At 32.2% G+C, this 60,428-nt stretch overlaps 1 protein-coding gene across 2 annotated transcripts; it reads right to left on the minus strand.

The window, feature by feature from the left end:
* Nucleotides 1–23,920: 23,920 nt before the first annotated feature.
* LOC143231102 (beclin 1-associated autophagy-related key regulator-like) lies at nucleotides 23,921–59,600 on the minus strand. 2 transcript variants are annotated; one of them, XM_076465671.1, is made up of 9 exons: nucleotides 59,268–59,600; nucleotides 50,345–50,407; nucleotides 46,766–46,808; nucleotides 44,987–45,068; nucleotides 43,970–44,207; nucleotides 37,566–37,735; nucleotides 36,828–36,984; nucleotides 35,954–36,130; nucleotides 23,921–29,709 (listed from the first exon to the last, which is right to left on the minus strand). In XM_076465671.1, exons 1-9 carry the CDS (start codon nucleotides 59,471–59,473, stop codon nucleotides 29,490–29,492), a joined length of 1,356 nt encoding a protein of 451 aa, XP_076321786.1. In that variant the 5' UTR covers nucleotides 59,474–59,600; the 3' UTR covers nucleotides 23,921–29,489. The 2 variants fall into 2 exon arrangements, with proteins under 2 accessions (XP_076321786.1, XP_076321785.1); XM_076465670.1 differs by having other exon boundaries at nucleotides 37,566–37,738.
* Nucleotides 59,601–60,428: the final 828 nt, after the last annotated feature.

The following is a 60,428-nucleotide window of genomic DNA, read 5'->3' on the forward strand; positions in this document are numbered from 1 at the left end:
GGGGAGCAGTTTGTTTATATTTAGGTGCGTATCATAAATATACATATGTCAGTTTAAGTTTTTGTTTATCGGCATTTAGTTCAATATACAAATTTTCTGAGCCATTTTGTATTTTACGTTATATCAAAATGCTTTAAGAACTTCTCCGCGTTTGTTGTAGGTCATGTCATCACGTTAGGTTATGCTTTTCCTAATGATCGTGAAACCTGACAACCTATAGCGTAATTGTTATTGTAAATGGCATGGACTTGACGCTATAACTTTCAAATAACACCACACATCTCCGTATTCCTTCCATAATCCATCTTACTTAGGATGAGAATTGTCTTTAAGCAGCATTTTTAACAATAGAATCAAACAGAAATTCAAAGATGCTTTTTGTCTATCAACATGACTTTACGTTGTCGCATGGAATAACATAGGTACGTGTATTTTTCAGATGCTTGAGGTATGTTAAGGTTGGACAGGATATATAACTGGAAACCTTATCTTGATAAATTCACACACTATTGACCTCATTTCCACACAGAGACCCTACTTGATTATGTTGCTAACTATTGCCTACTTTACATGGACGGAATTTGCTACTGATTATGTGTTTGTTCCCACTTCTTATAAAATGTCATGACTTTCTACAAATCTCTTTCTGGATGATCCTGGTCTCACAAATTGATTCATACGACATGATGATTTCTCATAATGTTAACTTCAGTTGTTGTAAGTATGTTCTGATAATAGTTTATCTACATTTAAATTAATTTTTGTGATTGTTTTAGTTTTCTTCATATTTCAAGTTATTCATTCTAATTGTTAAGTAAGCCTTATTTTTATATAATGTGTGTGTTAAATCTTCATTAACATTACAAAATGAAAAGTAATTTATTAAATGATGTAACATTAACAACTTTTGAAAACTTGTATTGAAAAATCCTGACATCTCTATGCTATAGTTGAATCTGTAGGGTTGTCATAACTTTACCTAAACAGTATTTCCGGTGGATATTTATACTAACTACTAATAATAATGTGATTTGAGTAATAAGATAAAACCCAAGAACCAGAGTTAGTTTACCACTTCAAGTTTAACTAACACTTTATATCCGTGAGAACTGTAATCACGGATTCCAAATGAGTAGGTTTTATTCCATTGTTACTGTATTGGTAAAGACAATTTTGTATGTCTGTTAGTTAAACACTTAGTATAAAATACACCGATTAGGTTATAAATGATTTTAAAAAATAGCTTTATTAAATTCATTCAACAATACATTTTATATTTATCAATTCAACTCGCTTGTTACTTATCTTCAGCTAACACTGATTACACAAGTTTGTGTACAGGAAAAGTTAAAAAATGCATAGTACCATTTTATAGTGAAATTATAACTTAATATTATAATAAATCACTGTGACTGCCTCACAGACAAATATATCACAGCCATGCTGTTTACTCAGGTTCACATGTTAGGTTAGGTTAGTTCAATATCTTAATGAGAATTTATACATGTATCTTAAAAAATAATGTAAAACAAAGTTAATCATATGAAACACATTACTTTAATTTATTAGCAGAATGTACAAAATAAACTAATGAATAACATAACATTATTCAAGTGTCATGAAGCTGTTGTAGTAATAACTTGGAAGTTTTCTTTCACTAAAGACTGATTGTTGGATCTAGTTGTGTTAATTCTTTGTTCAGATGATAAACATATGGAGAAACAATAGATTCTTGCAGTTCTACATACTGGTATTATCATTTGTTTGTTGAATATAGATGTGTTAATTTGTTGTTCATATGATATGTATGTTTTACCAAAGAGAAACAATAGATGCTTACAGTTCCATATATTATAGTGTTTTCCTAATTGTTGCATCTATATGTGTTAATTCCTTATTTGGATAATACATATACAATTCGTTAAAGAAAACCAAAGGTGGTTACACTTCTTTATTAATGTGGTTGTATATACTATTCTTCTTCAATTATGCATATAGTAAAATCCCAAACCTAACAGTGAAACAGTTACTTAATAGCTCTACAACCACAATGCTCTGTATTACCTTACCTTCAGATGCTGATATTAAGTCTAATATAGCTTCCTCTCTTGTAGATTCTGTAATCCCTTTGTGTATAAAAGTAACTTGAACAATTTTTGAAAACCTTCCCCTTATTCTCAGACTCAAAATTTTTCCAATCAATACCCCTGAAATTAAAATTTCCCACAATACAACATTTCTTTCAGCTACCAATGTAATCTCGTTACACAGTTTTTCATTGATTTTCAACTTTTGACCTTGTGATCTATAAGAAATCCCATTAACACTAACCCAAAGTGACTCAACCTTACTGCTATTTTTCTTTAACATGCTCTGATTCAGTAGGATGAAAGGTGTTGAAGTTAATCTAGTTGTTTGTACCACTTTTTAGAAAGTATGTTTTTAAACATGTAAATTAATTCTTATACCAACTTCCTAACATACTTTGAACACAAGTTATAGTTTTTATGAATCAGTTCTTACAGCTGTTTGGTTGGAGTTGTTTCTTACAAGTTCAAAGTAAGTTTTTGTATCAGTGTTCCAAAGAAAATCTCTTGTTGCCATCTTTTTAAACATAAATGTCTCTGTACATTTTATTTTGTCATATCAGTTTACTAGAGAAAGACACAAGAATAAGTATGATTATAAACAACATGTGTTATTAAAGTCACAATTTGATCTCATGCCCAGGAAAAGGAGAAACTAAGTAGTGTTGATCTCTTCAAAAGTAACACATATAACTGTGTTGTCACAAGATCTGAATACCTTGATTCAGTTTGGATTATAGTGTGGACACATATAACTGTGTTGTCACAGGATCTGAATACCTTGATTCAGTTTGGATTATAGTGTGGACACATATAACTGTGTTGTCACAGGATCTGAATACCTTGATTCAGTTTGGATCATAGTGTGGACACATATAACTGTGTTGTCACAGGATCTGAATACCTTGATTCAGTTTGGATCATAGTGTGGACACATATAACTGTGTTGTCACAGGATCTGAATACCTTGATTCAGTTTGGATTATAGTGTGGACACATATAACTGTGTTGTCACAGGATCTGAATACCTTGATTCTGTTTGGTTTATAGTGTGGACACATATAACTGTGTTGTCACAGGATCTGAATACCTTGATTCAGTTTGGATTATAGTGTGGACACATATAACTGTGTTGTCACGGGATCTGAATACCTTGATTCAGTTTGGATTATAGTGTGGACACATATAACTGTGTTGTCACAGGATCTGAATACCTTGATTCAGTTTGGATTATAGTGTGGACACATATAACTGTGTTGTCACAGGATCTGAATACCTTGATTCAGTTTGGATTATAATGTGGACACATATAACTGTGTTGTCACAGGATCTGAATACCTTGATTCAGTTTGGATTATAATGTGGACACATATAACTGTGTTGTCACAGGATCTGAATACCTTGATTCAGTTTGGTTGCTGATTATAGCGTGAGTTAGCTTTATGATTTACTTATTATTTATGGCTAACATCCTTAATTTAAAAAACTTGCATCCATTGTTTGTGGTAAAAGAAATACACACACACATGCACACACCTATCATAGCTTCACAAGTGCAATACAGTTACAACAGATAGTGTTTGTACCCCTGCATCCCAAATGGTTTTTGCTTTAACTTAAAAAGTATCATGATTAGGCTAACAGAAGTATAATTTATTATAAATATCATACTAACACACATCTACATAAATTTTTATGTAAATTAAATGACAAATAAACTGTTTATAAACAAATAACCAAAAATAGAAGGAGCAGAAAGTGTTCATACAGTTCAGAACGTGTGAAACATCTGATATTCCCGTGAAAGTTTGTTTAGTTTGGTGAATAAACTACATTATACCATTCCAGAACTAGACACTGGGTTCATAATTATTGGAATTTAGCCAGCAAAACATGTACTTCCGGCAATTTAGCGCCATCTCCGTCATTATCTGCTTGGTCATCATGGCAAACGGGAAACAACTGTCCAGTGATTTAAAAACCGAATTATTGTAAAATACAATTCTCGTGTGTCTCTTTCCGGTATTGCTACACAACTTAATGTGCCAAAATCTACTGTTCAAAGCATAATTGCCAAGTTTAAGCTTACAGGATCAACTGCTAACCTCCCTTGTTCCGGACGCCTCACCAAAATTCCAGAGAGAACCAAGAGGAAGGTTCTCAGAGAATTAGTAGGAACCCTCGTTTAACACGTAATCACATTGAGAAACTGGTAAGGGAAACTAGGGTTGAAGTAAGCACCTCTACAGTTACGAACATGTTACGCTCTTCTGAGTTCAAAGCATGCTGTCCTCGTAGAATTCCATATTTAAAGCCTGTTCATTTCTAAACAATCGAGGTATGCAAGAAAGCATGTAGATAAACCCTTTACCTATTGGAAGAGTATTCTTTGGTCAAATGAGACTAAAATCGACCTTTTTGGCCACAATGATGTTCGCTATATTTTCCGTAAGAAGGGGGAACAAAATCTTCCAAAGAACACTGACCATACAGTTAAACACAGAATCATGAAAAAAGAAGAGTATGTTGATATATTGGGCACTTATATCAAGAATGATACTCGGAACTTGAGGCTTGGGCGTCGTTAGATCTTCCAGCACAACAATTACCCAAAGCACACATCGAAATATGTGCAATCCTGGTTGCAGAAGAACCATATGAGCATTCTAGAGTGGCCATCACAGTTACCCGATCTCAACCCAATTGAAAATATTTGGCATGAGTTGAAGGCTAGGGTTCATCAGTGTCATCTGAAAAACTTGCAAGAGTTGGAGGACTTCTGTAAAGGAGAATGGAAGAAAATACCAGTTGTGTACTGTTAAATGATCATGGAGGGCTATGAGGAGAGATTGTGCCAAGTAATTCACCTGTAAGGCTACACAACTGACCATTAAAGTAGACACACGAACACTTTCTCCTCCTATGTTTGGTTATTTGTTTATAAACAGTTTATTTGTTGTTCAGTTTACACAAAATTTTATGTAGATGTGTGTTAGCATAATATTTATAATATACTATACTTTCATTATTCTAATCATGACACTTTTTACGTTATGAGGAATAAACCACTGACAATGCAAGGGTACGAACACTTTCTGTTATAACTGTATGTAGCCAATCAGTTTCATAAACTGAAAATGTTTTTGTTTAGAGGTGAATATTTTTTTCTACTTTTATTTTGCTTAAGTAATACAAGTATAACTTGTGGAATATTTAAAATCAAAAACTTTTCAGTTCAGTAAATTGAGGGCAGTCTGTAGTTGTCGCTCAATACACTTAATGTTCGATAACTGACATGAGGTGTGAAAGTTGTTGACATAGAGCCTGTTTGCTACAGTAAGAGGGAGTTGTTCAGTGATGGCATTAATTTTTATACTGAAAAAGTGTGACACTCAAAACACAGCCCTGAGGGACTCCAAGTTCCTGTAGAAAAGAACGGGGAAGTGGTAAACCCACACAAACTTAGAATCTCCTGTCCATTAAAAAGTTTTTAATAAAAATGGGCAAATGGCCATGCATCTGATATATATGGGGGTCTCACAAAATGCCATACCTCCATGTTGTATCATAAGCCTTCTCAATGACAAACAATATTGATACAAGATGTTGTCGTTTGAGAAAGGCTTCTCTGATTGATGTTTCAAGTCGAATCAGGTGGTCCGCAGTGGAGCTCTGTCATCGGAACTCACACTGGGTGGGCAAGAGGAGGTTGTTTGATTTGAAGAACCAAAAAAGATGAGCATTAACCATCCTCTCTAAGGACTTACCACGTACAGGAATCAACAGAGAGGGGTTTTAGGTTGAAATCATGAATAGCTGAAATATCAAAATATATTCATAAAATTAAAAGACTTAACATGATATGCAATTTTTCCTATCATTCTCTTATATTAATTATAATTAAATGTGTAAAAGCAAAGGTAAGTTAAATAAATGAAACAAATTTGTATAAGCATAAGATGATTTAACTTTTTTCCAATCTCAACAAATGTTTTTTTTTTCTACATTATTCATTTTGAACTTTATTTACTTTGTATTTATTACATTTGTTGATTTTTTTATTAAATTTTAGGTAAAATATGCCGCCATTCTGTGTCCAAATGAAATTTAAGACATTGAAGTTATAAAGAATTTAAACTCTTGATACTTAATGAAAAATAGTTATATTTACTGATACAGTGATAAAATGTAACACCTTAATATTAAGCATAATCCAGAAATATGTCTCTTATTTATCATCCATTTCTGTTATTACCTTTGTTTGACCATCTGAATTATCCTAGACTTTACTATCATGTGTCCAAAAGTAAAACTAAAACAAAAAACACAGAATATCAAAAAGAAGTTATTCCTTAATTTTAAAAAGGAATAAACAGATAAAATTATCATAAAGAAGTAACACATTATTATTTAGACAAAAAATACAGTGACAAGATTACCATAAACTTATCTTTAACATTATTTTCAGTTTAGAAGCACTGCTTTATCTCTTATTCATTTCAAACTTCATTTGTGTTGTATTTTATTTAGATGTTATCAGTGAATAAATGAAAAACTTAGAAGAAAAAGAAAGGAGGAAACTGTTAATATTTAAAATAAAGATATATATGAATATTATATGGTAGCAAATTCTATACTGTATACAGTGACTTTAAGAACCTTTTGAATCAACCAATAAAATATCTATTTTGTGGAACAAGAAAAACTGCTCTATTATAGTAGAAGATATGGCCTATTAAAGAATGCATTAGGCCTGTATATCACAATTGTTTTTTCAGTTTCAGTTCTGGTGAAAAAAAGATGTTTAACACATATATACAAATAAAATATCTATCACTACAATTTAAGTCAAATAATAACTTAATAGCAAAAACAATTACCAGAATTGTCCTAATACTTTAAAAGCTATAATTTCTTTAAACAGAAATGTATTACAATTTTGTTCATACAGTCTCTGTTCATAAGCTTAGTTTGATTCTAGATGAAATCGGCCATAACAATGTGTAGAAATGATATAACAAATTAGTGTTAAAAATGAAATGATGTTTCATGTAAAAACATGTAGTGTCCAGATGTAGCTCTGAAAAACAATGTACAGTGTCCAGATGTAGCTCTGAAAAAATGTCTAAAAATTGCTGTATTTGTTTTTGTTTTTTATCCTAAAACGTTTAATGTTAATAATTTAATATGGAGATAAATTCCACCATACCAAAATTAACAAGAAACAACAACAAAAAATTTGAAAGAACACAATAGGTACATAATTAAGTCATGAGGATAATGTAATCAAGTATATTTCAAAATGACACATTTGAGTCATTACCTACAGTCATTCTGAAAGTTTGTACTCAACTACTTTTAGGTATACTGATGGAGCTGTGATTAAATTTTTATTGAACTTTACTTTTATTAGTACCAAGTATATAATTTGTAACAAATATAAGCAAAAACAGTTCTATTACTCCTGTTAACTTCCAATTATATTTCAGGAAAAATATTAAGGAACAAATTTCTATAACTGGTAGTGAAAAGTTTGCCCAATATGGTCCATGAAGAGATGATGCTAGAAATTGGGCTACAAACCTAATTATAAAGTATAGACCAATCCTTACACTTAAACAAGCTGTTCAACATGGAATTTCACAAATATATATGCCTTCAATACAAGAAAGTTACAAATCTATGTAAAATAAAATACAAATTTTGAAATCAAGACAGTTATCTTCACAATAAGGTTTACTAATTCCTTGGAATGTAATAGAGTTTCAAATTTAATTTCTTCAAAATAGATGACGTTGCAAATTAAACCTTATTTTAAATAATACTCGCTTTATTAACAAATTATTACAGAAATATTTATAATTTTGTTTATATACATAATAACGAAAGAGTTATAAGTTAGAATTAGGATTGAGTAGTTGCATTTTTTTAAATACATTGAATATTTAAATCTATTTGAAATAAACGCCAAATAATATCAGGGAGTTAAGATCTTAACATAAGGCTTTATATCATACACGTTAAGTTAGTATGTAAGCCTATTTGAAATAAATGCAAAATAATTCAATGGTGTTACAATCAAGTCTCAATAAAATTATTAATAAAGTTTATCAATATCATTACAAATAGTATGGGTAAAGCGGTTACTTAGATTCCAAACAATTGAAATAATTTTTTTTTCTCTTTTGTTTTATTTATATTATATAGAAAACTATTTGGAATTCGGAAATGCATTACCTTCGTCTATCACCGAAAAAAGAAGAAAAAAGATAATAATATATACTGCTATCAGGTGTCTTGAAAGCTAACTATTTTGTGTTACAGGGACGGCCCGGCATGGCCAAGCACGTTAAGGCGTGCGACTCGTAATCCGAGGGTCGCGGGTTCGCATTCCTTTAGCGCCAAACATGCTCGCCTTTTCAGCCGTGGGGGCGTTATAATGTGACGGTCAATCCCACTATTCGTTGGTAAAAGAGTAGCCCAATAGTTGGCGGTGAGTGGTGATGACTAGCTGACTTCCCTCTAGTCTTACCCTGCAAAATTAGGGACGGCTAGCACAGATAGCCCTCGAGTAGCTTTTTGCGAAATTCATAAAACAAACAAACAAACAAATGTGTTACAGGGAGTTTTCATACTTTTAAATTTTCATAATAGATATATATACTTTGTATACATATATATACAAAGATTGTGTTATTAAGTTATTTATTAACTTTCTAAATAAAATATTTGTTTTTGTCAACGTTCTTCATTCTAATTATTGAATAACTTGTATTTCTTTTAATAATTTTGTTTTTCTAAAATAATATCTAGGTAAATTATATCTTTACAAGAAACATATACTCGTAATAGGAAAAATCTGTAGTGTTAAACTTATATGTTTATAGAGCGCAAAATTAATTCTGACAAGAAAAACTAACTTCTTTTTTAAAAATTACATGCCGTCTCGTGGTGGTACTAATAACGTGTGTTTGACAAGATGGTTTTTTGTTTGTTTGGAAATTTCGCACAAAGCTACTCGAGGGCTATCTGTGCTAGCCGTCCCTAATTTAGCAGTGTAAGACTAGAGGGAAGGCAGCTAGTCATCACCACCCACCGCCAACTCTTGGGCTACTCTTTACCAACGAATAGTGGGATTGACCGTCACATTATACACCCCCACGGCTGGGAGGGCGAGCATGTTTAGCGCGACGCGGGCGCGAACCCGCGACCCTCGGATTAGGAGTCGCACGCCTTACGCGCTAGGCCATGCCGGGCCCCGACAAGATGGTATAAAGTTAAAATTTGTTCTATTTGATCGTAAATTTTCGTGCTTATGTTAAGTTCTTTAAACTATATATATGTAAAAATGGCTGGTTTGGGTTAAGAAATTTTTTTGTCGAAGAGCTTCTCTACATAAAAATTTTTCTCAACCCAAACCAGCGGCTTTTACAAATATATTTGTTTCTACAAGTGGGTTTTCTCGTCATCACTGATTCTTTTAATTATGAAAACTATAGCATACATGTACGAGTATGTGTGTGTGTGTTTGTTCTCTTATAGCAAAACCACACCGAGCCATTACTGAGCTTTTTGAGGGGAATCGAACACCTAAATTTAGCGTTGTAAATCCGTAGACTTACCGCTGTACTAGCGGAGGGCTACAAATGTAAAGAAAACGAATAACATGTTTTTTATGTTTATTGGAAAAAGATGTTTGAATAAGTTCAAAAACTAGAAATTATTTTAATCAAGAAAGTTGAATGTCATTATAATTATAGTAATTATTGATTAATATTAGCATTATTTGGAAGTTATATTATGGGGATTATTTTATCTTTGTTTTTTGTGACATTTATTAAACAGAAAACTAGTAACGAAATTGGAACATCTATTATGAAATCGTTATCTATAATCTAAAGATTGTTTATCATAATTTTTACTTTGAATAAGAGATAGGAATTCTATGTTCTTTATATTACTTTTTGTGAATATGTGAAGAAAAACAGTGTTACAAAGATATTTATTAATTACAACTACAATGCTATTAAAAACTAGTTTACTTTACCTTTAGAGATTTTGCTGAAGAAGAAAAATGATCTTTTGACCTTGCCAATTTAATGTATGTGTTTTGTTAGCTGTTTTCATCCTTATTATTGAATAATTGTATTTGTTTTTATGCGTTTTTAAGTTGTTGTTTTGAATTAAGTACAAAGCTACACAATGGGCTATCTGTTCTCTGTCCACCACAGGTATCGAAACCCAGTTTTTAGCGTTGTAAGTCCACCGACATACCGCTAGGCCACGTGTTTAAGTATAATATTCTTTAGGTAAATTAATTCTTATCATGAAATTTATACTTGTATGCAATACTCGTTATGTTAAACTTAAGAATATTAAATTTGTTGTCAGAAATGTTTCTAAGAAGGAAAAATACATTTTTTTTTGTAATTACCTGTAACTATAATAGTGAAATAGTGATATGTAATTGATAATATGGTACAGAGTGAGGATTGATAATTTTTACTGTGAATTTCTGTTATGTTAAATTAGGAAACCTGTAGCAAAATAAAGAACAGTTCGGTGAAATTGTTTAAAAAAAACTGGATCATTTTTCATAAAGAAAATTTAAATACCATTACAATTGTAGCAATTATTGATTCGAAGCTTCCGGTTCCGTTTTGGCCTTATATAATATATTGAAGTTATATTGTAAACTTATATAGTACTTTAGCAATTTGTTGTTAATGGTTTGTAAAAAGTTACTAAAAATTTCAAACTGTTCATTATACAGTTCTGTTTACATACAAATCATGTCCCGTTTTTGCCTGAACTTCAGACTATATTTTTGTTATCTGTGTAAAGCACGGTTATTGAAAAAATGAGTTCTGAAAGCCACAAGTCGAGGTTATCAATTTTGCACTTGTTGATGCAATTGTTGTAATTTAATGCTGTTAGCAGTACTACAACATGTATTAAGTACAGCACAGTAAAAATTGAACAGCCTGTTTCTCTGAAAGTCTTCATTTATTATTGTGATATAAAAATTATGTTATATTCGTTACAGTATACAATGGATCCAGTATATAATTGTGGATCTCGACATGTGACCAAATGCTATATGTATAATAAAATTAAAGAGTTATATATTGGGTGCATGTTAAGTAACCATGTAGAATGCATAAATGTACCTATAAAATAGCCACTTGATAGTAACAGTATTTACTGTAGTTATAAATATGTCTGTTTATGATATATATTTTAAAACTGTTTTTTTTACCATCCTATTTAAAATGCAAGTTAAAATTAAGAAGTTTATGGTTACATAACTGGACTTATATTACTTTCTCAAAACAAACAGTAATAAAGGTTTAATATGGGAAGGTGGGTGATGTATAGACTAAATGTTTAATTAAGCAGAGAGATAAAAAAAATTCTGGTTTCTTAAACATTACTGTGGCATATTTCAAGTAAGGTTGTGGTTCCAATGAAATATAACTGAATTTTTTACTTTTACATATTTATGAATTTTTAATAATGACGTTCATCTTTTGAAAGTAGAACACCAAATTAATACAAGAGAAATATCAGCTTGAAAAACATTTTAATCAACATGATTTTTACAAGTTAAATCCAGCTATTTTCTGTTGTGTAATAATTGTTCCATAATAAAAATTGGCACAGCAGTTATGAATATTTATAAAAATATAAATTAACACATTGGTAACACTCAATGTAAAAATAAAATTGCTAACCCAAGTTAGCCTTCGATTTAGAAACAGTTATGGAAAATAATGTTTAGACATTGGTGAAAATTCTTCCTTCAAAATAAGCAATCTTTTCATGCCATATATAAAAGTATAAGTATATAATCAGGTAGTTTTTTATACTTATATATGGAAATATGTTTTAGATTTATAAACATAAATAACTTTTATTCATGTACCTTTATGATAATATCTGTTGTTGTAGATCAGTTAAAAACACACAAAAATGTTTGTTCTGCAGATTTTTAATGTAATTTAGAAATTATGAAGAAGCTTTTAAAAAATGGTGACAGGTTATGAAGACTGTGGAATACAATATTGTGTACACCTATACAGAATAAACAATTACCACTGTTAGCTTTTACTTAGTACAGTGGGGTCACCCAGGATGTAATAATGTCTCTACCAGTAAATAATATAAAATTGAAAAATTATTTATTTTGATATGATGCTAACAATAGTATAGTGAGTGTATTTGTGTACAACTTTAATTTTGTTTGTTTGTGTATAATTTCTGTTTGTGTATGGATATGCTTTACTGTGTACTTTTGGTTAATACTGAAATTTATTTATACAGTACAATAATGTAAATATGTACAGAATAATGCTATGTGAAATAACTGTAATTCTCCACTTGTTCAGTTTTTACTGTGATGCATTTTATAACTTAATTACACATATATGTATATAGAATTTAGTACTTAAGTGACATTAATAAAATAATTTATATCATCTTAGTGAATTAACATACTGAACTGCTTGCAAAGTGCACCAAAGTTATAAGAATTAAACTGACAAAAGCTTAAAAAGAATACTGCTATCTTTCATAATTATTATGATGGACCAGTTGCTTCCACAAATTCTGTGATAACGTTATTACAAACCTGATATTGTGGGTGAACAGTAAAATACTGGATACAACTGCATGTGTGAAAGGTCGGCTTTTCTGTATATAACATTATAACAGAAAACACCTTTGTTTTTATTCAGGGGATTTGCTTTTCTCATTGTCACCAAACTATGGTTATTATTTTTATTGTAACATTTGGAAATAAACTTATCTATATAATAGAGAAGTGTTATACTTTGTTTTTAAAATTCCTGTAATAATCTTTTCAGGCAGAAACAACTTCTATGGATATTAACACTTTTATAAATGTTAGTATTCATACCAGCCATTCTGCAATCAATTATTATTTTAAGTGGGATTCTTGTCATCAAGAAATGACAGCTTGGTTTAGTGTTTATATTCTAATGACCATTTTTAACAGTAGGAGAAATGCTGTAACTGTAAATCATATCAAATCATTTTCATATCAAACAAAATATTTATAAATATAAATTCCAAAATACATTTTTGTTAGATTTATGCCAACTGTGTCTAAGAATTATATATATTGGACACCGATTCAGAAAATAATTATTTCCAGGTTTTATATTAATGTTTAGGGCATTTATTTTGAATTTAAAAATGGCTGTCATTTTCAGCTATTTCAGGATTATTATGTGGAATAACCAGCTTTGTATAAATGTGATGTGTGTGTAAACAGAACACAAATAGTTGTTTTCGTGTTCTGTATGTATATATATATATAATATATATATATATGCAATTTATAGACTAGATCCAGTCACATACAAAATGAAATTTAAAGTTGCTAAGCAAAAGTTTTAATAACTAGACATGGCAAAAATGATGCCTTTTCAATGTATCCCAGGGTATACTATGGTTTTGTTGATCAGAACAATGAATATTTTCAAGGGAGAGCTGAGATCAGCAACCAGGAAGAAGCTGATGATCTTATGACCTTCCACGATGTTTGAAGCTGCAAGTAAAAGTCTCCAAATTCATCTTTATTCATATGACACTGATGTTATGTTGTTGTTCCTGCACAGAACATTACTTGGTCCCAGTACTCTCTTAATCACTGGAACAAATCAGCATCATCATATCATCAGACTGGAACTAGGTCTTTGAAAAACATGGTGAAAAAAAGGCATTAATTGGCATACTCTGACTGGCTGTGATACAACAGGACACATTTTTGAAAAGATAAGAAGCTTGTTTCTATGCCTACAGCAGTATGTCTATGGATTTACAGAGCTAAAATGAGGGGTTCGATTTCCCTTGGTGGGCTTTGCAGGTCTCTCATGAAATGATGACAGATCATGATAAAACAGAGTATCATGGGATATACAATTATTTATTTCCATGTAAAGGACAGAACATTTCTTTTGTTCCATATAAAAAAAAAAATATATTAAATCATATGAAGACCCTAATGCATGATAGAAAACACAACTTTACATCTGAAAAACTGGTGACCATTTTGAAAATCAAAATTAACATCCTTAATGTAAATACAAAAACAGACAACAATAATTTTCTGATTCAGTGATCTTTTTAAATAATTTTAAATGCCATTCAGAAGAATCTACCCAAAATGCTTCATTTTGAAATTTGATGGTAGACTTGTAGTTCAAAACTGATCTGGTACAGACATTTTCTTTTATATAGAATAGCTCTTTCATTCTTTTTTATTTTTTTTGTGGAGCCATTTAATAAGTTGTTTCAAATGTTTGATCAAAGGTCTTCAATATCTCAATAGCAAGATTCTGTAAAGAAAAATTCTTATTAAACTTTTCATTCTTAGTGAATAAAATTTGAAGGTCTTACATATTTCAGCAGCCAATTATATATCTGAATCTCATTTGCTGAAATATAGATGTTAACACTTTTATACTTGAAATGTATTTTTGAAAGGTACCTACCTCCTGTTATACAAAGCTATCTCAATTAGCCTTTACCATTAAAAAAAATATATATATATTCTTGATCCATGTCTTTATACCACATGAATTTTATGATTTTTTTTTTCTCTGGACGTACATATCCTGTGTGACTATTCTTCACCAATACTGGTACAGCTAGCTACCCTTACTATTTCTCCTTGATCCTTATTTTAAAAACAGTTGACCTGTTCTGAAAGAAGAACACTAGCCATGAGGAGGATGGGTGGGAAGTATCTTTGGAAAATATATTTTGGTGTTAGAAAAATAATTTATGATATAGTATTATCTTCACTATGTAAAAGTAGAAGGGCCAGTTTAGGTGCACAGCAGAGTAACTAACTAAAAGCAACTACTCTGTGATGAATGAAGAACATAAATGGGTACATCACAACTTCTGGAACAGGTATGCTCTTTGCACATGAAGTAGGCAATTAAACCAAAATGGGTGTAAAAGGAAGTGGCTTGCACAAGTGAAAATGAATCAATAGGTGCAAGCAGTAGTGATGTATAAATGTAATGAGCTATCTACTTTTTCAACCTCAAATGGATGGAGTCTATAACTCATCCGTAGCCATGACATTGCAGATAGGGCATGTAGTCCTTGTTGTATATACCCAAAAATTCAACTGTAAGTAAAGGGTGTGTGTCATACATCAGGCAACCAGAATTACAAAGAGGAAATGAGCTTTAGGACCAGGCAGACTTTCAGGGAGGTATGCTGTTAAATTGAATAGAAATTAGTAACAAATGAGTTAGATCTGACTGGATCACAGTTACAAGTAGTATGCTTCAGGGTCTTCTGCTGTTTGAGACTTATATTAATGATATTGATTGACAAAATTTTTAAGTTTGAATACGATACTAATATTTTTTGTGTTGCTAACTGTATCAAGAAATATTTCAGATTTGGATCATTTGATGCATTAGGCCAATTCATGGCAGATGTATAAATGTCTGAAACGATGCTTGTAGGTTTTCACAATTCAAATTATTGTTACAATTTGAATAGGAAAATATCAAATACTGTGGCTCAGAAAAAGATCTTGGTGTTGTGACAGAAAAATCACTTAAGTCATCTAAACAGTGTACTGTAGCTAGCAATAGGGTTAATAGGATTTTGGGTAGCATCTACAGAAATACTGAATAGAATACAAGGGATATTATTGTTTTAATGTATAGGATCACTTGCAAGGTCAAATTTAGAATACTGTATACAGTTTTGGTATCTCTTCCTCAAGAAGGACATTGAATTGTTGGAGCAGATTCAGAGAAGAGACACTAATATGATACCTGGGATTGTCCCATGAGAACAGACTAAAGCTTGTTTTCCCTGGAGGGGGAAGGATCAGAGGGGGCTTGATTAAGGTGGTTAAGATTATTAAGGGTATTGATAATATTAATTATTCAAACGTTCATGCTTAGCAGTAAAAACAATATGATAAGGGGCATAAATTCAAACTTTGGTGTATGGTAGGAATTGTCTTCAATTTTGATGAAGATTGTGAATGACAAAAATACTAGAAGTAGCCAACATCTCAACCTTAACAATCTCAGACATACTAATGATAAGAATGTGATGTGAATAGATGCTGTGAAGATGGTGTTCTACCACAGATAAGTTCACATCAAGTTGATAAACTGAACCAGTAAACAACTGGAAATGGAAGAGTTCCAAGGAATAAAAGGTTGGGATTGTGAACCCCAAAAGAAGACAGTGAGTGGCACATATCAGGTTAAGGAATGAATCAGACAAAGAAGTTGATCAGTATTGGAATGGGAGAATAGATTAGAAGTGCAAGGTAAGGAAAAAGGTGAGAAAGCCAAAACACTTAAAATTTTAGCACAGGTCTTAGAGAGGAAAGACCAACTGGGATAGAGGATGACACAGGAGGAATGATATAATGTGTAGGTGACATTAGTGGCATAAATATCTGAACTATGACTGCAAGGAAGAAGGATAAGGAAACAGGTGTTGAGGAAGAACATGTTGATGGGACATGAAGACAAAGGTTTATATGTGGGATGAGAATGGGCATTAAGGTTACAATAAACAATTCAAAGGAACAGTAAAGGAAGAAGAGGAAAGACAAAGCCAAGTAAAATGTTAGGTGATCAACAAAGTTGTCCATTATCTAGACATGATCAAAGTGGAGAAGTCTTTATTTAACATTTGGGTGAATAATAGGGATAGATGAAGACAACAGAGGTGGAAATAACAGAAAGAATGAGGAAGAGACCAAAGTTAAAAGGTATATATGGTAAATTGACATGGAAAGAGTCCTAATGAATGAGGAAAGAAGAGATTTAACATATTCAACCAGCAACTGGGCTGAGACACTGAAACTCACAAAAACTATATAGTAGACAAAAAGTGATGACATCTGTGAAGTGAGGGAGCACTCTAGAGAAACTAGTTGGAAGATAATCAATCTACTAGCAGATTTAGAGAGCCAGAAAAATGGAAAGCTAATATTACTATGTGGTGACATTGAGCTCAGAAAAAGAGATCCAGGATATGAAAGCACAGAGACATGGAATTGGTACCACTGGTTCTGATATAAATGACCAATTTGAAGATGTTATAATGTACCATAACCACCACTGCCCCAACAAAAGTAGAGGGAAGTGGGACAGAGCTTAACAACCTGCCAAATAGGGCTCAGTAAAGGTACTGTGGAGCGAACTACTTCTCAATCAACCATAGATCAGAAGCCCACATCCACAAAAGAATTGAATAACTTCAGCTGTAAGAAAAAAGAATATGTGAATTCTTCAATCCAAACACAAAGATCATGAAGGAAGCTAAGCTTTACTGAGATTGAAAAGAAGAACTGTCTTCACTGTATGAGGTATTTAGAATGGTAAGAACAGACTTCTCACTGTCATCAGGAACCATATGCAAGGTGTATCCTCTTAAAGCAGAGTAGTGTGGTCTCTAGACTTCAAATGGATGGAAGCAAGCAGGAGCCAGTAATCCACAGAAGGAAGTGTGTAAAGACTCACAGAGTCAGACAAAAGTTTGTACCTCCAGACAACTTAAAGAGCCAAGGTTAGTCTTAAAGGTAGGGTCTTCAATTTGAAAACTCGACTTAATGTTAAAGATAGGTATCAGTAAAGTGGGCACTGTTGAAGCATACCCAATAAACAAAATGCTGATAAATATCTCATGGGCAAACCATTTAAATTTATGCAGTCCACAAAGTATGGAATAATAAAGAATGTGCAAACTGACCAGAATTACCTAGAAAACACACTAATAATTCACATCTGACTTACAAGACATCTAAATTAACGAACACAACAAAGGACACATAATTAAGTACTACACTTACGAAAATTATGATCATAAGGCACATAGCTAACAGTGACAAAACAAATTATTCTAAACAATGAATTGTATATTACTAGTAGTAATAATACGTTATGTAAGCAACATCTAAACTTGCCTAGTTAAATACCTATTAATAACAAACTTGCCAAGTCTTCAAAGTAAGTCATAGTAACAAACATCCAACACAATTACATTTACTCAGAAAAAACAGTAATATTCAGTAACTAACTTACAATTCATCTAAAGTAATTCAGATGCCCTATGAATTAATGTCTGTACCTCCTTTGCAGATAAAATTGAAACCAGTTCCAAGGAAATTATAGAAATATTAATCTGTGATTACAAGAAAACCCACTTGTAGAGAAAAATATATATCTAAAAACAGCTGGTATGGGTCGAGAAAAACTATGTAGAAATATTGTTTTAACTGCAACAAATATCTAAGTCATCAACACATTGATCTAAAGTTCATCCTCAAGTGAATATAACAAGAGTAAAATGAAACTGTTGAAAGAAAATGACATAGCAAATTCTAAAACTATTGCTGTTAGTGAGAAAATTCATGTTTGAAGAATGCCATGCCAGTCAAAAAAGCACACATTCAGTAGGAATAACAGATGTAGCTAGTTGCATCAGTATTGGAGGCATAATATTATTGGTGGTGAGTTATCACGCGATATGTACATATTCACAAATTCTGCAAAATTGTTACTGAGTTAATTGTGAATATATCTTTTTACAAGATCATGCCTACTTTTACAAATGCCTTAGTTGTTTCATATGCTTGGTAGTTCAAGGTCATGAATACTTTTACAAATGTCTTGGTTAGTTTATTGGATATCTTTTTGGAACTTTTACATTTAATAAAATTATTAATGCTCTGTTGTTCATACTGTTCATGTGATTGTTTAATTTTATAAACTTTTAGTGTATTTGTTCTGTAACTCTCATGTTTACTAATAGTTAAAGAATCTCAAAAATTGCCAATCGTTTCTTAAGCAAGAAAATTTTTTGTATACTTATTTTTTTGACTGAAAAAGAATGATTTACTTCTAAATTAATTATGAGCTGATTATAAAGTAGGAATGAAACTGTTGTGTTTTTTCTACAATACAAAATTGTGTTGTCCCTGTGTATGTGACTGTCATAACTGCAAGTGGAAGGATCTTAGAAACAGGACATTTTGCACACATGTAAAGTGGACCTTGAAGGTGTGCAACTGGGTATTATTACTTATCCACATGAACATTTTTTGTGAGGTAAGCAAGTGAAAAACCACATACAAAATCATGTGCAACTCCCATATCTCAAGGGCAAAGAATCTAGAAACCTGAAATTTTACACTCATACTAAGTGGACCTTGAGGGTGAACACTGATGTATTATTACTTATCCTTGTATGCACATACACCTTTTATATTTTAACTTTAATAAATAAAAAAATAGAAAACCAACTTTATCAATCAAAATAGGAACATAGTGAATCGATACACTTTCTCTGCTGATACTCTTTGTTGAATATTTTGTCCTGTAAAAAGTGGTCCAAATGCTTGAAAAAGTTGGGGAAGTAAGGAGGATGAGGCAATGTTTCATAGCCCGGTTCGTTGAGCTTCTGGAGCATCATTTGAGCAATGTGTGGCTGAGCATTATCATGAAGCAAGATTGGTTCTCCTTTTTTTCATGTAATTTTCTATGCACTACTTCCAGTTTTTGACAGTAAACCTCTGCAATGATATTTTAGCACTAGGTAAGCAAGCTGTAATGGATAATACCAACTGTAGACCTTCATAGAGTAACCATAATCTTCTGTTGGTGCAACTTTGACTTTGGTGTTTTCAAACTTCATCACGGTTGAGCTACTGTACAGATCACTTTCTATTGTTGTCAAGGGAACACTTTTCGTCACAGTGACAATTCAATCAAGAAATGGTTCATTTCTGTTGTACAAAATCAGCATAGAGCACAGTTCAAAATGGTGATTTTTCTGATTTTCACTTTTCAAATTTGCTTGAGATGGCCCAGAATTATGGAAATGCTAACACTCAATCCATGTGCCATTTCTCGAACAGTTTGGCACAGGTTTCTTTCCACTAATGTTCTCAGTTGGTCTTTTTTCAACAGAAGAACATCTTCTGCCCTCCTTATCTTCGAGACTCACATCTCTATTATGAACCTTTGGGAATCAATGCTGTACTATATGTTTGGGAAAGGTTCCTATGCCTCATGCTTTGTTGATATTGTGAGGTGTTTATGATGCATTATGACCAACTTTTAGTTCATGCAAAAAAAATGAAACAACTTTTTCCATCAATAATTGCAAGGGTCTAAAATATTGAAAATAAAGTTTTAGAAAAGAATAAAAGCACTATTGAATTGCAGAAAGCTTTAGTTTTTCAATGGTATATATTAAGTCATAAAAAAGATAGGTTTCTTATCCCTATGTGTTACTAAAATTTTGGTATAACAATCTGCCATTATTTTTCAAACAACCTAATAGTAAATGTTCTGAAAGTATAAAATGAAATATATGAACAAGAAACCTGGAAAAATACTTACTGATTTCTTAATTTAGTGTCTCTTTTGGGTTTTCCCCTTGGTGTGGATTCCTGTACATAGTGAGGGGACCTCCCAAGTAAAGTTCTGTTCTTTCAGTTTACCTCCTCTGGGATCTAAACATCCACCCATGTGTTTGCTGTGTGTGGCGACCCATGAAGGGGAGAAGAGGATCCTGGTGGTTGAATCATTCTCTGAACAAAGGAAAAGTCTCTTGACCTCCATGGTTGAAAAAGTTGATGAATCAACTTCAACACCCATCTCTATCCCTTACATACATTCCAACAAAACCAAAGATCCATATCCTTGGGTTCTGGGTACAGGCATTTCCTCAGATACATCTTCTCTCCCACCCCAAAATGCAAAACGATCATTCGTTCACGTCCTCAGTCACTGGAATCTTCTTCCAACAGCAAAAACCTGCCCAATCTACTCAGGGCAGGATCCATGGAGGTTGATAGACCTTCCTCAAATAAACACAGTAAAGGGGTGGTACTGTTGGTTGATCAGCATGTGCCCACCCTGTCGTTGCCACTAGACACCTTTGGAGGCCATAGCCACCCATGTTTCCTTGGGTCATACCATCACTATTTGTTTTCTCTATCTGTTGCCTGGAGAAACCTATGATCAAACAGACCTTGATGGTCTCATTGAACAGTTGCCATCTCCCTTTTTAATCCTGGGGGATTTTAATGGACTTCATCCCTTCTGGGAAAGTGCTGATATTGATAGGAAGGGTCACTCTGAAGAGCATATGCTCTCTGATCACAACCTTTCTGTTTTCAATACTGATTCTTCCACTTATTTTCATGCCCCTAGTCAGTCCTTTACTGCTACTGATCTCTCAGTTTGCTCCCTTCACTATTCTCCCATTTCTCATGGAGGGTTGACAACAATCTATGAGGCAGTGATCATTTTCCTATAATTTTGAGAGACACTGGCTGTTGTTGATGGCACCCAACCAGCATGCCCCGTAGAAGCTGGATTATACAAACTGGCCCTCTTTCACTGCTCTTGCAGAACTTGATCCTGCCATCATCTGTAAGCCATCAGTAGATAACTGTGTGGCAGCAGTAACTAACTGTATTATACAGGCAAATGTCCAATGTATTCTTAAAACCTTGACACGTTTTCCACAGTATCCTCATCTGTGGTGGAATCCTGCCTGCCACATGGCACGAAAGGCTCAAAAACAGGCCTGGGATACTCTCTGTAGATATCCCACACTCTCAAACTACATCTCTTTCCAGCAGCCTTGTGGACATGCTTGGTGGGTAAGACATCAAAGCAAGAAGGAATCTTGGATTAACTTCACAATCAGTATATCTTCTACCACCAGTTCCAAAGTTATATGGGACAAGATTCAAAGGATCAGTGGGCAATATAATTCTATCCTCCTCTCAATCTTGCTCTTTGATGGCCAGGAAGTTGCTGATATTAGGAGGAGCATTGCTGATTCTCTAGGTGAAAGCTTTTGCCAGGTATCTAGCACTTCTGCTTCTTCCTCCACCTTCTTAGCCATCAAGACTCAGGCAGAGCAATCACATATTTCCTTTCGAGCTGATTGTCTCTTTGACTATAATTGTCTCTTTACACTGGTGGAACTCAAATTGGCCCTTCATCTGTCTGACAGTACATCGGTTGGACCTAATGATGTATACTTTGAAATGCTGTGCCATCTATCTCCTGCTTCTCTTGCTATTTTTCTGATTGTTTTAAGCAGATCTGGCAAGAGAATGTTTTTCCTGATGCCAAGCTCCAGGCTATTGTTGTACCTTTCTCTAGGCCTGGGAAGGATCCCAAGATTCCTTCAAACTATTGTCCAATTGCTTTGATGGGTTGTAAGACCTTAGAGAGGATGGTTAATGCTCATCTTGTTTGATTCCTCGATTCAAAAAACCTCCTTTCACCCACCCAGAGTGAGTTCCGACGATAGCGCTCCAGTGTGGACCACCTGATTGAACTTGAAATGTCAATCAGAGAAGTCTTTCTCAAATGACAACATCTTGTATCAATATTATTTGACATTGAGAAGGCTTATGATACAACATGGAGGTATGGCATTTTGCAAGACCTCCACATATATGGGTTACATGGCCATTTGCCCATTTTTATTCAAAATTTTTTAATGGACAGGAGATTCCGAGTTCATGAGGGTTTAACACTTTCCCGCTCTTTTTTACAGAAACTTGAAGCCCCTCATGGCTGTGATTTCAGTGTCATACTTTTCAGTATAAAGATCAATGCCATCGCTGAACAACTCCCTCTCACTGTTGAAAAGAGGTTCTATGTCGACAACTTTCAGATCTCATGTCAGTCGTTGAACATGAGGTATATTAAGTGGCAACTACAGACTGCCCTAAATCATTTACTGAAGTGGACCACAGCAAACAGTTTTAACTTCTCTCTCTATAAAACCATTTGCATGCATTTTTGCCACCAATGGGGTATTCACACTGATCCTGAACTCCATATTGGTGAAGTTGTGCTGCCTGTGGTCCCTGAGACAAAATTCTTGGGGCTTATCTTTGACTGTAAGCTGACCTGCATACCATACATCAAGCAGCTACGGGTAAAATGTTCAAAAGCACTGAACATCCTCCATGTCCTTTCTTCCACCACATGGGGAGCAGATCGATGTCCTATGCTAGAGATATATCATGCTCTTATTCGATCGAAACTTGACCATGGGTCACTGATCTATGGCTCTGCCAGAACCTTGGCCTTAAAGATGCTGGACTCCATTCATCATCAAGGACTTTGGCTTAATCCCTAAACATAAGTCAAAAGTATCTGAGGAAATCTTTTCTTACAAATGTGTCATGACCAATTTTTCATTAAATACAGCAGAAACAGCAGATGTGAATACATTTTGTACAAGAACATATTAAAAGCTTATCAGTATTTTTAAACAAGTCTAACATCAAGTCATCAAATAAAGTAAGTTTATTTACCAATGATATTAAATACCTCAAAGTTTAGCCCTAACTAAAGCAAAAAAAAAAAAAAAAAAGTCAAACAACTTTGTTTTATTTCTTTATCGATTATAGGCCATATTTAAAAGAGGTTTAAAAGAAGTTGGCTTATAAATATTTCAGTATATGGATTTAGATACCATATGTCTCGTATTTAAAAAAGTACTGTTGTAATACATATACAAATTTGCCCACATATGTTCTACGGGTCTCTGCTGTTTTGTTTTTTCTATATGTTCAGTTGTGTTTACTTGTGTTCTCAGTATTCATTTTGTACTCAACATTTCAGAAACATTTTGGTGTAATATTTTGAGTCAACTGATGGACATCAGAATTCTTATATATCTCACATCTATAAAATATTATTTTCAAAAAATTCTACTGATATTTAACGAACGTGCATTTTATATCATAGATCACGAAAAGCAATTGTGTCTTTTCTATTTCTTATTAATTTTTATTGAAAAAACAAACAAAAGTGACATTAAATTAAATTTTTTGGCTTTAATACATATACAATAAACACAATTTTTGATTTACAGTTTATATTCTCTCAGTTTTTATAAAAGTTTTAGAAATATTTAGATATGACTTGAAACTGTTTCCACTTCTACATATAAAAAGTGTGAAGATATATATATATATATATGGTAGTAATACCTCTGTAACTTCTATAACAATGTACACAACTTTTAAAGTCTAAGTAATAGAGCTATGTACATACTAAACACCCACGCTTTACATGCAGAAAATGAAACAGTGATGGCTGACACATTCTTTACACAAATAATGATGTTCCTTCTTCACAGATGAAAGACAAAAAATGCATTTGGATATGAATTCAAGAGAATACTGTGAAGATAAAAAAAAAGTGATTAATAATGAATTGTGCTATATGTTGCACATCATTTATAAAACTGGTTGGTTTGTTTCAAATAATCCCTTAAAATTATGCAATGGCTACATGCCATTCCTAATTTTTAAGATATTGAATAAAGGAAAGTCAACTAGTTAATAACATCCATTGCCAACTCTAAATTGCTCATAAAATGGCCCTAAAGTGAGGAGTAAAATTATGCAAAAACTGGATGCAACCGTGGACCCTCTTATCCACAGACCAGCACACTAACCATTATGCAAAATCCAACAAGAAATACTCAAGTTTAGTGTGCAAAAACAAAGATAGTGATACAGAATTGTCTGCTATCTGAAAACACACAAGAATTTCTCCACATTTCTAGTTTTCTAATTCTTAGAATCTTTTTTAGTTGATATGCTAACAGAACAAGAAAGATTGTCTGAAATAACATATTTACACCTTTGTTTGTTATTTTAAAACTTTCTCTTTGTTCTCTTAAGATACTTCTTCAAAGGACAATATGCTATAAAATTATTTGGAAAGTTTTTTTCATTTTTATTTTCCAAAGTGTGGGATATACTTTCAAAATTTTAAAAGATGTATTTTTATATGTGAAGACTTCAAAATTTAAGAACCTGTGGGTTTTTTTTTTTTTTGCACAACACAGATTTAGCATTGTTATCTATATACAAAAACATTAATTAATAACCTTTCAAAATCACAAATGAAACACTCCACTGTCAATAACTAAAAATATTTTGCAGAACTGTCAACAGTACTTTCATTTTGTACATGTTACAATTTGCCTTTTAACCTTAGTTACTAAATTAGTACAGTTTAAGTCATAAAATACTACAAGTTATCAAACTTCTTGCTCAAGTAACACTGTTTACAAAAGTACAGTAACATTCATTTAAAAAAAACAAAACAATTTATAACCATAAGCCAGATATTTAACCAAAACAGCCTTTTTAATCTCAGCATTACAATATAACAGTGAAACCAGATTTAATATTTTATATTAAAATCATAGTTTTATCTAACATTCTTTAATTCTAAAAAATAAAGTAAAAAGCTAAGTTTTATTACCTGATCCAAATCTTTTCATACTAATAAAAGAAATCTAACACAGTGATGTTGCAAAACCAGTAACGTAACACCCTAACCCTAGGGGTATGTGAAACGAAGGATATAAAACTTGTAACTTCCTTCGGTTTCTTATATTTGAGTTCAAAATTTAACATGTAAAAAAGATGAGTAAAAAAACCACTTAATTAGATCCATAAGTATGAACAGGAAAGATTAAACAGCTGGTTCTTATTTTAGCTGAGACTACACAGCTCTTTTGTTTCACTCAGGAAACCTATATTAATAATTTAAAATGCTTGATAAACAGCCTGGGTTGGGTTGACAACATGTTTACAAATATTATAAAATATGTCAACTCTTGTGTTGTTTACCACACAGAGCTCTGTTAGTTTTATTTTTTTGTTAAAGTGAACAGTTTTTGGATGCAAAAATTAAAACTGAGTATATTTTGAAATAAAACAAAAGTTGCTAACTTCACTATTCTGATGTAATAAGGTGAAATTAAGCCTACAAACATGTCCTTGAAATTATTACTGCTCAAATGAGTTATAATACATTTGTGGTGACTTTTATATGGTGTAATAAATTTAAAATTTGTTGAAGAAAACTGTACTTTAACAATAAAGCCCTGATCTGTCTGTACTTTATTAATAAATTTCTGATTTCTCTGCACTTTATGAATGAAATTGCTGTGACGAGTTTTCAGTTGTTTATGTTTATTTAAGTTAATTATTGAGAGAAAATTAAAACATACACAATAACAAGTTGTTGATAAAGTGGCTACACTAGATTTATAAAAGTATAATTTGTCTAATTAAGGAGATGACTTAAGACTAACTAGTACATGTAAATGATGCATAAGAACCATTCTTCATGTTACTGTGGAATACTTTTTCCATATAGTATTTCATGAAAAGTTTTTCCCTCAACAAGAATTTTTTCTTAGGTAAAAATAAAACAACAAAAATTATTACAACTGTAAGTAATTACTCTGCCTGTCAGTTATGAATACCATGAATTAAATATCAGTATGGTAAACTGAAAAGTGTATCATATATTTCAATTTGGAGATTAGGCTTAGCCTTGCAACATACAACGTTGATTACTAAAAGTATCAAACATATTAATTAAATATGCATACTATTGTACTATTGTAGCATTTTTACTATTAATTATGGTTCTCAAGCAGATTTCATGTATTACATTAGTAAAGGGTAAATATTATCATTTTAGGTGAATTTATTTATTCTTCCTGGGAATGCAACATATTTCACTTTGTAAAACCACTTTATGAAAATCAGAAAATTACTATTAATAATGTTAAAATTTTCTCTTGCCTCTTTCAAAAATACAGTTAACAAATTTCTGAAAAAAATATGTCACGTTTTCAACATGTTCTAAAACAACTAACACAACTTGACTTGATCACTGAGAAATGTGGCTAACTTTTCTTAACATAATACTATGCACCTCAACTGACCAATGACAAGCAAGAATTTTTTATTCAATCCAATTTGAAATTGCCGTTCGTGCAAATGACAGTACCACTTTCATTTTTAAAACTGATACGCTTTCCTAGCATTTCGAATTGTCAGGACTACTCAGGTATTTCAAGTCCCAAGTAATTCCATACCAACAAGTTTCAAATTTAAATGAAATTTGAAAGACACTATATTTTCTAGTCCTTTCTTGAACTAATTCTTACTGAAAACTAACCATCTCTTCACAGATATATAATCTTTGACAAAAGCTTCATAACAGTATAATTCTATCACAACTTCCTTATGTGAAGTACTTTTTTTATGTTTGTGTGTGTCTTCTTTCTTTGCATTAGATAATGTCATTATTTATGTTCAGTAGCATCTTGTCCATCCAAGTTGCTGGAAGCAGTTCGCCTACATCAAAAACGACAGAGCTTCAAGTTCATGTCATCATTTCTGTCCTGTTGCAGCTCGCCAGAAGGATGCAACTGATGCTGCTGCTGAGGACATAAGTCCACCTGCAATACTAGTTGTGGCATCAGGATGATGGATAGGGGAGTCTAATCAAAATAAGTTTTTATGGAGATGAGAAAGTCCACAATAAGTGAAAAACAGGCTTTTAACCTGTCAAGATCAATGCTACTACAAGTTTATTCTAATATAAAACAAGAAATCAAAATTATTTTCTTCTCTGGAAAATATCAAACACTTACTTCAAGCTTGAAATTCATTATTATTTTCTTTTACAAACAATAAAAACTGTAGAGATGCATATAGAATTTATAAATCATATATATATATTATCATTATTATTGCACTAAAACTATATTATCATAGGGCCTACAATGAACTATAGATGGTGAGTGGTAGTGGGTTCTAGCAATCAGTTCTAAGTTGTTATTAAATCTGCATCTTGTAGCCTCGCTTTGTTTCTGTTTTTATTATATCTGATAGATGAAATGTGTACTACAGCTACAGACATTTAAATTTTAATATTATACAATTTGTACTTCCTGTATATGTGGTGCAAAGTTACTTTGCTTTGTTACAGTTTTGCTAGCATGATAAAGTATCTGTCAACATGTATATCTATTGTAAATGTTGTATCGTTAGATAATTAAATGATTAAAGCTGTGCAGACCTGAGTAACAGCCAGTACACCTTACTGAGGTAATACGGATAACTATGAAACATATGCATTCACACATTATTTTAAAGACAAAATATGAATTCAATCCTTCCAAAGAAACATCAAATTAAGTACACCTAGTGTAAAGGTACTAAAACATTTTTTAAGTTATTTATTCTGAGTATCTTGCACAACTCCAATTTTAGGTAAGACAGCACTGACGTTCATTTTGAAGTTATCATTAGAATATTTTTATCTATTATTTTCATTTCTTAGTTTCAGACCAAATTTTGTTAAGTAAAAATGAGTGTAAACTTCACAAGAGAGAAAATCATCTGGAAACTTAAACTCACTCAGTGTATACATGAGAAGTGAGGGTTGGTAGTCAGAATAAAAACCAATATGTACATGAGAAGTGAGGGCTGATAGTCAGAATATAACACAGTATGTACATGAGTGAGGGTTGATAGTCAGAATACAAACCAGTATGTAACATAAGTGAGGGTTGGTAGTCAGGATATAAACCAGTATGTACATGAGTGAGGGTTGGTAGTCAGGATATAAACCAGTATGTAACATAAGTGAGGGTTGGTAGACAGGATACAAACCAGTATGTAACATAAGTGAGGGTTGGTAGTCAGGATATAAACCAGTATGTACATGAGTGAGGGTTGGTAGTTGGGATATAAACTGGTATGTACATGAGTGAGGGTTGGTAGTCGGGATTATAAACGGGTATGTACATGAGTGAGGGTTGGTAGTCAGGATATAAATCAGTATGTACATTAGTAAGGGTTGGTAGTCAGGATATAAACTGACATGTTTGTGAAGAGTGTGATATGATAAATAGAATAGACAGTAGTGAATCTAAAGGATAAATCAAATATGATTTCTGTTTTTACTTAAGATATATTTTCTTGTCTAAGAATATGTTTTACATTATTTATTCACTACTACTGTAATAAACCAAGTTCCATAATGACACTTCAGTAAGGTTACATCTCTACAAAAATACATTTAAAAATTATGAAACAGTCTGTAAAATACAAATATGTTAATGTGTATAGAAAGTAATGTCATTAATAAATAGATAACATACTTTGAAGTTTTTATTAATGTAAAACCACTCATAATGTATGTCAACTATCAATTCATAATTTTGAAATGACAGACTACAGGGTAGACAGTCAAAAACACTCACTGCCAGTTCATGTTTGACAAAACAACTGAATTTGACTGGCCCCCTTTATAATGAGCACCCAAGGCTCCAAATTACAGTGTGCATTTTGTGGTAATAAAACATGAACACTGGACATACAGATCCATTGATCAGCATACTAACCACATAGTTATTCTTGTCACTCCCCTTAAATGTATCAAAACATTCTTTCAGGATGGCAATGAAGCTGTTTTCTCACAGAGAAGTTTTAAATATTTAACTTAAAAGTTAATTAACCTGTGAATGGACTACAGTCATAGTGCTATGGCTCCCTCTAGTGGGAAATGTCAATTCTTCAATTGCAGGAAGTTCTGACACAGTTTCCCAATCTCCAGCAAAGTCTACATCCTCTGTGCCCATAGTGTGTTCTTCGGTAAGTTGGAGGTTCTTTTCAAGGGATTTCTCCACTGAATCCTGAAGTTTAGTACTAATTTCATACACACCACACCTACAACAGAAGCATACATGATACCCAACTTTTGGAGTGCCAAACAAGCAGGTCCAACCAAGATTTTTTAGTAGTGCATTACATTTGTTTCTTAACTCAAAATTCAGTGTGCTTTTTACATGAAACTTGATATACTGTTTCTAAACACTGATAGATAACTACATATAAAAAAATTCTAATTATATTAATTCCAAAACTTTTTCTTTATCATATAAAATGTATTTTTAATTGTTTATATTTTTTTAGCTACAGAAGCATTTTATTTCTAATATATTATTGCAACTAATCAGTTTTTACTTGCAATTGCTTGAGTAATCACCCAGACAAATATCATATTTAAACCAAACTATTAAGATATTGAAAGCTGCTTAAGAAATCAGTAAAATCAGTTATTCATATTATTAATCAAATAGTTTCAGTTCATACAAAGAGCACAAATTTCTTAGAAACAGAGGTTACCTTATTTATTAAAAAAATAAAAGGATTATTTGACAAATTTGGTCTTAAATCAAGACACTTTTTGTATGTTAGCCAAATTCACAAAACCAAAAAAAATAATTTTGGCTTGCTCTACACTGAAACTCAGGTATTTACAAGTAAACAAACTACCTACAATTGCCATACACTTAGTAGTTTTAATGAAAAATAGTGGAATAAATCAACTTTGCATATTTCTTATACTTCATTTTAAGTGTTTTTAATTTTTAACAATGAAAGGTATTTGGCCAACACCCAGACCAGTGGTGCATAAAGTCCGGCCCGTGATGTCCAACTGAAAAGTCAAACATAGAGAGTTAACGTGCTTAGAGTTCGCACCTGCGCAAAGATTAAGCACTATAGAAGAATATGCATCAGATTAGATACTGGATGGTTCCATGTTTGTGTTGAGCAATAAAGAAAATTTAATAAGCAAATCTCGTTAATGCACTGGTATTTTGTCATTGGCGCAATGATGTAATATTCCCTTAATTACAAAATCTCACGCGTTCCAATTGTTCTTCGAGATTTACTTATGAGCCCTATTTTGATATTATTTCGTAATAAAAATGGCAGCTAATCGTAAAAGAAAAGTTGATGACGAAAACTGGTAGTTTCATGATGATTGGACTGTGCAATACTGTTTTGTTCAACAATAGAAGAACGTGATTTGTCTGCTGTGTCATTCGACAGTAGCAGTGGTGAAGGTACCCAATATAAAGCGTCATTATGAGTAGAAGCATAAAGATATCCACAATGTTGTTGGTGATGAACAAACAGCTCGAATTGAATCTCTGCAGCGGTCACTGAATCACCAGCAGAACGTTTTCTCAAAGCAGTAAGCAGATTTAGGTGCAGCATGTAAGGTCAGTTACGATACTTCGTTGATGATAGTGAAATCTGGCCGACCATTCACTGATGGTGATTTTGTCAAGCAATGTATGATTACTTCATCAGAAAAGTTGTGTCCGAAAGCAGTTCGAAAGCTACAGACGGTGGCTTTGAATCATATCACAGTTCAACGAAGAATTTCACGCCTCTCAGCCGACGTGACAAGGCAGCTTACAAATAAAGAAGCCAACTTTGTCTATTTCTCTTTGGCAGCAAACAACTCGACTGACATCTGTTCAACAGCACAGAAACTAGTTTTTGTTCATGATGTGTCATCATCGTTTGATATCACAGAGGAACTAATCGGCATGGGTTCCATGAAAAGTCAGACAATTTGGTCTGCTCTAATCGAGGAAACAGTACGACTGTGTAGTAGTGTTTCACTGAATTTCATGAAACTAGTAAGTGTGACAACTGATGGAACACCAGCCATAACCAGAGAAAGTAGCAGGCTGGTAGCACTGTTGATGAAGCATCGAGGAAAGCAGAACAGACAGTTGGTGAAGTTGCACTGTATTATTCACCAACAGAACCTGTGCAGTAAAGAACTTTGTTTTCAGGCACTGATGGCATTAGTGACGAAAACCATTAATTTCATCGAATTATGAGAGCTCAATAACCTCAGTTTCGAAGTCTTCTTGAAGAAATTGATTCAGACTGGGGTAACCTTGTGTATCACTGTGAAGTACGCTGGCTGAGTCGAGGTAAGATGCTCAGAAGATTCTGGAAGTTGATTGATGAGGTGATAAAATTCCTCAGAAGCAAGAACAATGACACAGAAGTGATTTACATGACTGATCCAGCATGGCAAGCTGATTTGACCTTTCTGGTCGACATGACACAACACTTGAATGATCTGAATTTGAAGTTGCAAGGCAAAAATCAGCTTGTCTGTCAGCTTGCAAGTCACGTCTCAGCTTTCAGGACAAAGTTGCAGTTGTTCCGGCAGCAAGCAGCATCAGGTAACTTTGCGCACTTTCCCACTTTTCAGTCACAGCTACAGAAGAATCAGGATATTGACACACAATGCTGGAAAGCTAGATACCTTGATTCAATCCTTCAACTCACGGTTTCATGATTTTGAGCAATGCAGATTGTTGATGAAACTCTTTGCTGATCTGGTCGGTGTGTCAGTGGATGACTTGTCAGCAGAATATCAGCTCGAACTTACTGATCTCCAGGCATCTGATGAACTACGTGCTATTTACCGAGAAAACAGTTTGCTTGACATCTACAAAATGTTGCCTGATACATTTGCTAATCTGAAAGATAATGCACTTGTCCACACCAGCATGTTTGGCAGCACGTACTACTGTGAACAGGTTTTCTCACATATGAAACTGAACAAAAACAACACTCGCAATCAGCTGACTGATGATTATCTGGAAGCAGTCTTGCGTCTTTCAACGTCAAACATCAAGCCGAACGTTTCTAAGCTCATTGACGACATGCAGCACCATCCATCACTCTGACTTTGTGACAGTTGATGTATTATAACATTTCTTAGAATAATGTGCAAACTCTTTGATGTAATTGTTATTTGTGTTCTTAAATGTGATGTTCATCTTGTGTGAAACAACTGTGGTACGATTTTAATCTTCACTTTTTTGTGGTCCCCAACAGTTACAAGAAGTCTGTTTGTGGCCCCTGACTCAAAAAGTTTGTGCACCACTGACCTAGACAGAATGAGAATAAGGGAAAGCACAATATAGTATGGTGTAGCTAAAGCTAAAAATATGAAATCACTAGAACAGTATACAGCCAGAAATCCACTGGTAACATAATATAAAGAACTCTATTGTACGTCCTTTGAGGTACCCACCCTCCAAAGAAGTGGTCAGCACCTACTACAACAACCTCTAAGAGCGTCATTAATTTAAAGTTGGCTGTTTTAATAGAAAGTCTCAATTTTAAGATAATGTTGCCTGTCATCAGCTTCAAGTTCACCATAAGTTCCTTTTTCACCTGAACTGATTTTTTACATACAATTTGTGCAAACTGATTTGTTGGAAATAAACAGCTTGATTTAAGGTTGGCCTCTTTGCACAATTTTAACTTGAATTAGTTTACTACTTTACAAATGGTGACTGGAAAGTCACATTAGAAGTAGACAGAAGAACTGTGACTCCTATGGCTAAGTATTCAATTCAAGGTTGTATCACATTATTTCAAAAAACAATGATTAAATATTTGAAGGATAATATGAACAAATGCTTACGATCTAAAACAAAAGCTGAACAAAAAAAGCCCAAGAAAGACCTACTATTTCTGGATGTTAAGATGGACTCACTGATGATGAAGCCATCTCAAAATCCAAAAGACACCACAAGCTACACTATTTGGAACCACAATATACATTAATAAAGAGGTCATACAGAGTGACCTTTATGATCCTCACAAGTATTCTCAGATGAGATAAAATTATTTTTATGCATTATAGAACGTGTGATAAAAATTTAAACAAATCAAGAAAACACTTCCCAGATAGTAAAAGTTGGGATCATATAATTATATTCAAAGAGCTACACTATTTTGCTCCATTATGTTCACACAGATTTCTTGACCTTTGACCCATATTTCATTACCTTCCATCTCATATTGCCTATATATTTTTATACATCATGAAGTGTTTTGTGTAGTTCTTTTGTCTGAACACTCAACACTATGGACATGGCAATAATGCATTTGTTTTAGTGGTAGATTAAATTTTTTCTCTCTCTCCAAAACAATACACTAAAATCCATGATACTCAAATAGAACCTTAATTTCGATGAACATCTCTTGAAGAGGTAGAACATGTTAAAAAGGGCTTTTCATCATCTTTAATGTACACATCAGTACCCTCTCTGGATAAGCTGCAAGCATTGACTTTTTTCCATTGACCTCAATGACAAAAAATTAAAAAAAAAAGCTTGAGGGAAGTAGTGAACTTCAAAGGGACAGTGAATATAGCATCGGTAGAATTCAGAAGGACAATTTGAAGTTTTCAAAACATGCACATACTCTGTGAAGGATACTTCAACCATGAGGGTACAAATATCACTGGTAGTGTTGTTGACTAAACTTGAAACTGGTTTGTCACTTGCTGTGTACCTTGTTTACAATGGAGAGCTTTGCACCTTATTACTTTGAACTTTCAAATTATCAGAGGACTTTGTCCATAAATACACTCATTAGTACTAAAACAACATTTAGGGAAGGACAGAATATTATAATAACTGTTACAAATGGGACATACAAAAGATCATGAACTGAAGTCTCCATAGACGACACCATAAAGGATTAAAATCTGATAAAATTGAGGATATTTACAGATGGTGATTTACTGACAGTTTTGGAGCTACACTTGATTGATAGCAAGAACACTACCATCGATATAACTACTTGTCTGATGAATAGCAACAATGAGGAAATCCATAGTTAAGTGAATCCACTGTAGACTGTGGATTTCAAGACTTCTTTTATGACTTTGGATTTGACTTAATAAGAGGCAGCATACTACATATGATGGGCTGTGGAAGCTATGAATGGTAAGATAAAAAAATACTGAATATAGTTCTAAACTCACAGATTCAATATGTAGAACATTACAGAGAACAGTGCTTGCTCTTTGTAACTCTTTTAAGTTTTCATGCATTCAAGACATGACAGATGATGATCTCCTTGAAGACAGGATAATAAGAATTGATTCTCTCCTGCACAATCTGCAAAAACGAAGGGTGAGCAAGAGGGCTTGCAGGAATAAGATGGATCTAATATCTGCGTAAAACTTCCCTCACCTAACCAGTTAAAACAAGCTGTCATACGGTTCAAAATTAAAAAAAAGGATGAGTCCTACAAAGTTTTTCTTCATCAGGACCAGTCCTTTTACAAATTATATAACCTTTGGGTCCACAATGGAATAAATCTTCAATTTGTGACAGCCTGTTACTGAAGACAGAGCAATAGGATGTAGTGGCAATGATATCTCTTTCACAGAACCTTGAACATCAAGAAAAATCAACAAGACAATTGTTGAGGCATCATAAGGTCTTATGGAACACATCAATGATGCCTATGCCTGGAGCACTTAAGAAAGGAATAAATACACTGTTAATAAATACATTGAAACATATGAAAAAACCTTAAGTGCCTATAATGAGGTAACTACAACACTTATCTTAGTTACTATTTCTTTCAATAATTCTTTGATGACAATGATACTTGTGTGGAAGGTAGATATCCATATTTGACTTGTAGTTTTTGGGTTACATGTAATTTGAATTGCATATAAATATGATTTCCCATAAGTTTCATATCCATAAGAACATGAATTCAAAAACAGCCCTTACAGGCACTTCTCTTAGTATATCAACAAAAATGAAATAGAAACCCTATAACCTGAGCATTTTCAAAAGGTGGACCTTTCTTCTTCAGAGGCAAACTGTTTGTCTCTGAAGAAGAAGAAAGCACTTGGGTTATAGTGTTTCTATTTCAGTTTTATCGAGGTTCATTGGACCTGAGTGTTTTTAGAACATCTTAGTATGTTAATTACTTAGAAAATTTTAAGAAATTGAGGGGAAATGGAGTGACACAGATAAAATACTATTCATTTTTCATTTCCAAACTTGAATAAAAAAATTGTTTATCTATTTATGCAAATTAGTTTAATTGGTTTCACTTAGATAATTTTTTGTGTTTGGAAACAAATTTCCCACATAACTTACCTCCCATGAGCACCTGTTAAGAAAATGTTATTTATTTCTCCTTTGTGCAGCATTTATTTGGAAAGTGAAACATCCACACGACTTACCTATTAAGATTACTTGTTACAGAATGCTATTTATCTATTCTTTGTAACATACATACTTAGTACGTAAAACACCAGACAACTTACCTCCCAAGATCGCTTACATTAGGATCCAAGAGGAGAATGAGGTTTGGAATCGTCCGTCGAGGACTCAGAAGGTTTGAATCAACGTTCTGTGACAAACAGAGATGAAGAACGTTTGCATTTAACTTGGCCACTTTGTGTGCAAACTGTTCCTCTGTAAGCTCATGACTGCAAAACTCACTGTAAAACAAAATTAAAAAGTACCAATATAAGTCCTTACATTTCCTGATCACATCTAACCTTCAGATACACATTCAAAAGTACAGAAGAAATGGTCAGTTTCTAGATGCCAAAGTGGCACCTTATACAAATTACTCAGTAAAATAGCAGTATATAACTATTTATATAACCCACGTCCTTTAAAAAGAGAAATTACTGTTCCAATTATAAAATACAATTTTGATAAACAAAAAATAAATATACATTAAAAGTAATGTTGAATATTAGGACAATATTGTTTTGAGGATGGTACATTTTCAAAACTAGCAACCTAGTTGGTTTTATGCTTTCCATTGTCATGCTTTTGTGACATCACAAAGGTTCTCACACATTATTGGTTCATCAATGTAACTTAACAAATTAACAGAATTCTAAATCTATTGGAGAATGGGTAATAAAATTACAAAGTCTGTATAATAAACCAAAATGTAGTACATAGTCACATATAGTTTATAATGTTTCAGATGAGTATAAATAATTCAAGTACCTTGCATATACACAAAGCTATTTATTGCCCAACAGATGGCACTACTGAAGGACGTATAAACCCAATTTCATTAGAATCTTTTGCATGATACTGATATAAACCATCTTTTTTTTATTTGATACATTCATGACGTAGTGGGTTTCCAACTTTTCAAACATACCCTCTTCTTACCTGTAACATAAATTCTGTGGCAGTTGTTGATTCAGATAGAAAGCTAATACAGACACTAACTGCGTGAGATGTGTTAAGGCTGCTGCAATGTTATACCCTGGGTTTCTTAAGAAACTCTCCCCTGAGCCACTTGGTACTGATTCTTTGTGCTGGGTAACTAACACATACATCAAGAACAACACAGATTAAACTGTTAAAATAATAAAATACTATGTGTCTACACAGCAGACATGTAGGTTTTTAAATTTTCTATGACATTGTTTTCTTTTATTACAGATTTTATCCTTTAATTTCTAACGATACACACACATAAATACACAAGCAACACTAGGCATTATTTCTTTCAAAGTGCTCTGACTCAATTTTTGTTCTAAATCTTACAAATGTTTCATTAAAATTTAATCCTAAACATATCAAGAGTACTCTGAAGAGAAAAAGTAATACACAAAGTATTTTTCAAATTTATAAATGAATTAAGTTTTAATTTTATGCTACAAAATTCATTACCTAAATGAATAGTTACATAATTCTGAACATAGGCACAGAGGTAAAATGGAAAAAGCAGCTCGCATATTAAATCCAAAGCTCTAAACCTAAACTTTCTCAGAAAACTGAGTTCACATAGTCTAAAAACTTAAGAGACTTGCCTTACAAAACCTAACTTATAGAAATAAGAACTACAATAAATGTCACAGGTTTACAATACAGGACTTGTACTACAGCAAGTCCCAAACCTACCCCACACAGAGTATGCCGAGTAATCGCCATTCCCATTCAAGCAGGACTTGACAATCTGATACTGAAGGTTCCGATCTTCATCTGTGTAAATCCACTTGCCCTTAACGTAAGTAGTCTGCTGGGCCTCAGCTAGATCTGCTACAGGTCCAACAGTTTCATACTTATCCTGGCTGCTGAAACGATGAAATTAATTATTGGATAATATAAGATACTAAAATTCAAATCTAAATGCTACAAATATAGATAACTAAAGAAATACTGTAGAAATTTATAAATATGAAAAGATAGAATGCTATTTGTTCTTAAACAAAATAATGCATGATGGCTTATCTGTGCTGTGCCCAACACAGGTACTAAACCAAAAAGTTTAACATGTCTATATAAGCTTTCAACAAACAGAATGCAAAAATGAAATTATATAAATTTGTTAAAATAGCTGTTGCAATGACTTTAACTAACAGATATAGGAATTATTATACATTTACTGAAATGGCTGTTGCTATATTTTTACTAAAGAAACATAGGAGTTCTCAGAAGTACTAATTAACCTAAATTCATCATGTGGTTGTTCTAAGCACCATATAAAAAACATCTTGCAACTGTTTTGCTTACCACACAAAATGAGTGGCATATATTATCATCTCATGGTTATATTTACTGTAAAAGAATGCTATGTTTTACCCTGTCCACTAAAATTTAAAGTTTGCTTTTTCTTTATGGTTATTTCACAGTGATAACATTTGGACTGGATGGTCATTCAACAATTAGTCTAATTTACAGTCTCGTTTCTAAATAATGTCAAAATGGTACTTTGGTTGTAAACTTCAACTTAGTTTATGGGTCATTGCAGAAATTTAAAACATCTTTGTTTGTGTAATATTGTCACATAAATCAGACTGTTATACATACATTTTATATTTTCACTTTTTTCTTATATATGAAATAATACAGCCTTCAAGTTTACCAAGACATCTTTACGTCAGACAGAAGAAGTTAGCCCTCATAAAATTCAAAGTAATAACCTATTTATTTTCATACTATTCATTATATCTGTAGTAATTACAAAAAGAAGTTGTGGTGCCATTTTACAATTTAAAGATATTATGATAATTTAAACATTCATTCAGAGATATAAAAAATTCCAAGTAAATTTTGTTCTTTCATGTTGTGCATAGGGAACATGAACTGGAACTAGACCATTGTGAGACAGGTTAATTTTACCCTACTTCCCTTAGGAATAAGCTAACTGAAATAGCATAAAAATACTGCTTAAAAGCAGAACATAGAAACGAACCAACTGCATCATTACACAAATTAGCCAGAGCTCCTACATGATACATCTCACCATACAACAGATTTCAACAATCACAAAACACTACATAAAACACACAATTATAAATAATGTGCATATATGTTTATGTTTACATATGTTCTTGTTTTTTTTTCAGCTCTGGGCACAAGACAGGTAGAACATTCAGTGTCTCCTGCAAAAGTGAGTTTTCTTGTGGCTCTCCCACTTACCCCCCACAACAAATTCTGAGGCACTTGAATTTATAGATCCCAGCCACTCCATGGCCCTGATCATGGGACATTCCACTGCCTGATGTGGAGTGGGTCTGCAGCTTGCTTCTTTACTGCTGGCAGGCTCAGGTCTTGTCCACTCTGCTGTCAGGTTCAGGACTTGTTCACTTCATTTTTGAGGCCTTTGTCTTGATTTCCTTTCTCACCCATCACTCTCATACTGCCCCACCTCACGTCAATGCCCCAAACAATGCCAAATTAAAATACAGGAACACTCCCACTACAGATAAATAAACTTCCACGAGCAGGGACGAAGATGAACTACAGCTTTCCTGATGTTGGGGAGAGAATTCCTCAGACTTCTCTCTCTATAAACTAAACCCCTGCCAAGGTTTCATTTGTTTGTTCATCTTGTGCCAGCATAATATATAAAAGAACACATAATTTTTCTGCACTTTCCACACTGTCTTCTTTTTTCAACTAACATATGAAAACACCAGTGTCAGATCATGGTACAGTCTGTTTGAACCAGCACTTGTCACAGGTACTAGAGTAAACTTCTCTTATTCTTCTTGTTTCTAAATGTGCCAATACAAAGTGTCTTACATTGTAGGAAGCAGCTTCTCTAGACTATATGGAGCATCTGTACCTCAGTAAACTATTCGTTTCCAGGCCCTCTCTATCATCTAATGAACATACAAGCCAAGTTGCACTTTTTTTTTTTGTAAATAAAGTTTTGGCATCATAATGTTGTCTTCCATGCCTTTATGTAGGTAGGTATTTCATGTTAATTGGCACAAAGCTACTAGGTTATCTGTGCCAAACAAGATGTAGTACACTATAATGGTATATGGAAATTAAGGTAAAAATACCTAAAATATGTAAAATTAAGACCCGCTAGGAAGACTAAAGCATTAAGTTCAATCTTGCTGTCAGTTACCTGAAGTTGGCCTTTCCAGTCTTGGGTTCAGGTCAAAATAAAAATTAAAATGTGTAAAACAAATTGTGCTAAAACAGTGTATCGTCCAATAAAAACCTTAAATTAAGTTAAACTGACCAATGGCTCTTAAAAATGTAAAAACACGTGTGAGGCAGCCAGTAACACCTATGACATTGGCTAACATCAAGGGCAAACCTACCTTAAAAATGTTTAAAATGATGTCATCATTCTTGGTTGTAACAATGGCATGATAATAAAATACATTACAATTATGGCCTGAGTGCCACACAAACAACATACATTGGTGCATCAGTACCAGATAAAGGAAATGGTGAGTTAAAAACCATGACCAATGTGTAGCCTAGCTAATACAATCTTTACAGAAACAAGATGGCCAAAGAGCTAACGAAGGCTTGATTTGAAAATGTTTATTATTTCATTGCTCACTCCAGGTTGACTGCCAACTGGTGTACAGTCAGGTTTTGATAACTGGACCATAGTCCATGTATGGAACACACACGGTGGTGATAGAGCCAGAGCAGATGAACTTTGCTGCTCTGTCAGCTAGCTCATTCCCATAAATACCAACATGACCTGGTATCCAAAAAAAACTGGACAGAGATAGATGATAGACAGAGATGGGCATTTGTTTTGGATATTGATAAGAATAGGACAGTAACTAACATGGAATAATGTTAGGGCCAATAGACAGCTGAGTCTATTCACAGATAGATCCAATTTTTCTGATTGTGCCTGGATACGAACACTAAAAGGAACAATGGCAGATTTTCTATTATAAAAAAATGTGGCCCACTCAGGATGGAAAACACAACCCCAAGTAGGATGCTGTGGTAAAGAATGAAGTTTGGAAGAATACATAAAGACAGTTGCAAATCACGAATATACAGAGGTTCATGGGACTCCACATATTCCATGGCTATATCCACTGCTAAGTTTAGTACCTTTACCAGACAACCAACTTATCATAACTACATCACTCAGTCACAAACCAAACATACAAATCCACAGCTATGTTTAGTGCGTGTTTGACAACCAACTTACCATACCCACTTCAGAAACATACATATCCAAAGTTCAGTACATGTGGTATACAACCAACTACTCTTATCTATATCACTAAGTCTCTCTCTCTCTCTCTCACACACACAGCTAAGGTTAGTATATGTGACATACAACCAACTTGTGACATACTTTAAATCAGACCAAGAGTACTTTGTGAAGCTTGTAGAACACTTGGAATAAATTTTTTGTAAAACACAAACACACAATACTTACATGATACCTTGTCACACATTTATTAACATTTATAGAATCAACAGGGCACATGGCATCTGTAACACCACTGGGTAATTGTCATCAACATCTTTCTCTTCATACATTGCTCATTAGAGTTGGGTGAAAACTATCCTTGGGTTTTTGAAATGATTAATAATCACAACTGAATTAAACTGTGAAAATGCCACTAAAGCATCATTTACAAATGAGGCCATCAAATAGAGACACTTACATTTGGTGAATGGTCATCCACTCCAAATATTATCTACATGGAATAACCAATTAGAAAATATCCACAAAACAATAAGAGATGGTCAATGGACTCAAAAAACACTACCCCTTTCTCAGGTTGGGTATGAAACTAATATATTTAACACAAACAACTGAGTGTGATATCATACTCAACAGTTTTGTTTAATCTAATATTGGCATCATAATGAGCCTTTCAGATTTGTATTTGTAAATTATAAAATTGTTTCATTTCGTAGCTATAACAAAAAAACAGAAAGCTTAAGAAATCTTCAAATCTTATAAAGATTTCATCTTTGGCAGACTTGTGCAGAAAGCAAAAATTCAATTTTACATTCCATGATGACACTTGGAAAGCCATTTACTTACGTCAGCTCACTGATTAGAGCAAACAAAAAATTTTACTACGTACTTGTAAGGTTTTGGGACCAATCACTGTCATAGTTAGTAGTTCACATGTACTCATTAATTAGTTACTAGATTTTTCAATTACTATATATTAATCACTAATTAGTTTTATCCTAAATTTTGGTTGCTGTTCTGTTGCCACCTTCAGGGAAGTCCTGAAAAGGACTGTTCCTGAGGCCAAGGTTTAATCCTGGAATATCTTGATACAGAGAATGGTATGTTATTCATTTGTGTCTTTGAATGGTTTTAAAAGGAATATCCAGAGTTTCTGACTTCTATGCTACATTAGCCTAGTGATGTATTACTTAGGTAAATGTAGATGGTTTCTTTCCTTTCTCACATGTGGTTAATATCCCATTACTTTCATATTGGTATATGCAAACACTACAAACATGTCATCAACATACGTGAGCCAAATTGTGAGACTTGTAGCAGCTGTTTTAAGGGTCTTATCTTTGAAATGTTTCATGTAGAGATTATTCATTACTGGAAGTTAGGATGAGCTCACAGTCACACCTTACTGTTAGTACTAATAATTTTCTTCTGGTTGAATGTATGTTCTATCCACACAAGAGGTTGTGAGTTATGTTAACATGAAAACTGTTAGATAGGCTTGTTTCTTTATATACCTGCAACTTTCAAGCTGTTGGTAAAGAATTTTTAATGTTTCAGGGTTGTTACATTGGTGAACATGTGTTTTATGAGGTTTTAGGGGTCAGTGTGTTGATAAATAGACTAATAATTGTATCTTATGTGGTTTTAGTGTTGAAGGGGTTACAATATTGATAAATAGGCTAATCACTATATCTTACGAGATTTTAGTGTTTAATGGGTTAGAATGTTGATAAATAGGCTAATAACTATCTTATGTTTTAGTAGATAGTGTAGATAGTAGATAGTAGCTAATAACTGTATCTTATGAGGTTTTAGTGTTTTATGGATCAGTATGTTGATAGAGTAATAACTATATCTTATAAGGTTTTAATTATTGCTTTTGTTTATAATATTTACAAAGTTATTAAAGATGATTCTTTACCTGATAATTGTGATACATTTAAATGTTATCCAATACACTCTAAAGATACCAAGAACAAACCCTAACTACAACTCTTGCTTGACTATGATATATCTAAACACTTTGCAAAGGTGAAACTAAAAGAAGCTAAAACACCAAAGAATGAGCAAGAAGTCTGAAATTTGCAGAGAATCAAAGACAATATTAAGAAGCCATTACACAATATGACTGCAGTCAGTTTATCCAGTGGCAGATTAATGGGAGAACAAATAGGGACCCGGATATTATTCACTGTCCCGAGGCCTCATGACATCTTAATCCACTACTGAGTACATACTGAGCCTCTTAAAGATTCCACTATTTATGACATTCTCTGTGAATATGGACTCAAGGACAAGGAAGAATCAAAATGACAAAAGTAAAACAAACATAAAAATACCGATCTATTTGGAAAAGCTCTCGAGATCAAAGGACCATGCAATAAATTGCAATAATACTATAATAATAGGAAGTGAATCATACATGAGTATGATAAAGACAAAAGAAGTCTTTTTCATCCACCTAACTAACAGACGATCTAACATGCTATTCAGCAAAACCTAGAATACTCTTTCATAAAGATTTAGATAGTAAATTAATTCAAGTCCTAATGAGTAAGATCCAGACAAACAGTTAGCACTCTAGCCTCTCTATCAAGAAGACCCGAGATTGGATCCCAGACACACAAATAGCTCTCCTCAGGACTTCCCTGAAGATGGCAGCAGATTATTAGCTGAAGCATAGGATAAAAAACCATTAGTAATAAATATTTAATTACTTACAAAAACAATAAGAAATTAATGACTCGTTAATAATTTGACTTAGCTGATTGATTACACAGGTTAATAACATTGACCATAAAGATTTTTATGAAGTCATTTGCATAATTTTTAAGACAAATACTCTGATGACATAAACCTGTAGCTTCTTGCTCACATTTCTCTCGAGTCTATATTCTTCAAAGGAAATATCCAAGTGGTTAGCTGAGAGACGTTTTCCTTTATGACACATTTTAAGTTGGTAGACACTGTCTGTAACAGTTCTCGTTGTGTCTCAGTTGTGTTTTGACAATGGCTAATGTAGCGCTGTACTTTTTGCAACTTCTCCTTATATTTTGGAACTTTACTGGTCAAGTTCTGGATGTCCTCCACTTGTGTTTGAACCTTAGACTTCTCTGCATGAGAAAAGCATTTTATTATGACTTAACAAATTTTGACTGTTCTCACAAGGAGAGATTATTTTTCACCTTAAACCTATTAGATGTTAAACAACCTTAGCCATTTTTAATGAGTAAGGAATGAAGTTTCTTTGATTTTTGTTGTTTTGTTTTTAAATACTAATTACAAGTCTGAACCATAGATCAAAGTAAAAAATATTTGGTTCATACTCTGTACTAAACACCATGCAAACCTTCATCTGATGAATTAATGTTTTATTTTGAAAACAAGAGCGAACAATTCTATTTCCATAATTCACAAATTTATCAGGATGATTTCTTTCTGAGAAAAACAATTATAGAGATGCCAGTTTTCTTCACTCATCTAAATTCAGCTTTTAAAGTACAAAATTCTGTTTAAGAAGTTCAATACATGATTCTTTTTATTTAATAATATACATCAATTAGAATGTATCAATCAATAAAACACAGATCATTTCCATTTGTTATACTTGTTTTTGGAACATTTTTATTACAAAATTAAACATTTAACATCACGATTACTAAATTGTTTTGTTAATTTGACATGAACATAGTGGTCATCCAATAGTTCTTGATATCAATTACATAGCATCACAGCTTTAAAAACTTATTATTTAGTATAAATACAATTCAAAGCCATCTATAACTTTACATTTAGTTCGATTTCCCAATAAGCCACTTGACTTTAAAGCATTATCACTCTACAGAATATACATTTTTGTTACTATCATTTTTCTTAACACATAACTCATTACCTGCTTCTAAAATTTCTTTATTTTCCTTTAATGAGAGCTCCAGCAGTTCAATATTTCGAAGAATTTGTTGCTTTTTAGATGCCTGGTAACAAAAAGTATTGTACAACACAGTTTTAACAATACAGTATGGAAACAAAAATCAGGGGAAGTTTAGAAATGTGAGGTTAGTAAAGATTTTTCTTAATGTCATTTAGAAATTAAAGGGCAGAAATTATATGACAAGTGATTAAGGTTTCTTCTAATATATATTTTAGAACCTAGACCCTCAAAACCTAAAATGTTAAACTTTAAATATTAGATAATCTTTTGGTCAAGAACTTTGTGATTAAACTTGTATGGAATTTAAAGAATTCTTACAAATATTCTTAATCTTATTCTCCATTGTTTCATGAAGCGAGGCTGTTACAAATAAAATACATTGTAACAGGTTTTACAGAAAATATAAATTAATCTGAAAAAAGTTTTTAGTGAATTATATTGTCAAATAAGATATTTAAACTTAGTGTTTACTATGGTGAAGGGTGTTTAATTTGTACAAAGCTTAACCTATGTGTGAAACTTTCCACAGGAGATAAAAAAGTTTATATTTTTTGGAAAAAGCTATAAACTTGCTTATGTCTAAAAAAATTGTAAAAACGTTCTAAAAACATATAGGTCCAAGAGGTCTTGATAAATATGAAATAAAAACCCTATACCTCGAGTGCTTTGATGTACAAAGAGCTTGGGTTACATGGTTTCTATTTAATTTTTATCAATAAACATCCTATATATATATATATATATATATCACCCATTCAATCACACTAGGTCACCTATAGGGTTTCTATATAATTTTTATCAAAATTATAAACATGGTAGTCATAATAGTTTTTTGTTTTATATTTATTATTGTCAGTATCACTACAAAGCACAATTAATTAACATAATATTTGGAAGAAACATTTCCCAACTTGGCAAACATATAACTGTACAATGAAAACAAATTTCAAGGTTTATACATACAAGTACTTAACATAATTTATGTATTTCTTTGGAAATAATATGTTGAGTAATTTTACATTAAAAAAAATTAATTTGCCTAAAAATTACCCTAAGATTATTGCCCAATAAAGGTTCCAGTAAGAGGGCTGAAACCTCACAAATAAAAGTACAATAATGTAAAATCCATGTATTAATGTGTATGTTAATTTACCTATGTCTTAAACAATAATGAAAAATACTTTGAAAAACTTAAAATGCATTGTAGTTCAGAAACCAATAATAACTGAAAGAAACTAGAAGACGATGCATACTTTAATCGTTATTCAAACATTACTGCAACAAAATTCATCCACGAAATCAAGAATCCTGAAACAAATTTTTGTAGACTAAAAGATTTTACAAAAGTACAAGTTAAAGATCACATAACCTTTGAAACTATTTCAAAACTCTTGTTTTTTTGTAATATACGGTAAGAGAATTACGTGTTTTAACTAGTGGGTTTTAGGCTACAATCATTATTTTGTCACTACAGATATTTACTGACCAATACATATTTTCCTTTTTTTTCCTTATCCACCAACACTTTCATTATTCCTCAGACTATAAGAATTCTTATTCAATTATTAATGGTCTTTTTAACTACAGTATTCTTAATGCTACTCAAGGAGCTGATATGTTTTTACTAATATTATTAAGGTACATACTAATACACATAAAACTTATACAATCAATTATTATTTCAAAAATAAAATTAGTTAGGATCTGTAAGGTGAAATGACTTTTTTCCTTTTCACTCACCAGATGGCGAAGTCTAGACTGAGACGAGAACCTGTCTTTACAACTGTAACAACAAGACAGCATCAGCATTGTTGATATTTTGAAGGCTAAATGGTTCTTCTAAGTTACCATCACTATAAAACTTTTGTTTTGGTATATTAGAACAAATCTGAAATAAGCTTAATTTTGTGATGAAACAGTGACTTGTTTTGAATACGAAAATTAAAATATTTTTCTCTCTAAACACCCATATTTATACTGGCATTCTAGACATTTATATTTTAATATCTGTTTTAGTTTCATACAATAATATACTAATTGTATAATGCTTATTTGTGGTCAAACATTATATCAGTTACCCAGAGGAATTTATATAAGGATGCAAACAATAGTTAATACTGTTGCCATAGTTATCTTTTTGTATGTCAGGATGGCTGGTATAGGTATTAACACTTTTACTCATAAAGCAGAGAACAATGCTTCAACTTTCTCAGGTCATCTTCAGGTTACCAGAGAGAGAGTTTGTTCTCTGCTTTATTAGTAAAAGTGTTAATACTCACACCAGCTGTTTTGAGATATATTTTTACTTCAAGTTGGTTTCTCGTAATCTTTTTACAAGTTTCTAATTACCAGTCACTCTACGTATATTAGTTTTCAATATCTTCAGAGAATCTCAAAAAGGAGCATGTTATATAGCAAGGGACAGTATACGGTCACATCATCCAGGTCCTTACTTCAGATAACAGTAGTAATATGGTCTCATAATTGAATCTTGATCCTGCTATTACATGCAGTCCCTTTCAGGACTTCTCTAAACATAGCAATAAATTAGGAGCTAAACAGTAGGATATGAACTAATTAGTACTGAGTAAAAAAAGAATAATTAACAATTTGGAGGTACTTGGATAATGTACACCACAAAGCAACAACTGAGGTACTTGGACAATGTACACCACTAAGCAACAACTGAGGTACTTGGATAATGTACACCACTAACCAACAACTGAGGTACTTGGATAATGTACACCGCTAACCAACAACTGAGGTACTTGGATAATGTACACCGCTAACCACAACTGAGGTACTTGGATAATGTACACCGCTAACCAACAACTGAGGTACTTGGATAATGTACACCACTAAGCAACAACTGAGGTACTTGGATAATGTACACCACTAAGCAACAACTGAGGTACTTGGATAATGTACACCACTAAGCAACAACTGAGGTACTTGGATAATGTACACCACTAAGCAACAACTGAGGTACTTGGATAATGTACACCACTAACCAACAACTGAGGTACTTGGATAATGCACACCACCAACCAACAACTGAGGTACTTGGATAATGTACACCACTAACCAACAACTGAGGTACTTGGATAATGTACACTGCTAACCAACAACTGAGGTACTTGGATAATGTACACCACTAACCAACAACTGAGGTACTTGGATAATGTACACCACTAAGCAACAACTGAGGTACTTGGATAATGTACACCACTAAGCAACAACTGAGGTACTTGGATAATGTACACCACTAAGCAACAACTGAGGTACTTGGATAATGTACACCACTAAGCAACAACTGAGGTACTTGGATAATGTACACCACTAAGCAACAACTGAGGTACTTGGATAATGTACACCACTAGCCAACAACTGAGGTACTTGGATAATGTACACTGCTAACCAACAACTGAGGTACTTGGATAATGTACACCACTAACCAACAACTGAGGTACTTGGATAATGTACACCACTAAGCAACAACTGAGGTACTTGGATAATGTACACCACTAAGCAACAACTGAGGTACTTGGATAATGTACACCACTAAGCAACAACTGAGGTACTTGGATAATGTACACCACTAAGCAACAACTGAGGTACTTGGATAATGTACACCACTAAGCAACAACTGAGGTACTTGGATAATGTACACCACTAGCCAACAACTGAGGTACTTGGATTATGTACACCACTAACCAACAACTGATCTGCAATTGCCACAACTCTACTGAATGGTACTTAACATCTTGTATTACAAAAAATCTGATTTCTAGTTTTCTATACAGATCCCACTATTGGTTAGTCATCAAACAAAGAATCAATGAGCTAAATGTTGAAAATGAAAAAAATTACTTAAAATTTCTAGTTAATGTCACTGTAATAATTCTGTGAGGATACATTTGTAACTGCCTATTAGGTAGACTTGGCATTGACCACTTCATGAACTTATAATTGAAAACTAGACAGCCTGAATGTAATTCCAAAAGAAAAGCTTTATCCAGTTGTCTGGAATGTTGAAGATACAAATTCAATGAAAGTAAAGGTATGTCACACAGTTAAAAGCAACTTTAACCCTTTGAGTGTGTGATTAAGTTTCAGGTAGGTTCTTGAAAAGGGTCAATTAACGAAATTTATAACTTGACCTTTTTTTCCCAATATCAAAATCCACTTGGTGATGCAAGGATGTACAGTACTAGTGCAGGAAATTCAAGGACATGCAAGTATCCCAGTTGTTGCAGTAAAAGGTTTTGTGACACTGTGGGATAAATCCACTTGTTGCATCAAATGACTATAAACCAAGATTTGATTACTACATTCAAAGGGTTAAAAATACTTTAATCTCATAAACAATTACACCGCACAACAAAGTTTTTGATTCTTGAACACTGATGGGTGTTCCTTTATAGAATTTTGGCTGCTGAGTGCGAAAATCATACCCAAATTTGCCCATCACATACCGTTTCAGAGAAATCTTCAGTTTTGTCACGTTTTTTCTTATATTTGTGTCCAAATTTTTTTTTTTCTGTAAGAGACCTATGAACAATGTTTAGTGCAGTCTGGGCATGTCCAGGCATGAAATCAGGCCAGGTTGGAAGCTGTTCTGTGGAAGTATGCAGCCCAAGCAGACTGGAGCCAGCTTGACACTGTCTCAACAGGCTATAAAAGTGACTTGCATACACAGATGCTGCTCATTGGATTAATATAGGCCTTATGGTGTGTACGTATTGTTTCAGATAGCAATTTTTGAGTGATCAGGGAACTGTTTCAGCTGAACAAAGTTATGTACAATATATGCAAAACACGACAAAATATTTAATAAGATTGAACCTTAAGTCATTTTAACTACAAATAGTTCATACACAAAATGTAATGTATTGAAATAAAAGAAGCAAGTTTACATAAGTTGTAGCTATACATACACACACACGTATATATGGAAAAATACCTTACACAACATAAAATAACAGATCAAATCTCTCAAAAATAAACTAAAAAAATATTTACATTAATTCAAAAACAAATAAAAGAGAAATTTATAGCAAGTTTCAAGGATTTTTCATGTTCCTTATTGTTAGTTAGTTATGTATCTTGTGAAAGCAAGTTTAATCCACAGAAAATAAAATTATGTCTTTTCCACAATATGGAAACACTGAGCACTTAATTCATGGTTTTTAGAAGATAAGGATCTATTCCTAAAATAGATAGGCTGATTGCAACTATTATAAAAGTGAGAATTTGACAGAAATAGTCAATTCTTAACATGTACACAAGTGTTTATATTTTTATCAATAACAGACTCACCTGTCTAATAAAACAGATCTTTCTTTATATCCTTTAAACAATTTCAACTTCTTTTCTGCATATCTGTTTAAATGAAGAAAAGAAACCCTTCACATTACAAGAAATATTTTAAATCTTGTTTACACTTTAAACTGCAATAAAGTGCTCATAATCTAACCATCCATCTAGATCTACAAATTAAACTGTAACAAAGTGCTCATGATCTAACCATCCATCTAGATCTACAAATTAAACTGTAACAAAGTGCTCATGATCTAACCATCCATCTAGATCTACAAAATTAAACTAACAAAGTGCTCATGATTTAACCATCCATCTAGATCTACACAATTAAACTCTAACAAAGTTCTCATGATTTAACCATCCATCTAGATCTACAAAATTAAACTGCAATTAAGTGCTCATGATCTAACTATCCATCTATACTTACTCTTTAAATTACAATCAAGTGATCATAATCTAACTATCCATTTTTGATCTACACAATTAAATTGCAATCAAGTGCTCATGATCTAACTATCCATCACTTACACTTTAAATTTCCATCAAATGCTCATGATCCAACTATCCATCTAGATCTATGCAATTAAAATGCAACCAAGTGTTCATAATTTAGGTGCCAAACTAGTTTTAAACAATTTAAATTGTGGTGAAGTTCTTACAGTTTATCTTCCCAAGTAGAAGTACAAACTCTGTAGAACACTATGACTAAAAGACAAAACTTGTAATAGAGAAAAGACTCGGAAAAAGTTAGGATTTTCTCTCAGATCCTCCACTGAGTCAAACATTAGGCTCTAGGCCAATCTTAACATAAATTCATTAATAACAATGAATGAGGAATTTCACATGATTTATGGAAAATCATCTCAACTTCTGCCATCAAAGGAATACAAATTGAATTAAAGATAAAAAGAAATACCAAATGACCTCTATAAAATATAGATGAACTTGCAGGTTTAAAAAAAAAACATTATTGATAACAAGGGAGCATGTGGTCCTTCAAGGCTATCTCTGTACCTTCACCTTTCAGTAAAATAATGATTACAACCTTTTCTTTTTCAGAAAATAATCAATTCCTCTCTCATAACTTTTGGAAAGTATTAGCCTCCATTACTGCTGATAGAAACCCATTCAATAAGCCAATCACCTTCTTAGGAAAAAACAACTAAAACCTAGATTGTCTAGTCATAATTTTAAGCTCTCATCCTATTAACTTATTAGGAGAAAGCAACCTTTACACATCTCTTCTGTTCTTGGAATCATCCCAACAGACTTGCTCTAAATCGCTTCAAAGAACCCAGTCTCATTTTACAAATAATAAAACCTAAATTGTACATAATATTTTAACAAGGTCAAATTAACCAGTGATTTTTTTAAACTGGTTTACTACTAACAACAATGTGCTACTGCATTACCTTGATGGCTCGAGTGACATATTCTGATTGACATTATCTTTAGAGCTGAGCAATTAGTGGAATTTGATAATTGATTAATAGCAAGTTGTATTCAACAAACAGATTATTTTCACAAGAGACTCTGATAGTTAAAATAATAAAGAATAGTAATAACTGGAACCAGTCTGAACAAACAATTACTTTTGTAATCTGTGACACTAATTGCTCAAAGCAAACCACCTTGAATTAATTACAAATTATAATGGCACAATTTTGATTAGTTAGATAGTTAAAGATAAATAAAAGGAAATACTAATTTTAGTTAATTATTTTATGTGATAGTAATTAAATTAGTCAAGTTAATAACACAGCTTAAGTCATCATGTTAAAAATATACACAATTGAGTAAAGCATGTTTGTGTATTTTACAAAAGATGGACTATGAAACTGAACTATGCCTTTTAAACATGTATTTAATCCAATTGGGTATCTTACAAAAGAAAGCCTTAAAAACTGATCAAAAAAACTATTTAACACTTAATTGTGGAGATAAGTACATCACTATGGAACTAAGATTTGGTTAACATGTAAAGACAGTTGACTGTTTGTTCTTGTGATATCAGTTCAATAAGATATGGGAGCTAAGGAACTTTTTACACTAGATGTTTTATGTTCAGACAGGATAGTAATGTCTTATTTGTAAGGGCTATTAACTCAGTTTTATGGGCAGCTTTAAACCAGGATAAACTACATATTGAAGAACTAAGGTGTGGAGAAAAGTACAGTGTAGAAAACGTTTTTAAGAGTAGACTAAACTACTATTATTGTAATGCCAGAAGTATAACAAATAAATGACTTTAGAGCACTGATAGGAACAGATAGTTTTGATGATGTGTTTGATCCACATGATTATAAGCTATTTAACAAGGACAGATGATTAAAATGATTGGGGCATGTTTTGTTTTTTTATATAAGTTGCATCCTATCAAAGTTAAAAAGAAACTGATTTATGTTTCTGTTAGCAGATACAGGAGAAGGCCATTAACTGGAATTTTTTACTGACTACTAGATAAAATTAATGAGAATCTCTACCATGAGATAAAATTCTATTGTTAGCAAGGCCTTGATTATGGGAGACTTTTCATTCCAAGCAATGGGAAATACTAAAGTCACACGAAAACCAAATTTTAAAAAACTGTGAAAAGAATAATCTGTTATGAATTTGGTGAATTAATTAATTAAAGATACTGACCAAATGGGGGAATTTTTTAGAATCAGTCTGTAAGTACTTAAGATATATGTTACTTACAAAAAGAAAAGATGATGGCTACAAGTTAAAGACAGGCTTAAAACAGATGTAAGATGTAAAATTAAAGAAAACCAATACCAATTTAAGAAACTTAAGTTGACCACTATGATGGAAGATCCAGAATGTAAAAATTAACAGTGATAAATTATTTATACATACTAAGGGTAAGCAAAATATTAGGATGAGATGATAATGAAAGGTTTATTTCTACTAAGAAATAGCTGGGTTAAAAGTTCTGTTTTTACTAATGAATATTTGAAGTATTCCTTGTCATCAACAAGTTACTAGATGAAAACAAGTCAAAACCAGATGAAAACATTAATTCTGAGCTTATAAGAAAAAGAGAATTTAAAGAATGATAAGCCCATTACATTAGATAATATTCTCAGGAAAAAAAAAAAAAGTTTAAAGAATGTTAAGCTCATGACATTAGATAATATTCTCATGAAAAAAAAAAGTTTAAAGAATGATAAGACCATGACATTAGATAATATTCTCATGAAAAAAAGAAAAGTTTAAAGATAAGCCCATTACATTAGATAATATTCTCATGAAAAAAAGAAAAGTTTAAAGAATGATAAGCCCATGACATAAGATAATATTCTCATGAAAAAAAAAAAGTTTAAAGAATGATAAGCCCATGACATTAGATAATATTCTCATGAAAAAAAGAAAAGTTTAAAGAATGATAAGCCCATGACATTAGATAATATTCTCATGAAAAAAAAAGAAAAGTTTAAAGAAAGATAAGCCCATGACATTAGATAATATTCTCATGAAAAAAAGAAAAGTTTAAAGAATGATAAGCCCATGACATTAGATAATATTCTCATGAAAAAAAAGAAAAGTTTAAAGAATGATAAGACCATGACATTAGATAATATTCTCATGAAAAAAAGAAAAGTTTAAAGAAAGATAAGCCCATGACATTAGATAATATTCTCATGAAAAAAAGAAAAGTTTAAAGAATGATAAGACCATGACATTAGATAATATTCTCATGAAAAAAAAAGAAAAGTTTAAAGAAAGATAAGCCCATGACATTAGATAATATTCTCATGAAAAAAAGAAAAGTTTAAAGAATGATAAGCCCATGACATTAGATAATATTCTCATGAAAAAAAGAAAAGTTTAAAGAATGATAAGACCATGACATTAGATAATATTCTCATGAAAAAAAGAAAAGTTTAAAGAAAGATAAGCCCATGACATTAGATAATATTCTCAGGAACAAAAGAAAAGTTTAAAGAAAGATAAGCCCATGACATTAGATAATATTCTCAGGAACAAAAGAAAAGTTTAAAGAATGATAAGCCCATGACATTAGATAATATTCTCATGAAAAAAAGAAAAGTTTAAAGAAAGATAAGCCCATGACATTAGATAATATTCTCAGGAACAAAAGAAAAGTTTAAAGAATGATAAGCCCATGACATTAGATAATATTCTCATGAAGAAAAGAAAAGTTTAAAGAAAGATAAGCCCATTACATTAGATAATATTCTCATGAAAAAAAGAAAAGTTTAAAGAAAGATAAGACCATGACATTAGATAATATTCTCATGAAAAAAAGAAAAGTTTAAAGAATGATAAGCCCATGACATTAAATAATATTCTCATGAAAAAAAGAAAAGTTTAAAGAAAGATAAGCCCATTACATTAGATAATATTCTCATGAAAAAAAGAAAAGTTTAAAGAATGATAAGCCCATGACATTAAATAATATTCTCATGAAAAAAAGAAAAGTTTAAAGAAAGATAAGCCCATTACATTAGATAATATTCTCATGAAGAAAAGAAAAGTTTAAAGAATGATAAGCCCATGACATTAAATAATATTCTCATGAAAAAAAGAAAAGTTTAAAGAAAGATAAGCCCATTACATTAGATAATATTCTCATGAAGAAAAGAAAAGTTTAAAGAAAGATAAGCCCATGACATTAGATAATATTCTCAGGAACAAAAGAAAAGTTTAAAGAATGATAAGCCCATGACATTAGATAATATTCTCAGGAACAAAAGAAAAGTTTAAAGAATGATAAGCCCATGACATTAGATAATATTCTCATGAAGAAAAGAAAAGTTTAAAGAATGATAAGCCCATGACATAAGATAATATTCTCATGAAAAAAAGAAAAGTTTAAAGAATGATAAGCCCATGACATTAGATAATATTCTCATGAAAAAAAGAAAAGTTTAAAGAATGATAAGCCCATGACATTAGATAATATTCTCATGAAAAAAAGAAAAGTTTAAAGAATGATAAGCCCATGACATTAGATAATATTCTCATGAAAAAAAGAAAAGTTTAAAGAATGATAAGACCATGACATAAGATAATATTCTCATAAAAAAAAGAAAAGTTTAAAGAATGATAAGACCATGACATAAGATAATATTCTCATAAAAAAAAGAAAAGTTTAAAGAAAGATAAGCCCGTGACATTAGATAATATTCTCATGAAAAAAAGAAAAGTTTAAAGAAAGATAAGCCCATGACATTAGATAATATTCTCATGAAAAAAAGAAAAGTTTAAAGAAAGATAAGCCCATGACATTAGATAATATTCTCATGAAAAAAAGAAAAGTTTAAAGAATGATAAGCCCATGACATTAGATAATATTCTCATGAAAAAAAGAAAAGTTTAAAGAATGATAAGCCCATGACATTAGATAATATTCTCATGAAAAAAAAGAAAAGTTTAAAGAAAGATAAGCCCATGACATTAGATAATATTCTCATGAAAAAAAAGAAAAGTTTAAAGAATGATAAGCCCATGACATTAGATAATATTCTCATGAAAAAAAGAAAAGTTTAAAGAAAGATAAGCCCATGACATTAGATAATATTCTCATGAAAAAAAAGAAAAGTTTAAAGAAAGATAAGCCCATGACATTAGATAATATTCTCATGAAAAAAAGAAAAGTTTAAAGAATGATAAGCCCATGACATTAGATAATATTCTCATGAAAAAAGAAAAGTTTAAAGAAAGATAAGCCCATGACATTAGATAATATTCTCATGAAAAAAAAAGAAAAGTTTAAAGAATGTTAAGCCTGTGACATTAAATAATATTCTCATGAAAAAAAGAAAAGTTTAAAGAAAGATAAGCCCGTGACATTAGATAATATTCTCATGAAAAAAAGAAAAGTTTAAAGAAAGATAAGCCCATGACATTAGATAATATTCTCATGAAAAAAAGAAAAGTTTAAAGAATGATAAGCCCATGACATTAGATAATATTCTCATGAAAAAAAGAAAAGTTTAAAGAAAGATAAGCCCATGACATTAGATAATATTCTCATGAAAAAAAGAAAAGTTTAAAGAATGATAAGCCCATTACATTAGATAATATTCTCATGAAAAAAAGAAAAGTTTAAAGAAAGATAAGCCCATGACATTAGATAATATTCTCAGGAACAAAAGAAAAGTTTAAAGAATGATAAGCCCATGACATTAGATAATATTCTCATGAAGAAAAGAAAAGTTTAAAGAAAGATAAGCCCATGACATTAGATAATATTCTCAGGAACAAAAGAAAAGTTTAAAGAATGATAAGCCCATGACATTAGATAATATTCTCATGAAGAAAAGAAAAGTTTAAAGAAAGATAAGCCCATGACATTAGATAATATTCTCAGGAACAAAAGAAAAGTTTAAAGAATGATAAGCCCATGACATTAGATAATATTCTCATGAAGAAAAGAAAAGTTTAAAGAAAGATAAGACCATGACATTAAATAATATTCTCATGAAAAAAAGAAAAGTTTAAAGAAAGATAAGCCCATTACATTAGATAATATTCTCATGAAGAAAAGAAAAGTTTAAAGAAAGATAAGCCCATGACATTAGATAATATTCTCATGAAAAAAAGAAAAGTTTAAAGAATGATAAGCCCATGACATTAGATAATATTCTCATGAAAAAAAGAAAAGTTTAAAGAATGATAAGCCCATGACATTAGATAATATTCTCAGGAAAAAAAGAAAAGTTTAAAGAATGATAAGACCATGACATTAGATAATATTCTCATGAAAAAAAGAAAAGTTTAAAGAATGATAAGACCATGACATTAGATAATATTCTCATGAAAAAGAGAAAAGTTTAATAAATGATAAGCCATGACATTAGATAATATTCTCACAAGGTTTTCAAAGTAAGAGTTAAGTATGTAATACACATGCAGCTATTTTTGTAAGCCATTGAACAGTAGGCAGGTGTCCAAGGGCTAGTGTTAGCTTGTATTACTTTTCAAAGAATGTTATAAAAATTGTCCCAGCAATTATAAGAACAAGTCCTACATCAGTTGTGGGAAAAGTTTTTGGAAGTCTGATAAAAGATGCTTTACACAAAGTCATTTAACAAAGTTAAAATTTTGTTGGATGGTTAACGTGGTCTCACTAGGAGAAAATATTGCCTTAAAAATATTCTGACATTGTTTGAATAGGTTACTGTTTATGTAAACAAGGGTAAGGGTGTGGATTTGAATTTTCAGAAAACAAACAAGATGCAACATAAGAGTTATTAAAAAATTATTCCTATACTTGTGGGGTGACAAGTCACTAATTAGAGAGAAAACTAGATGGTTGTTATAAATGGAAATCAGTCAAAGTAAATTAATGGCCACGAGTTTGGTACCTCAAGGCTGTGTTAAGACCTCTGCTCTTTTTAATCTGTTTCACTGATAAAATAATAGTAAATAAATTACTTAAATTTGTTTATAATATTAATTCTAGGTGTTACTGGTTGTGAGAGGGATGCTACTTCTTTACAAAATGATTTGGGTTACTTGAATCACAAGTATAATTTTAACGAGAATAACCTAGTGTTATGGTTGATAAGTCTCTGACTAAACAGCATACTGTTGCTTGGAGAAGGATTTTATATTAATACACAGATATACTGAATAGATGTTGAAAGAGATTATAATTTCTTTGTATAGGTTACTGGTTAGACAAATTTTGGAGTACTGTGTTCAGTTTTAGGCATCTTACCTGAAGAACATTATATCTGAGGAGTTCAGAGGAGGGATGCAAAGAAAGTTCCTAAGATAACTGTCATAATAGGACAGGTTAAAAATTCTTGGAATTGTTTTCTCTTAAAATACAAGCATTAGAGGATATTTGATTGAGGTATTTAAGATTAAGGGAATTGATAGTGCCAGTATATCTTTTTTTGGTACTTAATGGTCAGAATGGTAGATCTAGAGGTAGGTCATCTTTAGTTATGAAATTTTTGTTTTTCTAATATAGCTGGCCTTTTGAAATAGACTGCCTTCAGATGTAGTAAATAGAATTAATTTAAGGAAGTTTAAGGAAAGGCTTAATACATATATATGAGAGATATAGGCTGAATTTGTCACTTGTTCTTAGATTTTATTAAGTCAAACATACTTGATAACAAGGAAATTCTACAATTGTGAAGTGACAAAAAACATCATTTTTCAGTTAAAAAATTAAGACAAAAATCAGTTCAGCATCTTGACACCATCAGTAACAACACATTTAATATGATGATGAGAAAGGACACGAAGTTACACAATTATAATAAAAAATCTATCAAATCATCAAGGTATTTTTAATAAAATGCTAGTAACAGTAAGAAATAGCCCATGTTCCAAACAAATCATATTCCACTTCATTAAATTAACAGTGACTATTTCAATTATTTTTTGTAGATATACCAAAAAATATCTACCTTCACTTTAATACTTATTTTCAAATTAAAACATTGTTTTAGCCTACAAAGGTTAAATTTCTTTTTATTTTCAAGTTAAAGTAATAAACTTGGGTATTAGACTTGATTTACTTATATACCCTAGAAATGTAACTTACAAATAAAAACTTTTTAATATGCTAAGGTTTTCTCATTAATATTTTGGGGTTTACTCAATACAAGTATATAAATTAGAGATTACCAAATGAAAATGTTCATTCCAAGCTTAAATTACAAACTGGTAACCACAGTTACTAAATGGTCAAGCACTATACCAAACATTCTTACCAGCATTATTTTTGGTTTATTAGTTTTTATTTAAATATTGAAGTTTCGATCACATCAGTAGTACGTACATTCAGCAGCTTTTCTTAGGCTAAGTATCCTTTGTGCAGCTTCTAAATGACAACGCATAGTAGTAACAGTTAATATGATAAATATTTGAGACGAGATATTTGTATTGTATTAAATACACTAAACCTATTATTTAATTAAGGTTTACTAACCTTTCTGGATATCGTGATTTGGAATGTGTGAAATCCCCGTTTCGAATACAGTCTTGACAAAAAAAGGCTCGTTTGCTATGAAAACACAATGGACATTTTTCACCCCCAAAAACACTTCCTCTACCGTTGTTGGAACTTAGAGATGAAGAAAGATAAAAATCCGTTGGTGCAGAACTACTATCATTACTACTACTACTAGCCGCCATCAGCTGAGCATTTCGAATGTTATTATTATCATTTGCAAAGCTCAGGCTTTGTTCTTCGACTTCAGTTTAATTGTAACTGTTTTTCACTACTAGTGTCCTCTAGCGAGATACTGAAGTCGCAACAGCTGTTTCAAATGCAGATAGTCCCATCTAGTGGAAGAAAGTAAATTGATTAAAAACACATTAAAATATTAAATGTCGGAGCAAAGTTTGGAGAATTTTAAAACATATTAAATCTGTTTGGAGATTAAGAAAGCGTACAATAACTATAATATCTCTGTTTGTAAACTCGTATTTTTCCTGTTAGTGCTAAATGAAGTTCTGCTATAAAAAGGATCAAGTTGCAACATTAAATACCTTCCCCAATGATTTAGCGTCAATTCCAAGGACTTAAGACACTAAAAATGGAGTTTCGATACTCGTGACGGACATAGCATAGATAGTCCATTGTGTTGCTTTGCGCTTAACAAAAAACACACAAAAACAATAGTGTAATGGATCTCTGTTTAATCAAAGTAAAAAGAAAAAGGCACAAAATGATGCTCAATTTTGTTAGGGTAAAAAAAAAATTATTCGTAGCAATTTAATGGGTAAAACTAGCCTACAGGTATCTAATCTCCATGTCCTTCGTTAGATCAGTAATAAATTTGCGGACTTATAATGCTAAACTTCGGGGTTCGACTTTCCGCAGTTTTGCGATAAAACATCATAATCTCTGCAACAACTAGAAATAAATATGGGGATTTGTTTGTTTGTTTCTGAATTTCGCACAAAGCTACTCAAGGGCAATCTGTGCTAGCCGTCCCTAATTTAACAGTGTAAGACAAGAGGGAAGGCAGCTAGTCATCACCACCCACCGCCAACTCTTGGGCTACTCTTTTACCAACGAATAGTGGGATTGACCGTAACATTATAACGCCCCCACAGATGAAAGGGCGAGCATGTTTGGTGCGAC

This window comes from Tachypleus tridentatus, chromosome 10 (genome assembly GCF_004210375.1).
Source record: "Tachypleus tridentatus isolate NWPU-2018 chromosome 10, ASM421037v1, whole genome shotgun sequence".
Classification (NCBI taxonomy): domain Eukaryota; kingdom Metazoa; phylum Arthropoda; class Merostomata; order Xiphosura; family Limulidae; genus Tachypleus; species Tachypleus tridentatus.

Excerpts from the sequence above, each read along its gene's own strand:
- LOC143231102 (XM_076465670.1), bottom strand. The coding sequence starts at position 59,473 with ATGGCGGCTAGTAGTAGTAGTAATGATAGTAGTTCTGCACCAACGGAT. Across the intron at positions 44,208-44,986 it reads TAAAGAAATTTTAGAAGCAG|AGAAGTCTAAGGTTCAAACA; the intron begins GTAATGAGTTAT and ends TTTCTCATGCAG. Across the intron at positions 29,710-35,953 it reads AATGTAAGCGATCTTGGGAG|GTGTGGTGTGTATGAAATTA; the intron begins GTAAGTTGTCTG and ends CTTCTGTTGTAG.